The 71,170-nt window shown below is 45.7% G+C and overlaps 3 protein-coding genes across 4 annotated transcripts in view; 1 reads left to right on the plus strand and 2 right to left on the minus strand.

The window, feature by feature from the left end:
• Window positions 1–27,681: 27,681 nt before the first annotated feature.
• Window positions 27,682–37,045, plus strand: CHRNA6 (cholinergic receptor nicotinic alpha 6 subunit). Its single transcript, XM_026078675.1, has 6 exons — window positions 27,682–27,934; window positions 30,395–30,534; window positions 32,251–32,295; window positions 32,933–33,042; window positions 33,164–34,151; window positions 36,922–37,045. The coding sequence occupies exons 1-6, from the start codon at window positions 27,856–27,858 to the stop codon at window positions 37,042–37,044; spliced, it is 1,485 nt and encodes a 494-aa protein (XP_025934460.1). The 5' UTR covers window positions 27,682–27,855; the 3' UTR covers window position 37,045.
• Window positions 37,046–40,791: 3,746 nt separating this feature from the next.
• Window positions 40,792–59,991, minus strand: CHRNB3 (cholinergic receptor nicotinic beta 3 subunit). The gene is made up of 7 exons (XM_026078688.1): window positions 59,928–59,991; window positions 49,423–49,574; window positions 48,415–48,459; window positions 44,360–44,469; window positions 43,863–44,125; window positions 43,243–43,700; window positions 40,792–42,416 (listed from the first exon to the last, which is right to left on the minus strand). The coding sequence occupies exons 2-7, from the start codon at window positions 49,552–49,554 to the stop codon at window positions 42,282–42,284; spliced, it is 1,143 nt and encodes a 380-aa protein (XP_025934473.1). The 5' UTR covers window positions 49,555–49,574; window positions 59,928–59,991; the 3' UTR covers window positions 40,792–42,281.
• A 5,997-nt stretch (window positions 59,992–65,988) lies between these two features.
• Window positions 65,989–71,170, minus strand: part of THAP1 (THAP domain containing 1) — a 6,941-nt gene continuing 1,759 nt past the window's right edge. The window contains exons 3-4 of one of the 2 annotated variants that reach the window (XR_003255643.1): window positions 67,224–68,285; window positions 65,989–66,129 (exon numbers count right to left, since the gene is read on the minus strand). Coding sequence is in view for 1 of the 2 variants with exons in the window: in XM_026078697.1 (XP_025934482.1) it covers window positions 67,824–68,285 (462 nt within the window). In the remaining variant the exon portion in view is untranslated. Of the gene's footprint in view, window positions 68,286–71,170 lie in introns of both variants that reach the window. The other variant, XM_026078697.1, reaches the window with a different exon arrangement.

Below are 71,170 nucleotides of genomic sequence, written 5' to 3' on the forward strand. Positions count from 1 at the left end.
TTTTGTGCTGGCTTAGCTAGTGACACTTCTCGAAAGTTGCTGGACTTACTGCTGTTGCTTTTATTTATCGCATGAGGGAAATGCACTCTTACATTATTTTTGTATCCTAGTTCTGTGTGTTGACAAACATTAAGAAAGAGTATTATGATGAAGTAGTATATGTAGTAGTGCAAGTGATCAAAGTTAGCCTTCTATGAAAAAATGGATTACCATATTGAAACTATACACATATTTAATGAACTCAGTATGGCAAAAACCTTAAAATGCACTTAGTGGAAAGACTATAGATTAAATTTCTAAGTGCTCACTTCTTATGATATATATCTGACTTGATCACATTCTTTTCTTCTGATGACAGCTGATAAAGAGGGCATGCAACTGACTGTGCACAGCACTGGGGTCATACCTCCTCCATCCTCCTCCTCCGAGCTGAGAGACGCTCAGGGCGCAGGCAGTGAGCTACCCCTCCCCAGCAGTCTGCACAGAGAGCAGGAGGTGGGGAGCAGCCCCCCTCTCACCATCAGTCCCAGCTGTGTAGTTAAACAGCTCTTTCTTTTTCTTTTTTTTTTTTTGATGTGCATGTGCTGCTGTGAAGCAGGCTATCAAACTGTTATCACTGTACTCTTCAGCTGCATGTCCCGTGGCGCAGGCTGTGCTCAGGGGCAGATGCTGCACGCTGGTTAGTTAAGCTCTGTGCTTGCATGTTCCTGGGCCCCCATATGTAAACCAGCTCTACAACAAAAGGATTTGAATGCGTCTGAAACAACATAGACAGGATGGTCGTGTCTGATAACATGACAGGGAGCAAAGTACTGCAGTCACACAGTCATGGGAAAAAGCTGCCAGAAGGCTTGTTAGTTCTAACACTTCTCATTGCTCCTGAGGATCCCTTCTGCTTGTGCCTTCCTTCCCTCAACTTTCAGCATGCTATATGTCATTGTGAGCTCATGGAAAGCTCAGTCAAGTTCCCCTCCTTGTTTTCTTGGACTTGTGATACTGAGCTAGAAATCTGAGTGTTACTTTCATTGTTTTCTTTTCTGCATCAAAGTTAGAAGCACTCTGGACTGTCTGCCCTTCGTTTCCTCTTGGGATGTGCTATTGTCCTTCCTGTCCTTTCTTTTGATGAGTCAAAGTCCCTTTGACTTCAGCCACAGGCGACACACCATTTCAGGCACCAAGCACCTTTCCTCAGGTACTTGGTGTCACTCCTTTTCTATGCAAGCAGGCCATTTYCTCACACATCTTCCCCTTAAACAAGTTTTTGAAATGCCAGAAGCTGCTCAGCATCTTGGCAGAGCCTGATGTCTCCCTTTCACCCAACCTTCTCACCTGCACATGGAAAATCTTTGCCTCTTGACGTCTTTATTCCTGGACATGGTGAGGAGCATTTCAGCATATGTCCTCAGAGACGTTGCTCCCTTGCTTGCTTCTTCACCCAGTCTTTGCCCCCACAGGCCCTTTCCACCCATGGGATCACCAGTCCCCGACATAGACCTTCAGCACTTCCCAAACAGACCCTGTAGGGCCAGCCACCTACACACAGGGTCAGTGCATCACCGTGCTTCTCTCAGAGTCCTGGGCACAGCTGGGCACAGCTCTGTTAGGGAGTTTCCCATCATGGCAGCAGGCCTCTCCCCAACAGAGGGAGAACCTCAGAGGGCACTTCACATGACCTCATCACAAGGATGCATCACAAGGGTCACCTCCCACTTCCCTTGTCCCAGAGAGAAGACTGACCCAAACTCCCATGAATGCCTCACAGAATCACAGAAGGGTTGAGGTCAGAAGGGACCTCTGGAGATCATCTAGTCCAACCCCMCTGCTCAAGCAGGGCCACCTAAAGCACATTGCCCTGGACTGTGTCCTGATGGCTTTTGAATATCTCCAAGGAAGGAGACTCCACAACATCTCTGGATAACCTGTTCCAGTGCTCAGTCATCCTCACAGTAAAGAAGTTCTTCCTCATGTTCAGACGGAATTTCCTGTGTTTCAGTTTGTGACCGTTGTCTCTTGTCTTATCACTGGGCACCACTGAAAAGAGTCTGACCCCATCCTCTTTACACTCTCCCTTCAGATACTTAAACACACTGATAAGATCTCCCCTCAGCCTTCTCTTCTCCAGGCTGAACAGGCCCAGCTCTCTCAGCCTTTCCTCATAAGAGAGGTGCTCCAGTCCCTTCATTATCTTAGTAGCCCTTTGCTGGACTCACTCCAGTCTGTCCATGTCTCTCTTGTACTGGGGAGCCCAGAACTGGATGCAGTACTCCAGATGCGGTCTCACCAGGGCTGAATAGAGGGGGAGGATCACCTTCATCAACCTGCTGGCAACACTCTTCCTGATGCACCCCAGGACCCCAGGACACCATTGGCCTTCTTGGCCACAAGGGCATATTGCTGGCTCATGGTCAACTTGTTGTCCACCAGGACCCCCAGGTCCTTCTCCGCAGAGCTGCTTTCCAGCAGGCCAGCCCCCAGCCTATGCTGGTGCATGGGATTATTCCTCCCCAGGTGCAGGACCCTGCACTTGCCTTTGTTGAACTTCATGAGGTTCCTCTCCGCCCACCTCTCCAGCCTGTCGAGGTCCCTCTGAATGGCAGCACAGCCCTCTGGTGTATCCGCCACTCCTCCCAGTGTTGTATCATCAGCAAGTTTGCTGAGGGTGCACTCTGTCCCTTCATCCAGGTCATTGATGAAGAAGTTGAACAAGACTGGACCCAGTACTGACCCCTGGGGGACACCACTAATTACAGGCCTCCAACTAGACTTTGTGCCACTGATCACAACCCTCTGAGCTCTGCCTTTCAGCCAGTTCTCAATCCACCTCACTGCCTGTTCATCTATCCCACACTTCCTGAGCTTGCCTATGAGGATGTTATGGGAGACAGTGCCGAAGCCTTGCTGAAGTGAAGGTAGACAACATCCACTGCTCTCCCCTCATCTACCCAGCCAGTCATTTCATCATGGAAGGCTATCATGTTGGTAAAACATGATTTCCCCTTTGTGAAGCCATGCTGACTACTCCCATTCACCTTTTTGTCCTTCACATGCTTAGAGATGGCCTCCAGGATGAGCTGCTCCATCACCTTTCCATGGGTTGTGATGAGGCTGACTGGCCTGTAGTTCCCTGGGTCCTCCTTCTTGCCATCTTTGAAGACTGGAGTGACATTTGCTTTCTTCCAGTCCTCAGGCACCTCTCCTGTTCTCCATGTCCTTTCAAAGATGATTGAGAGTGACCTAGCAGTGACATCCACCAGCTCCTTCAGCACTTGTGGGTGCATCTCATCAGGGCCCATGGACCTGTGGATGTCAAATTTTCTTAAACGATCTCTAATCCAAACCTCCTCCACCAAGGGAAAGTATTTCTCCAGACTTTCTCCCTGGTCCCCAGGGTCTGGGATTCCTAAGGACTGGTTTTAGCAGTAAAGACTGAAGCAAGGGAGGCATTCAGTATCTCTGCCTTCTCTGTATCCTTCGTCACCAGGGCCCCGCCCCATTCAATAGCAGGCCCACATTTTCCCCAATATTTCTTTTGTTACTGATGTATTTAAAGAAGCCCTTCTTGTTCTCCTTGACATCCCTTACCAGATTTAACTCCAAATGGGCTTTGACCTTCCTTATTGCATCCCTGCATAATCTGACAATGTTCATGTATTCTTCCCCAGTGGCCTGTCCCTGCCTCCACCTTCTGCACACTTTCTGCTTATGTTTGAGTTTTGCCAGGAGCTCCTTGTTCATCCATGCATGTCTCCTGTCCCCTTTGCTCGACTTCTTTGCTCATTGGCATGCACCCTTCTTGAGCTTGGAGGAAGTGACCCTTGAATATTAACCAGCTCTCTTGGACCCCTCTTCCTTCTAGGGCCCTAACCCATGGGATTCCTCCAAGTCCCCCTGAAGAGGCCAAAGTTTTCTCTCCTGAAGTCCAGGGCTGTGATCCTACTTATTGCCCTGCTTCCTCCTCACAGGATCCTGAACTCCACCATCTCATGGTCACTGCAGCCAAGGCTGCCCCCAACCTTCACATCTCCAACCAGTCCTTCTTTGTTTGTTAGTACGAGGTCCAGCAGCACACCTCTCCTTGTTGGCTCCCCCACCACCTGTGTCAAAAAGTTATCATCAATGCTCTGCAGGAACTTCCAGGACTGTCTGTGCCTAGCTGTGTTGTCCTCCCAGCAGATATCAGGGTGGTTGAAGTCCCCCATGAGAACCAGGGTCTGGGATCGTGAGGCTACTTCCAGCTGTCTGTAGAAGGCCTCGTCGACTTCCTTTCCTGATCAGGTGGCCTGCAGTAAACACCCACAACAGTGTCACCCATGCTAGCCTGCCCTTTAGTCCTTACCCATAAGCTCTTGACCCACTCATCATCCGCCCCAGGCAGAGCTCGACACATTCCAGTTGCTCTCTCACATAAAGGGCAAGTCCCACACCTCACCTTCCTGGCCTGTCTTTCCTAAAAAGCACGTAGCCATCCATGGCAGCAGTCACGCGAGCTATCCCACCATGTGTCTGTAATTGCAATGAGATCATAGTCCTGTGACTGCACACAGATTTCTAATTTTTCCTGTTTATTCCCCATGCTGCATGCATTTGTGTACAGGCACTTAAGGCACATCAGAGACTTATTTTAGCATACTGATTTCCCGGGAGGGGTGCAAGAGGATTCCCCATAGTCTGTCTTGTACGTACATCCTTAGCTGTGCAGTCACTGGAGGCATCCCCATCTGAGCCCTGTTTTACCGACTGTATGGTCTCTATAAGTCTCCCCTTCCCCTGTCTTTCCTAGTTTAAAGCCCTCCTTAGCAGGTTGGCCAGCCTGTTGGCAAAGACGTGTGTGCCCCATTTAGTGAGGTGGATCCCATCTCTCCCAATCAGTTGTCGATCTTCAAACAAGGTCCCATGGTAATAGAAACCAAAACCCTGTCGCTGACACTAGCRGCGCAGCCAGTTGTTTACTTGGAGTATCCGTCTGCTCCTCCTCCCATCCTTTCCCCTCACTGACTACCTGGGCCCCCAGATCCCTGACCACCATCCCCAGAGCTCTGAAATCCTGTTTAATACTTTCCAAGTTGCCCTTGGTATTCTTGGTGCCCATGTGGAAGAGCAGCAGGGGGTAATAGTCGGATGGGTGGACAAGCCTCGGCAGCCTTTCCATGACATCTCAGATTCGAGCCCCCAGCAGGCAACAAACCTCTCTAGACAAGAGGTCAGGCTGGCAGATGGGTACCTCTGTCCCCTGCAACAGGGAGTCACCCGCAACAGTCTCTCACAGCTTCTCCCTGGTGTTCCTGCGTGGTGTACATCAGCCCAGTTGCTTCACTTGAAGCCATGCCCAGCTCCTCCTCAGCTTGGAGGGCACTGAACTGTTCATTAACTGCAAATCTTCAGAAGGAGCAAGAGCCTTTCTCCTTGTACGAGAAGTGACTGGTTTCCAGCCTTTATCATCTACAGAGTTATGACTTACTCTTCCACATGGCACAGAGCCCACCTGCATCTCCACTGCTGTGGGGGGGTTGAGACTTTTGAAGCTGCAGGGTCTCTGAGAATATCCTAGCTATCTCTCGCTTGTCTTCTTGGATGCTACGCTGTCTGCTTACTTCCTCCTGTAACTCCTTTACCTAGTGACACAACTCATCAACAACATCATACCTTCTGCAGAAAAGTTGACTGTCAGCCCCAGCCTCACAGAGACGCCCCAGGCACTCCCTGCAACCTGAGACTTGCAGAGCTTCATCCACCATCAGATGGCCTGTTTGAGTGGAAGATTCTGACGTGGCTGATGCAGCGACTCCAACAGCTACTGGGGAATGTGCTCTGTGGCATGTCCTAACCATATCTGAAGAAGCGTACACTACTGTGACTGGAGACAAAGGCGCCTTCTTTGCACTCTTCTGTGTGAACTGCTGCACAAACTGCTGCATCTGTTCACTGCCTCTGTTCCTCCTCAGGAACCTTCTTGGTCTCACTAGCCTCTTCCCCTGCTTGCCCAGGAGGCACAGCCGCTGGAGCGACTTCAGGCCAGCACTGCTAGTGAATACGTCCTTGGCCTCAGGGACGCCGCTTGGTCTTCAGGTCCCACAGGCTCACCATGTGATGCACACACACACACACTTGGGGCACATATAGCATTCAGTACCTACCCTGGGAAACCCTCTCTGCTTACAAACACTCAGGCAAAATTTTCTCCACTGGCAGGGATGACTCGGAGTTACTCTTGTTTCTTCCTCCCTCTCCAGGAAATCGAGCAGCTTTCTTCCCTGGTTAATCTCCCAAGCATGTGACTGACAGCCTTCTGGGGTTTGCCACAATTTAGGTCCTAAGTTTTGCACCTGAGGTTTTGTATTGCTTCAGAGTGGAGAGCATTCTTTGATAGGCCCTACAACTTTTAGCTGAGTTTCAGCTTTTTTCTTCTCTGATAAACCCATGAAACAGAAGCTGAACTGCCTGAGCTTTCCCCTGGTTTCTAGCTACCCTTTGCAGTGAAACAATCTTTAGAAGCTGCTGAGCTCAGACTGAGAAGCTTGTGTGCCTGCATGAAACACCTTTCATAGATCCTGGCTATTTTTGAAGGATCCAACAAGGTGCTGCTTTGCTAGGAAAGCCAAAGGGAGGCCCACTAGGAAGCACAGCTAGGCATACACAATGACACTGACTTTTGGGGCCACCTCCTGTGCAAACCACTGAGCCCCAGCTGCTCTCCCTGCAGTACTCCTGGGGATGGATTTGGGGAACAGAGTCAGATCAGGTTCCTTTACAAGGAGCAGGTAACTCTTCCTGCTGCATTTTCTTTCTCCAGCAGGAGGCACCTGAGCACCACGGAGGAAAAAAGCGCACAGTAAATTTTTCGGGCTCTGCAGTCCAAGTGCCTCTGGCTCTCTTGAGCCCTTAATCAAAATATGAACTTGGCCTAAAAGTGAATCCCTGCAAACCATTTAATAACCATCTAATCATACTATATGGCAGGAACAACAGTGTTTTGCTATGAAATATTGAACCTGGAGCCTGGAAATCATACAGAGCATGAATTCTGCTTCCAATCCTGCGTGGAAATGGTGGACAGGTGTCTATGGATATTTTTCATAAGGACTAAGTGCTATTTATGGTGAGAAACTAAACCTCTAGCTTTCCAGAGTTTAGGACAGCCTCTGCTTCTTGGATCACTTCACATCCCTTCGTGGTAGCAGCTGGTCTTTGGGTACGTGGACTGAGCTGAAGGGTCTGGACTTTCATGTCACACCTAATCCAGTCTAATAGGGGCTCCTGCCAAAAGGGCTGGTCCAGCTCTCCTTCCCTGCTGCTGACTGTCTGCTCCTGCCATTTCCCATGTGCTGGTCCTGGCAGCAATGCTGCTGAGGGAGAAGATAGTTCAGCTGGCTGATCAGTTGTGGGACAACTCTTTTTTGGGGAAGGTTGGTTTTCTTTTGGGCTGCCATGCCACACTGACGTGGCATCACATGGTTCTGGCACCAGATAGTCTGGTGTGGAGGAAGCCCAGGGACAGGGGTGGGAGAGGAGATCAATACCAACCTTGGTTCAATCGTCCTCCATTAGGTTGGAGGAGGTACAGCATGAAATTGCATTCTGACTCTTGCATCTCCACATCTCCCCTGTGGAGCTGCAGTGGACTTTCTGGACTTTGTAACTAAGGCACAGCCCCTCTGCACAGTGGTGAGATCAATTGCTGGGACATAGCATTAGTCTGGGTGGATGTGAACAGCCTGACTCAGAGTGATAAAAATACTTCTTTGCCCTTCACAGTGGATTTCCTTGTTCTTTCCTAGTTTACCTGTTGAATTCAAAACCCAGCTAAAGTAGATAAGCTGTGATTAGGCAGTCTTGTTATCACCTCTGCAGAATACAACAGATTTAACTGGTATCATGGGGCTGCTTGCAATCCTAGAGACCATGCACACACATATTTCTAACATCCCCGAGGTGGATACATTCAAGGACAGAAATTGGTATCTGTATGCATTAATGTTATGTCTCATCCCATCCTGGCCTTCCCCCAAGCATGTCTAGCCAGGGCTGCTCAGTAAACACCTGGACTTTTTTTCAGCGACATTGATCTTACCATCCAGATATCACCTCCCAGCCCACCTTCCTATGTGTATACACTGAAATGCAGCACCTCTGTTCTTAGTTCAACATGAACAGAGGGGGGTTGCTTTGCTGTGATTTAGCACTGCACATCGATTCCTGTCTTCCTAAGGCCAAAGACTTTATGTTAACCTGATGGTGCACTGTCTCTTGTTTGGGCTTTTCTTGGCCTGAGCTGGTTTTAGCTTCCTTTAGCAGTGATAACAAGCGTTTCGTGTCGGGTAACTATTGCCTAAACTGTTTCAGCTTAGCATTTTGCATACCATCCATGATGAAATGTGTCAGGGCACAGCAAGAGTCACCTGCTCTCTGAGGGGGGTAACACAGCTGACAAGGCAGGGTCCTCACCATCCCACCACCCTGAGTGAGGCAAGCAGGGCAGGCCAGGAAGGTGGCAGCCACAGTCAACCCAGAGTCCAGATCATCAGATAAGTTCGTGGTGACAAGGCAGGTCTAAGGACAAGCCAGGAAGTCACTCTGCAGGTCAAGGTCCAGATCAACAAGGTCCATGACCAAGCACAGGCATGGCTGTGGCTGAGCTAGAGACTGTCAGTCCTGTGGTGTAGTGCAGGCAGGGACTGATGGCCCTAAGGCTGAGCTGAAATGAAGCTGCTGGGCCCATGGGCAGGTGAGGGTGGTTCTGTTGGAATGGCCCTATTAAGGCCTATTAGTGCACTCAGGGCCCTGAAAAAAGGTCTGCCAATGCAGACAGTTATTGCATACCTCCTTATGACTGTGCAAACTGGCAACACTAAAGCTTTGTAGCTGGGGTGGCTACTGTGCATGTGCGATGTTCCTCCTTTTCCAGTGTAAACTTCTTCCTCCTCAGGAGAATTGTGGTGTTGGGCTTGATGTTAGCATGTACTCCTCCTCCATTTAACTCACAAGGGAAGTAAATCAGAAAGATTTTACTGATGGTTGTAAAGTTCTGGGTTGAGACCATTTTCCCCAAGGAAAGAGCTACCCTGTGTCCAAGTTTCAAAGTTTATCTGGGAACTAATGAAAACAAAGCAGTTTTTCTTAAGAAAACGTACAAAACAGCCCCAAGCAAAGCACAGGCAACCACACTACAACCAGCACTGACCTCCCCTTGGCAAAGAAATTAGCGTACCAAGGACTCAGTGTGATATCTACTTTCAGTTTAGGGAGGACTTATGCATTAGACTTAGGACTCAGAATGAAACAGGCATGGTAAGCTTAAGGCCAGAGAAAAGGGGTAGGTATTAGGAATTTAGTGTGTATCAATCTTAACCTTATTTTCAGGATGTTGGTGTTACTGTAACTGAACTAACAATAGCTAATTGTTGTATTCTAATTAGATTGTGCAGATTTTAACTAGACTAATAATAAATTCTGAATTCTGCGTATAAGTTGTGTTTCCTTTTGCCCATAGCAAGATGTGATTTATAACATAGGGAGGGTATTGTGCAGACACAGGAAAGAACGGCACTGATGCTACCTAGCAGTCACCTTCCATACATCTGTTAAGACTGTGGTCATAGCACTGTGCTGACTAGCTGCAGATGATACAGTACCTTGCATCCTTTGCACCACCACCTTATCTCCTCAGTTTTCTCTTGGACCACATCAGCCCCTCAGGGCAAGAGCTGCCTTCTATTTGTATGGCACCTCACAGCAGTCAGTTCTCTTCCAGGTCTTTTAGGCCCTGTGGTGAAGAGTGTTTGTATGCATTTACCTATGGCTAGAGCATGTTCCCCCTCTTGCTCTGAGGAAGGAAGGCTCAGTGTGGAGCAAAGGGCAAGGGCAGGTTTATCCTTCAACCCTCCGAAGGAAGGTTGTTTCTACTGCCGTTGTTCCTAGAATTGGTGTCAGCACAGAGGGCAGGAACAGCTCTGTATGCCAGGGACATGCAAAAGGAGCTGCAACACTGGAAGAGTGATTAATGCACTTCTCTGGGTGTTGCGCAGAAGGAAAAATTTTTGCCCTTCACTGCAGTCTGGGTTAACAGGGCTTTCTTGGGAGAGCATGCTCAATGTAAGCTCCTGTTTTGTATCCTTGCTATCCTGGATTGGAAGCAGCTACAAGGTTCTTCTCCAAATTTGTGATGATCTAGCACATCTCAGGTAGCTTGTAAACATGTGTAGATGGCTCTCTCCCATATCAGACAGGACTATTATCTGGAAAGCCTTCCTGACAACTTGGTATTTTTAGAAACTGTCTCTGCTGGGTGTCACAAAGATGGAGCTGAAAGTGGGATGGGCGCTGGCCTACTCTTTTTCCCCTCTCTGTTCTGCTCTTGCATAGCAAAACTTGCTCTGTAGTCATTCAGAAAGTCTCTTTAATGGCCACCCTGAGCAGCCTTGGAGTGGGAGAAGAGAAAATGCAACTCTTCCTCTGCATCCCCCATGACTTTGGAGAAGCAAAAATTTGAATATCCAAAAGAAGACAGAAAGCCATGTGACTTTAGGAGGATGTAGCTGTTAGGAGGTATATACCTTCTTCTGAGTACTGGGAGGAAAACATGCCTACCAGGCTGGAAGAGAAGGAAGCATGCCTGTGTAAGGACTAGGGGGAGCCCTGAAAAGTTGCCCACCGTTGGAGTCCTTGGGCTAGAAAACAGAATAATTCGGGTAGCAGTGCAGCAGACAGAGAAGCTGCATGGCCTGTGCTCCCTCAGAAGTTTTGGGTCCAGTTTTAGGAGGGGACCATGCTGCCCACAACTCCCTGATGCTTTAAGTGCACTGGGTCTGTACAGAAAAGGATGGCAGATCTATTACAACTTGGCCAGCACCTCCCACCTTTCTTCTGCATGAGTCAGAATACCTTAAGACAAAAGGGGCACCTTCTAATCCTGTGATCTGACCTCCTGTGTACTACCATCTAAAGAGCTTGACCCAGCAGGCCTTTCACAGCACTGAATGGCCCTCCATGGTAATAAACAAGTGGAAGACGGGTCCAGTCACTTGTAGCTGGGCAAGAGCATGTTCTTCAGCAATATTTACAGTTCCCAGTTGCTCCCAGTCGCTATAAGACTTGCTTCAGTTTCTGTTTTGGAACTGTTCCTGGAGGAAATATTTATTTATCTGTTATTAATGGGTCACTTAACCCATCATTAGTCATGGCACTTGTTAAACAGAAGCCAACAAATATGATTTGTTGTGAGTCAGAAGGAATATTGTCTGCATTCAACCTGACAAGTTTCAGAAACCTGTAATGATGGTTGAATTAGTATCAATGATGGTTCTTTAAACTCTCAGTTGTGGCTGGATGCCGATCAAGGGATTAATTAATACAAATTTGGAAGCCTGCCTAAAAAATGAAAAGACACAAGATTTACAGATTCTTGCTTGTTCCACATGGCATGGACTGTACTTACTATTTTTGTGTGGGCTGCAGAAAGGTAAAGGCAATAAGAATAACAAATCAAAAAGTCCTCCAGAAAAATCAGAATGGCTAGTCTCTGAGTCATTAGAAAAGTTTTCATTGGCTTGGTTTATCTGAACAGGTCAACCTGACTGTACTCATTTAAAAATATATATCCATTACAAAGCAGTTTGCCATTTTGGCATCAAGTGTAGCCTTAATTTCCTTATTTGAACTCCTGTGACCATTGCATGAGCTCAGGATGCAACCCCTCAAAAGCTCTTCCAGGCAGAGACCATGTTAATAATTGAGAACGTAAGTGCTCTCCCAGCACTGTGCTTGTGAAGACAGCTGAAGGGAACTTGAGGGTGTTGTGCCATTACTCATTTCAAAATGAAGAACAAAGATGTTTTCTCCTGTCAAATGTTCTTCTCAGCTGCAGGTCTGTATTGCTGATAATCAGCCAAGAAACCAAAGTTCAGAAATAAATGTGCTGGCTTTCATTCTGCCCTTGCTACAACAAACCTAATCCTTTTTATATACATATTGTGTAAGCCCTAATTAATGTTTAATAACTTACCAAAGTCTTCCATTAGGGATCCACTTTATTTCTGGGAGGCATAGGGCCATCACAACTAACATGTATCATTTGTTTGACAGTTTTATGGTTCATTTGGAACAATTTGTAGAGCTGTCCATCAGTATCTTCCCAGAAGCTTTGCAGCCTTTCTATTTTAATTATGAGCTGCAGAACAGAGCAGAGTAACAGGCCCTTAAGTGATATTTAGAAGCTGAAGGGATTAAGTTCAGAAGAGCAACTGGAAATGCTTTTCCTAATGGTTATTAATTTGTTTTACTTTGTATTACTTTGCTTTGCAAGGCTTAATGCTAGCAGATTAGAAGAGCAGCTGTGCTTCAGAGACATCTCCTCAGCTGTTCAGGACTTGCAGTATTTTCATGCCTTGAGTTTACCCAGTTGTCCCATCATGTGGTAGCAGTATCTGTTGCTTACCCTCTAAAGTGGACCAGAGGATGACAAATACCTGTGCTGTCATAGCGTGGACTTGACAGTGCACCACAGAAGGCTGTAAGAAGCCTTTCTGCACTCTGAGTGTTTGGGCATCGTGTGGTAGTGCAAGAGCAGACGAGGAAGGAAGAGCTATCACCAACTTCAACCACTAGGCCTCTCTGCAGATGCACTGCTTTGCAAAATGCAAACAAGTGTGTGCCCTCCCCCATCCAGGGCTGTTACACATGATAATCTCTAGCCATTTATGAAACTGCTGTGCCCCTCCAGTGTGCTCCCCAAAGGTCTCTCTGGTATTTGCATGCAATTCTCAGGCACATCCCCTCTCCTGCACCTCCGACTTTAGGCTCGTAATAGACTTTGAATCTTGCTGAATTTACCTGTGCTCACTGTTGTACAACAGCCATTTCCAAATCAGGCAATAAATAAAAGGCAATGGTTTGCAATAGCCTTTCCATTCCATTGCTATTCCAAAGTATAGTGCATCTGTATATGTACGCACAGTGGTATTTAGTCTAAGGCAGGATGGTCTTGAGGACCATGCTGTTGTGTTCCTGGGAAGATTATCATGACCTGTGCTCATGGATTATCTGCTCAATGGAGATTGTGCAAATTATACTTGGGGGTAGATAACTGATGAGGAAACTTCTCAAGCAAGGTTTTCCCAGTTGTACAGTGGCAGAATGGGTGTTTTCAAGTTARCTGAGTACTTCTTTTCAAAGAACAGAACTCTTAAAATGATACAGGTTAAAACTTCTGGTTTTTTAGATCTAAGGATATATGAAAACAGAACCCAAGGTCATCCAGCTTCAGGAGTTTGCGAATGTTTCCTGAATACACCATGTGAATTCTTTTGCCCAGTTCGACCTACCTCCTCGAACTGGAGCGCAACTGCTTTCCTCCAAAGTTTAAAACTGCCTTAGCAGCTCAACAGACATTAATGACACACAGAAGAGGTATGGGCACATTTCCATACCTTTTCATTCTGGATTGCAACCCAATCTGCACAGGACTGGCTCATGAGAGCATTCAGATCAGCACAGAGCATCACTTTCATATATGGCTTGCACTTTTAGAGTCTTAACAACCGATCACCATGATTACAAGAAGTCTGTTCGCATGCACATGCACAAACACAGGTACAAACTCCCCTTATCAAGGGAGGCAGTTCTCAATTTTTTGTCATTCAGAGGTTGCTGTGTGCAAACAGATCTCCTTGGAGAGATGACAGTTGGTATTGTTCTTTGATGTGGTGGTTTCAAGTGGGACTTATTTGCTGCTCCCAAATTTCTGTGTTATTTCCCACACCAATGTGTGTTAAAGGATGACTGAGGGTTGGGGAGAGGCATGTCCAGGGGAATGGCACTGGAATCTGTACTTTCCAAACCACATGTTCTGGCTTCTCTGAAGTTTTGCAAACTTCACCCAAACTGATGAAAATTTTTTTAGTGTCACTGAAATTATTGGATTAAAGGGGAAAGGATTACAAAAACTGGTCCAAGGCAATTGGTCAATCTCTTCAACAGCTTTTTATGTGACAGATAACCAAGTATTCTGTGAGTACAGTCCATCAGGGCAGCAAAATCCATGGATGTGTATCAAGCTGGTTTGAAATTTAAAAAATTTTCCCATCCCAAAGTTAAGAATTTTATTTTTAAGAGAAATCACTTTGAAAACTACACTTTTGGATACTTGAAAATTTTTAAATTGCCATAGAGGTGGCTGAGGAAAATGAGATGTCTTTGCAAAAAACATTGTTTCCTTTTCCATTGTTTCTCTCCTTTAAACTTTGAGCTTGTCTGAATGGCAAAGCTTCCAGCCAGCTTTAAACTAGGGGACCCTGTTGGCTGAACCAGCAACATTCTAGTTCCAGCAGACGTTGCTGTCATTGCTGCTCGCTCCCCATAGCTCTGCTCAGGGAATTTCACCCTTTGGTCTTTGTTGGCAAATTTCAGCTAATTCACAATATAAATAAGTTGGATAAGCACTTTCCCACCTGCCTTGCTGCTAACTTTTGACATGGCACCAACTTTCAGTGATGTCTAGTGTATGACAATAACCATTTTGTATAGCTTCTTACTCGTCATCGTATTTTCCCTTAGTCTTTGCATTTCTGGCCTTGGAACTTTAGAGCTAAATTTGCACCCCTGAAGCCAAGGGGAGTATCTTGCCAACTTGTCGTTACCTTCTTCACCACTTTTGTTTCAAAACTGCTACATCTTCTGTAGCATATATGAATGACAGTCAAATGCCACCTGGCCCGCTCTGCAAATTCCTGCTCAACACATGCATCAGCCTGGAATTTGACTGCGGATTTGTATTTCTTCCTTTCTGTCCATGCAGGTGGTAATGCAGGCTGATTTAACATGCCCTTAATAATATGCCACTGGATGCTTTGCCAGAAAGCAAATCCAAGAGTTTTTGCACTACTACTGTTAAATGTTTAACAAGTAAACATGTTAAATGCTTTGCATCATTTTCTGCTTCATTAGATCTTCATATAGATGAGCCATGAGTTCAAACACAGTGTATATACACAATATTACAATGCTGTAAGGTATGTGGCACATAAAGCTAATGTAGGACCTGCTCCACATCCTCTAAGGGTCTGCTAAGGAACTGTCATGCTTTTCCTCACTTCTGTCACCCTGTGTTACCTCCTTAAACAGAAGAAAATTCTTTCCATCACTTATGAAACAATTTGCCCTAATTATTATCCAAGTGTCTTCCTTGTTACTGCCTACATTGCAAATTTTAGGGGGCATCTGGTGGTACAGACATACAGAAACAGACAGTCCTGTGCCAGTCTCAGAGTCTAAAAAGATCCAAGAGACAAAGCATTGTTATCCTATTGTACCGGATAAGACAAGGGGAGGCAAAGGATGGGCTAATTTAAGCTGCTCAGAGAGTAGGTATCTAAGCTAGTCAGCATCAAACTCTGAGAGGTCCCCATCCTGGGTCATGCTCGGAACAGCCCATCATTCTGCACTGATGACAGAGAAAGCCTTAAAAAAGACACCTTATTTTTTGATAGCTAGAGCTAGATGGAATTAATGTCTTGTTGAGCAGTTTGTTCACTTTTGCCTGAAGCAAAGATAGGAATATCTCCTGTCTACTTAAACATAAGATCAAGTCACAAACACTGTGGCATCGAAATTGATTGCCAAACACTCTTGTCTAATCCCAAGCTTATGCACAAAACTGAAGCTTGTCCCCTTCAGACTTTGCCTTGCTCACTTAATAGTCAGTGGCGATACTTGTATTACTAAAGCTGATGATGTTTTGTAATTATTTTTTCCGCTTCCTCTCTCTCTTGTTCACAATGCTTATTGTGAGGTTGCTGCTCTCCTCCTCTCTGCCTTCTAAATGTTCTTCCAAAAAACAACAGACAAGATGGTTTTTGACCATAATGACATCAGGCTTTCTCCTTACACTTTTTGGCCAGAGGCACAAGAGATATTGATGGCTCAGCCTGTCCTAGAAATGTCTGAACTCATAACATTCACAAAACCATGCATTAAATGAAGTGTACAGAATTATCTTTCAAGTCTCTGTAACTGTCAGACAGTCATTTAACAAAAATAAATCACTTCCACATAAAGACAAGAAAGTCTGTTGGCCTCTGACAGCCTCTGTGCCTCCCTCACAAAAAGATGTCTATAGGAGACGTGGACAAGTCCACTAACCTACCAAAGGCAAGGTCCTGGTAAGGACCTTACAAGGTCCTGTGTGAAGTGACACAGCCTCCATGGCTTTTTTTCATGTGAATGCACCAATCTGTGCTTTCAGTTGCAGAATTACTCCTTTCTTAGTAGGATTGCTCTTCACATACCAGAGGAGAGGTTTTGCTTCTGAATTACCAAAAGAGTCACATCTTAATTTGTCATCCATTTAAATGAGAGTGGGCAGCTGGTTTCTTCTGGCAGCTCTGAAGTGCTCTCTCTCAGGGTGCAAACTTAGACTAGCCCCAAAAGGTTAAAAAATCATAGCTTAGACATCCCAAAGTCACAACACATTTCAGGGCCACTGTTAGGAGCTCTGGTCACTCGTACGATAGAGTGTCTTGGTTCTTTGCCCCTCTGCAGCTGGTGATTGATTTAAATTCTCTTAGTCCCACAGTTGCCTGTCTCAGTCCACTTTGTTTGAGGGCCAGCAATTTTTAGGTAATTACTAGAGTGGATTAAAAATATTTTCAGATGAAGTCTGGATTTTTGGCTAAGTGATACTGTTCGCAAAAGGGTGGCACTGTTTTCTGGGGACAAAGAAGTGTTCTGTCCCCCCATTTATATAAATCAGGTGAAAATCAAAATATTTCACCTGTGGTGTATCACGATGAGACTTCATCGAAAATGTCACTTAACTTCTTACTGCCTTCATGCTGCTGTGGGTCAGTGCAGTCATAAGGTCCTTTTCACCTCACCAAAGCTCTGTCAGGGAGTTTAGGTTTGGCTGAATACTTCTTTTCCCTATTTTGAGGTTTTAGCAAAAAAGGTTGAAATATCTTGTGAAAATGTGCATGGTTTTCTGACAAGCTGTAGAAATGACTTCGAAGACTAGCTGTATGCTATTTAAAACAAACACTGCTAAGACATCCGAGTACAAGCTCTGTGGCACTGACTCGGGGCAAATTGTTTAAGTGCTATGATAGACATTTTCTCTTTCAAACAGGAGGAAACTTGCCAGAAGCTTGCCTCAGTTACATCTGGAGGAGAAAAATGTCCCATGAGAAGAATTCTGATCAAAGTGCTCAGCTGAGGGGAAATCCAAGCACGTTTAATGAATTTCTTTGCATGCCAACGGTCTGACCTCAGTGCTATTCTGTATCTGCAAATCTTTGATAGGGTTGTATGAAGTCCAGAGAAGAATATCTACCCAGCTTCTCTGACCACATGGGTTTTTAACATCCTAGACTATTTAGGCCTGTCAGAATATATTTCTGCTCATTCATTTTACTGCAAAATTTCTGAAGGTTTTGTGTCTTTAGTTTTTTGCCACAGAGTTGTGAGACTGGGATTTTCCTGGTGACCAGTTTCCAGTGAAATCTTATGCAAAACAGAAATAGGAACTTAGTTTCAGGGGAAATGGTGATTGTGAATATACCTGATTGCAAAGGAAGCATTCTCTTTTGTTTAGTTCTCTGCAGTCCACATTTTCCTGATTGATTTGCTGACTCCCTTGCTTGCTTTGTGCTTTGGCTCTCCAGCTGGTTAACGCCGCCAACGAGATTTTTTTTTCTCCTACATCTTTTCCCTTACGTCAGTTTAGATTCCAGCTTATTTGAAGACGGGCCATCTCTCATGGTGCTCTCATGATACACAAACATGTGTTTGTGCAAACTTCACGCAAAGTTAATCTTTTCTTCCCTGCAATCCTTGGCAGCCCCTGCAATTACAGAACTGTGTTTTCACTGCCCACTGGCTTTAAGAAACTCCRTAAACTTTTGGTGATAGATTGGGAAAATGGGTGGAAACAGAAATATCATGTTCTCTCAGACCAAAAGATTTTCACTACCATTTTTGTTATTCCATAGTGAGGATATTATGGGTCTTTGGGAGCAGAAGGGAATAAGCAAGGTTAAAAAGATAACATCATTAATACTTGCTAATCAGGGGATCAAAATTACTTGCCAAACCCAGCACAGATAATCCCAAACAACATTCTTCCTTGAAAAGCCACAGGGCCCTAGGGAAGAAAGCATGGCACAGACACTGGAATGAACAGGATTACTTAACCCTCCCAGCTCCCTGGCTGCTTTTAACAAAAATAGAAGAGTAGAGTTTATCAAATTTTTACATTTTTGCTCAGCTACTTTCCATTCTTTTGCACTGAACACTTCAAATTCTCACAAAAGCTTGGGAAGGCATATCTTGAATATATTGAGCCCTCACAAAATATTACAGCACCTATCCTGCTTCCAGAAGGTTTTCTTGGTCTGTTTTCAAGAGTCCCCTTTACCGTGTGCAAACCTCCTTGCAGCATCCATAAAAATGCTATAATGCCCTGGGAGATGGTGGGGCTAGACATGGAGAATTTTTAAGGGAAACATTTCTAAATCACTCCACTGCCCTAGAAGATGGAGTAAGGGCTGAAGGGTACTGCTAGGTTTCAGCCAAAGTTCATGGCCTCTTTAGGACCAGTAGAGGAACTGACTCCTTCCACAGCTTCATCACCAAGGAAAGTATTTCAGATTTCAGGCAGAAGTGCCACAGGTACTTTTAAAGAAGGATTGGTCTGGGTTTATTACAGATATCAAAGCCCTTTTCAAAGGATGGAGGATCAGAGACAGARGTGTGACTTGCTCAGCAAGGCAGGAGACAGGCTCTAATCAGAGCAGAACCCATGTTCAGCCCCAGCAAGAGCTTCCTTGGCCTATCCGCACCACACTGGCTGAGCCTGCGGACAGTCACACTAAGGGGATCTGTGCTGTTCCTGTCTGTTTTCAAAGTATGAGCAACGTAAGTGTTGCCTGTCTGATATTAGGATGAACTTATAATGGCAACCCATCACAAACCAGTAAAATTATGTTAAATAGCTTTTTCCCACCCATCAGAAAGCCATCAGCAAGGTGTAGAGGAGAGGACACATGTAAGAGAATAATTTTCCAAATCAAAAAAGTAAATAAACTGATTTCAGTATAGTTCTGGTGTTTTGAGAATCCCCTAGCTATACTTACTCAGAAACTGCTTACATAGAATAGCCCAAATCTGCAGGTTATTCAAAGTCAAATTGCAAACATTTCAGCTGATCAAGTTGTTTGAATCAGTGTTCCCACTTGAAGGCATACTTGCACACACAGCTACAGTATGGGCATGGTCTTGTCCCAGCACAAGTCACCAGAAAAGCTGGAAGAGCTTCAGACAGACAGAGAGGTTTCATGCTATTAAGCAACCTGCCARTACTGTTCACCTGGACAACCTGACTTGGATGGTGAGATGAGGACATAATTTACATATATGTCTGAAGGAGCCAGGAAGTGTCCTTCACAGCTCTGACATGGGGTTACACTCTGAACAGGTCTCCTTTCTCTTTACAGCACTTCCACATGGAGAAGACCCATGAAGACAGCAATTGCACCTTTGGAAATGCATGCTCCAGCTGCAAAAATGTTACACAAACTGCTGCATTATCTATGTAAGGTAGCTTCACTGGCATGTTTTTCAGACTGCATTTTTAAAAGCAATCTTTAACACCACATGCAGAATTTAGTTCTGTCTGTTTCACTAAGCTCACTTTCAAGTCAGATGAGCAATCAGTGCTTCACCCTAACAACAAATACATGCAATCAGTCAACCTACAAGGACCACCTTCAATGCAACAGTTTTCTTTCCATTAAGCCCTTCTGCCTTTGTGGTTTAAATTGACAATTTTCACTCTACAGAAAAGTCTTTGGTGTCCAGCTCCTCTGAGAAAAACATACACACAAGCATTTGGGGAATCTGACAAAGTGCCTAACCATGCCAAAGGATCTCTTGAGACCGGTTGTCCTAGGTCCTTTGCAGGACTGGGACTTAAGGAAGCCTGACCACACTCTGCTTGCTACAACACAACCAAAATAAAAATCTGATCAAATGGACACGACCTACTGGACCTGCTTTGAAGAAGAGGTTGGACTAGATGATCTTCAGAAAGTCTTCCATTATTCTATGATTCTGTGGTTTTTTTGAACGCAAAGACAGATAGTGATTTCAATGCTCTTCCATGGATTTTTGCCTTAGATGTTATTTGCTAAGGCAATATATTTAAAACAGCAATTCAGATAGAAATGGGACTTTTTAATATTAGATTGTTGAGCCATTCAACGTCAGTGAGATTTAAGGTGTTACTTATGTGTCAGGCCTGATAAAAACCTTTCCCCCACTTAGTGCCTGTTCAGTTTCTGTCCTCTGACAGAAAATTAGTCTCAGGGGAATGTCACACTGCTTGGCCTAGATGCTGTGCATTTTTGAGGTTTCTATCCCAGGTGGAATCTGATGTTTAATGAGACATGAATGGATACAATGTTTCCCGCCTTGTAGGCAAGCCTTCGTTATCCCCGCTGCACTTGGACTTTGTGGTGGGCAGGAAGTTTCCTGGAAACTCTTCCATATTGAGAGGATTTATCCTTCATCTCTCTCTCTCTCTCCTGCTTGCTCAAGCTTTTGGTCATCTTCTTACTCCATATTTTGGGAAAAATTTAGGGGCAGATAATGTATTTTACTTCTTTCCTGTCTGAAGATTTCATTTTTTATCTATGTTGTTAAAGCAGGGATAGAAAAACTGTTCTTTAGTTCAGTCCAAGTTCCTACTGAAACAGCATTTATGATGCCACACACTTTTTCTGGCTCATCACTGACCCCTACAAAGGCCAGTTTATAATGACTTTTACAGATAGTTAGGTTTCTGTAAGCTTGTTGTGAATCAGAAGCTGCATAAAGGGGAGAATCCAAATAAGATTTCCATCCTCCCCCACCCAAAGGAAGGGCAGACAGATCAGTTTTCTATGTCTAATTGGAAAGCAACCAGATGGTCAGTCAGCACAAATGTGCTGGTCCACTAATCAGCATACACACAGCTCCTGCCTAGCTTCTACACATGCTGCTTTATATCCACTCAAAGGGGGCATGAGGGGCAGTTAAAGCTGTTGAGGTATGGGAGGTTTGGAAACAAAAGTCACAGATGCACAAGAAAAAGTGTTTCTTCAGTCCTCCTGTCCTCCTGCCTGCTGAGCAGCTCATTTCATTGGTAATAATTGTGATCATTTTACAATTTTTACTATTAAGTTATTTTTAAGAGACACTTTTTTTTTCAGGTTCCAGCCACAAAGTTTCCCACAGATCTTATTATTTCGTTTGGAACACAGCCATAAATTTGCAAAAACATTTGGTAAGTTTTCAAGCTCAGTCCACTGGAATATCTGCACAAAGAAGTTATTCAACCAGAGTGTGACTGTATTTATGACTTGTCAGATAAGTAAAACTGTTTGGTGTGCTTGCTCTGAGTGGCTCCATGTACTGTACATGGTATATAAGCTACCTGCTCCATGCAGTGGTCTGAAATTTAGTAAACTCATAAGGACCAAAGCTGGACAACTACACTGTCATTTTGAGCAGCCTACACTCCAGTTCATTCCTCCAAGGAAGTAAGTGGACAAAGAGGAAATATGGTTTGTGTCCAGACAGACATAGCCACTTTGTCCCCTATTAATACTTCTTAAAGGCTATCATAATCTTCCCCATTTCCAAGCAGCATTCCCTGTTGTGCAACACCCTTTAATATTCTCCTTTCTCCTTATCCCTCCAGTCTGGGAAAGTTCAGATCTCCAAACTGGGAGTGTTCACTACAGTCGTATTCCCATCTCCTGCACAGTTTCTCCCTATGCCTTTCATTCCAGGACACCTACCCTTTCCACTCATCGTACTCATTGCTGTCATATTTTCTCTAACAACATCACTTTTAAACCTGCTGTCTTCAGAACAGGAATAGGGTATTAGGAAAGCCCACTAAACTCACCGAATCCAGCAATCTGCTATGTCTGCATGTCATAGCATGCCTTTCAGAGACTCCACTTAAATCTATACTTGCTTTTCTTCCTACCTATGAAATGCTAAATGTCTTAGAAGTTAAATGTTGTCTATATTAGCATCCCTGGAGACATTGCAAATGTCAATATAAAATTAGGTGGGTTTGGATAGCTCCTACTCAAGATTTCATGGCCTTTACATTATTGATGTTATCACAACTAGGTGCATAAATAATGCACAGCTTTCTGTTGTGATTGTCTGGTGGTTTATTTCCATCATATGTCTTCAATGTTGCTTAAAAATATGTCTTGATTTTCATTATGGGATTAAAGAAAAATGGCAGTTATGGCAAAGAGGTCTAAAGAAGGTACAGAAACATCCAAAACTCTCATGTAAAAGTATGTTTGCACCAGAGAAAGATATTTATATTACTGAACTGCAAAACTATTTTGCAAAAGCACATTCCCAGGATTTTTTTTGCTTTGTGAATACTATAAAAGCCAAACAAAGATGGAGGCTTTTGGTTTTACTTCCTTGAAATGGATTAGGTTTCACCAGTATATATAAAACTCCACCAATTGACAAGAAGTGTAAATCCAAGTTGGAGGTCAGTGAAACTAAAAAGAGTGATGCTATTAGACTCCACATGTGCAGTGGAGGATGTTCTGGGGATGTTGCCATCAGTGATATTTCGGCTTAAGAAAGATGGATCTTTGCGTTACTGTCCTGGGTACTGCAGCTCCTTAGCAAGCAGCGCCATGAGAGCAGGCATCCTCATTAATATACTCTTCTATTTAGTGTAATGACTGCCTGGCTTATCTGGCATTATAGCCAGGAAAACAGGGGGAGACTGACAGAGGCATTATGGTTCAACCCCTTTAAAACACATGAAGCAGGAAGAAAGGACTGTATCACAAAGCAAACTGGTGAAGTGAAAAAATTATGTGCTCAATATGAGACTATGCCCTGGTCAATATTAGCTGTATGGCCTCTTCCCACCCATCATTTAAAATCTGAGTAACAAAAAATGCTCTAATCTGAGTAATCTTGAAGCATGCAACACCCCCCAAAGCTCCGTCCTTACACAGTAACCTCGCTTGCACTCCACATCTCCCACACACTAGAAGTCATTGACCAGTGGCTAATGTATCAGAGAGCAAATGCTGCTGGCATATGAGGACAGAGGCCAGAGCCCAGGGCTTACACATGGGTGAGATCCAGGCTTCACTGCAGGGGAGCGCAGGAGGGGAACCTGCTGTGTGAACGCGCAGCTCAGGGTGTGAGATTTGACAAGCTGGACCACACTAACATATGAGCAAGGGATGGTGACTTAGAAGTGCTTGTGTGATGGCTGGATGTCTGACAATGAGGCAAGGAAAACTAGACTCTTAATATTCTTTTCTGATAAATGCTTTATTAGCCTCATTCACTGTAGCGATGCCCAGGAGTCACACAAAACAGGGGATCCCAGCTGTGCTTGCCGCTGTACTAACACAGACTGATAGAAATCTTCTGCCCTGATGAGACTGTAATCTGCACACACAAGGCAGGTACAGCATGGGAAAGGTCGAAGCAAACACCTGTGTAATGCTTCGTTCTCCAAAGTCCTGGGAAAAGCTGTGTTCCTCCCCTGCCCTGTGGCTGTCACTCCACAGAAGACGACTACGAAAAGGAGTGGAGAAGTACTGCCGTCAGCAGTCCCTCTGTGCAGCTGTAGGAAATTGTACAGGGTCTCTGAATAACACAGGGTTTAGGAGGCTGGTGTCTCCTGCTGGATTTCCATTAAGCATTCACAGTGAAGGCATGCCAGATTTCAAGTTAGTGGTAGTGCATGGCTCTGCACATGTACACACGTACAGGGGAGAGGACATTACACCCAGAGCCATGAGAGAGTGAGGGTATATGTGTACGTGTCTCTGTGTATACGTGGCAGATGCTGCCTAGGCCTCTGGGGAAGCAGATGTATATTTGTGCTCTGTGCTGCACTTTTCAGTGATGGGACACTGAGCTGTGGCAAGTAGAGGTGGAGTAGGTCTCAGGGGATGAAGCAGAATAAGGTCATGTTGAATTAATGGAGGAAGAGAAGAAAGGGTGACCTAAAGTGACAGAGCGATGTTGGATATCAGGGAAAAAAAGGAAAAGGAGGGATGACTGGAAAGAAAGATGTAGCAAGCATAAAGGGGGGAAGAAAAGAATAAGAGCAAGGAACAGGAACAAAATGGAATAACAGAAGGAGTAGAAAATTTACCACTCTCCTCTCCCTCCGCTATCTTTCACATCACCTCTTTCTGCCCTGACATTTTCTCCACAAGAGGAGAAGGCATGAATATGGGCAGATAGAAAAGAGAGGAGAAAAAACTGAAAGGGGAGAAGAAAAGGTGAAAGTGAAAGAGTATAAAAGAAAGACAAAAGGCAAAAGGTTGGGAGGAGAAGATAAGGTTGGAAAGGGAAGGTTCTTTGGAAGCTGGAGAGTGTTTTGGACACAGACAGATGCAAGGTGAAGAGAAGAGGGAGGAAAAGAAAGTGCGTGAAAGGGAGCAGACAGAGCCTAGAGCACTGAGGAATGACAAAGGGGATGGGGACAGCACTGGGGTGTCTAAATTATAATGCTAAATTATAATGTCTCCCATCCTGAGAAATTTCCTTCCTGTGACCTTTACCAAGTTCCATCTTCATCTTTTTCCCTTTTTTAACTTCAGCTAATGCACAGACAGACCATACTTGACTACGGAACCATCAGTAAAACAGTATAATTAGACGGATACTTTCAACAGAAAGAAAAAATAGTTCTAGTTTCCTTTCTCTGGCATCATTTTCATTAGCAGTGTGTGTCCTGGCCCCAGAGCAGTGCTACATGTGAACACCTGCACATGAGCGAGCTCTAACCGAGGTGATGGTTCCCAGGAGCAGCATTGCTTTCTCAGCAGCTGTCTGCTTGCAATGGTGATAAGCAGCAGCGTAGGCATGCCGTGCAGTGCAGCTGGGATCCCTGCCGTCTTCTTCACAGCTGCTTCAGCACCGCCACAGCGAGCGAGTGAGCGTATGGGTTTCCCTGAACAAGAACATGGTGAGTGGTGGCTCATCCTCCACAGTACTTTTGTGCTAGAAACCTTTACAGCAGGCAGATTGTGTGCTTCCCTACAAGCTGCATGTCCTCTGCTGGCTGAACCATCTCACCTGAAGAAGGGAGGCTAGATATTTTGCTCTGAGTCAGTATGTTCTTGAACCACATGTAAAGGGACTAATTCAACCTCTGCTTCCACACAGGGAAGGCAAAGGCAGAGTAAAAGGCTTTGTCTGTTCTTGCTGTTTGGGCCTGGCATATTGACACCCACCTTGGCCAGCTCGTGTTAGACTCAGTTAAGTACTTTCACTGACAGCGGTGATTCACACATTTTCCTCTCTGCTCCCAGCTGCCTTCCCTGCCACTGAGGCAGAGGCTCAGCTGGTCTCTCCATCTGGATGCTCACTGCCTGCTTGCCATGGCCCAGTTTGAACTCCTTATCCTTCCCCTCAAGCCTTCCCTGCGGGCAGCGCCGGCTCCCGCAGGGTCGCAGAGGCAAGGCAGGCTCGGCACTCTCCCTCCTCCCATCTGCTCACTGAGGAACGCGCGCTGCCTCCTAGCTCAGCCTGCTTCCCTGGTGTCTTCCCTCCGCCACCAAACACAACTACTTTCCTCGAGTCTGGCAGTAAGGATCACCTTGCCAGTTGGTCTGCCATTGCTTTCCCCTGTCTTTGGAGGGAGGAAACACACTCACACCGGATTCCCTGGCTTGTCAGTTTGTTCACCAGAACAAAAAGTCTTGGACACTTGAAAACATTTCAATTTGGGGTCAATTTTTTTTCAAACTGTACTTGCCTATGTTACTGTGCCTGGTCCTGGTACACGCACTGGTCTCTCACAGCRGTGTGTATGCCATGATGCACTATGGCAAGTAACAGGCGTCCTGTGATGCCCTGTGGCTGCATACTTCTCTTGCACCTTAGGCAGCATAAATTCAGGGAGGAAGTATTAGCTTCATTGAGTAAGGTGAGGGAAGTGCAAGGTTATGGATATATAGTGCTAACTTCATTCCAACAAACATTTCGACTTGGGAAAACCAGACACAACTCAAAGCTTTTTTTTTTTTTTAACTTTATTTTCTTGGAGAATGTTAGCAAAATGGAAATTTGGAAGGAAAAAATCATTATGGAAAAACTCACATTTTCATCTTAAAACAAACCATTTGGAAGAAGAGTTTGTATCCAGCTTCACCTTGGAAACACCTCATAGCTGTGTCCTGTGTCCTCTCATTTGCTCACATCCACATTAGTTTGTTGCTGCTTTTGACAGTGCAAGATCCCTCGCAGCACCCCCACACTCCTGTGGGTTTGATTTTTTGTTTTCTCAGCTCCTTGCAGACGTGTGGCTCYGTTCAAGGTCCCCTCAGCCAGCAGCAATACCTGTGCGAGCTCCAGTGAGCTCTGGAGTAGGGCCCCTGTTAGTAATCCTCCAAAACTGCCTTTTCTTCCCTCAGTCTTGCCCTGGGTGACTTTGTCCACTTCAAATATCATCTGTTTGCAGACAACTCATTCCTAAGTCTCTTTCTCCCACGCAGACCCCTTCCTTTCTACTCATATTTTAGCAGCTTGTGTAGAAGAGAAACCACTTTCTCATCCTGAGAGGCCTTGCCTCTGCGCTCTGCAGTGTGAAGGGCRTCCTCATTCTTTTTATAGCTTTTCTTTTCTCTCCACACTTTTACAGTGTAACTGCCTGGAAATCAGCAGTATTTCTGTTTTGATCAAATCATCCATCCAGTCGCTCTGACTTGTTCATGCTGGGTTGAGCACACATAAAGGAGATTCCCTGTTGGAGCTGCTTTCAGAGGGGCTGGAGGGCCCCAAGTCACCTTTGGCACCATCCACCCTTCCCCAGTTAAACAGGGCACTCACTTGCTCAGACCTTTTGCCTGCAGTTTCTGTTCAGATGTTCCTGTTGCAAGGAAACCCATACTGAGTGTTTGAGGAGCAAGCACAAGTTAATCTTTACAGGATTGGGATCTTTGGTTTTTTTAACTTCTGTGACTAAGAGTAATGCTCTGTCCTAGTGAACCTGGTGTGTTAGCTGCTTCTGTGACAGCACTTGATGTTTCTCCTTCAGTCTACTGCTCTATTTCCAAACCAGTAGTATACCAGCACATAGATCATACCACAGAAGAAAATCACAGGAAAACTGATGTTGTGAGATGACTTGTCGGTCAGGAAAGAACTTAGCATACTTAGGTGTTCCTGTCAGATGGCAATAATAAATCTATTTACCTTAGAGTTATCCKCCTAGAAGACTATCAAGCAGTTCTGGCAGATGATGCTCTTTCTATTTCAAGGCTCTGTTTCTGGTAGAGGTGTTAAAACCACATAGCATCCATTTCTCCTGCGGCAGAACAGCCAAAAAAGTGAAGATGTTTCATTCCTGCATATTCTGACAGACTCACTCAGGTGGGATCTGTGAAGAAATCACACCGAGCCATAGCTAAAGCAGCTGCTTTTGGGTGACTGTTCTTTAACCAGTGGGTGGAGGGCTGGAGGGATGCCTCCCCCCTCCACGAACGCAGCTGCCTGTGGCTCGCCTTCCCTCTCTCCTGCATGCTCATGCAGGGTGCGGGTGACTGGAAATGTGAAAAGTCACCTGATCGGACGCTGCCTGACTCCATTCTCTCTGCACAGCCTAAGCTCTCCTCGCCTGGTGATAGCAGGAGCAACTCTGCAAGGCTTTGCTGTGCTCAGCAGACCGCAGAGTTTGCTGCAAATGCAAAACCGAAATCTTTGTGCCACCCACTTACAATCCAAGGGGCTTCTGTGTCTTCTTGCCTTCTGTTTCTGTTTTTTCCCAAACCTCTTTCCTCAAAAGGAAGGTCTATTCTGCTTCTGGCAATGCATCCTGAGAGGTGGCTGTGTTGGCACTACCCTGCTTTCTGTGTGTGGGCATTTGTGTTCACATCCTTGATTAAAGGTAGGCTGTCTTTGATACTCGTCTCTAAAATACCTTCTAGTCATTGTCTATGCTTCTGTTTTCCTGGAATGGATTCAGTGTAAACTTTCTAGGAGCTATTTCTACCTTGAAATCTGTAATGTTTTAGCAGTATTTTAAGGGAGTTCAAGCAACACTAATTTTCACACATAATAAAACTCTTCATTTCGGTCTGATAACTGTTTGAGGAACTGATCCTAATGCAGAATGGAAAACAAAATAGGAGCTCTACTAATATTGCTAGGTGTTTGAATTTTGCCATTGCTTAAATAATGCAGGTTAAAGATGCATTTGTTCTGTACTCATGCTTTCAGAAGTGAGAACTCGATATATTTTATTCATTGTTGTTTGTTATTTATTGCTAAATGCGGAGTGATTTCCAAGTATAAGACTCACTGAGTTTCAGCAGGATTTCTTCTTTTAAAGTCTTCTTTGAAAGTCTCAGCTCTGCTGATGACCAAGACTCACATTTATGAATTATTGTGCTTTTCTTAGCAGGGTATTAGGCATTGTCTTAAAGCAGCACAAATAAGATGAGAATATGTAAATGAAGTATAAAAATGAAAGGCCTGAAAACTTGCCTGTTTCCAAATGTTACTTTATTTTAAAACATGTGTCCATTAAGAAACTGATAGGAATATTTCACATGAAACATGATTTTAGACTCACTGACTTTCCTCCTAGGACTTTGGTAGTGAACCCCATGTCCCCACAGCAGGGTTCTTCTAGTCACAGTGCTATGGCTGGTGATAGGGAGACCTGAAAAGGAAACTACTTTTCCTTTTTGAATGGCACAATGCACAATGTGCAAGTATCCAAACTCTACAGGCAGTAATGTATCTTCTCTAGGTGTTGCTAAAGGGATGAAAAAAAMCATCAAGTCATGGAAAGATTACTGGAATTTTCTTTCCATAAATGAAAGTYATCAATATCCAACATTTCAGCTTTTAATTGTGATGATCCCTGGAATCTGTGCATGCTCTGTATCACCTTAAAGGAAGAAACATTATTTTTTGAAGATAGAGAAAGGGTGGCCCATGCATGATATCAGTGCTGTATGCTGAGACTAAGCATCTCCTTATAGGACATCTGTTCAATCACAGATCACTGTGTTCACTGGAGGAAATGCTAAATGCAAATTTATGTTCAGTGCCATACCAGAGACCACTCTATCTAACTCAAACCCCATCTGTGTTTAAAGTTTTTGCTGTCACTGAGGCCAGCTGTGATTGCTTTCCTGAAGTATTCTCCTGTAGCTTGGGACTAATGCAAAACATCATGACCTGAACATCACGATCTGAAACAGTAATTTTTCCTCACTCACATCAATAATAACCTTGGCTGCATCATGCAGCCTTGACAAGATAGCTATGCTCAATATGAGGAGCAAGTTCTAAATCTTTGCCTTATGAAGTATTTTGACTTTAAGCGCTGAATTATAGTAGTGGGTTGAAATAGTCAAGTCACCCAAGAAAGATATTTTTCCAAGCTGGTGTCACCTGAGCCTACATGATCTAGTCTTTCCTTTTAAATTCAAAGTTTCTAGCCTTTAGCACTGTGAAAATAACTATTTCAGATGTGGGCTGTATGTAATGGTTTCAAAGCATTCTTCTGGAGTCTGCAGCAAGGCAGCTCAGTACCTGTCATATAACTTATCCCTGCTGAGCCATGCAGCCTGTCCTGCACTGACTGAGGGTTACAGCTATGACCTGCTTATTCCCTAAGAACAGCTTTGAATGTCAGAAATACATGCTATTTTTTGAGAAATTGTAACATTTCCACTTCTTTTTCTCACAGAGCTTAACAAACAAATGTCCTTCTGAGCAGAAATTGCTCTAAAGAGCTGAAATAGCAAACCCGAGCTATGTACCTATAGTTTTTTGGGCTAGGAGGAATCATTATAATCACCTAATCAGACTTTCTGCCATAGATTTCAATGCAGTAGCTGCAGCCTCAAGCTTTTAATTTCTGAGTAAGAAGTTATGTTTTCATAAACCCTCAGCTTTAAATTAAAGTACCCAAAGGTGAGTTCATTTCCAGGTAAGTTGTCCTTCTACTCTTTTGGCTGAAAATGTGTGCCTTGCTTCTGCTTAGAATTTGCCTTGTCTCAGCTTCCAGTCACTAGACCTTGTTCTGCTTTGGTCTGATATCAAAGTGTGCCAAATGGAGACTTATGGACCATATCCAGCTCAGGGGACATTTTGGTTCAGGCCATCACCTTCAACTTTGAGGAAACAGGGAGCAGTGAGTGAAGTCCTGCAGGAGAATGCTTTTGACAGGCAATATACTATGAGCCTTCTTCTCTCTCTGCTTCTGGGTCTTGGCATACAGTCTCAAGCACARGATCCAGAAATATGTCACGGAATAGCACATTATCCAGCATCTTCTTTCCCTCTTCCTTACCTCTGAAGTAGCTCTCCTTGTTTATTTTTATCAACACAGATGTCACAGCCTGTGAATCAGAAGAACGACTGTTTCATAAACTCTTCTCCCACTACAACCAGTTCATCAGGCCAGTGGAAAATGTGTCTGATCCTGTCACAGTGCATTTCGAAGTGGCCATTACCCAGCTTACAAATGTGGTAAGACTCATTACAGTAGCCTGCTGAGATATGGGGGTGGGAAGAGAGTTCAAGCGTGCAAACACACATAAACTGCTAAAACAGCACACATAACTGGTGATTGCACCTGCAAATCACATAGCTCACATTATCATGTGTGTCCGTGTGTACATGTGAGTCCTTTGCAGTTCTGTCTGTAAGCCAAGTCCCTTCAGTGCTCGAATGAGCAGCTCAAACTGTACTGATTCATTTTCTGTCTCTCTAGTGTCAAATCTCTCTACTCCAGGGAGCAACCTCCAGCCCTCAGAGCAGCAGTGCCAGATGTCCATGCCCACTCTCCATAGGGCTGGCCCACTCCGGGGCCATCTGGTTGTGTCCACATTATGTAGCGTGTGGCTGTGTTCTCCCCTGGGGCCAGTGTCATTTTCTGAGTGGCCCTGAGACATAAAATCTTTTTTTTTGCAAGTTTAGTCCAGTTTGCTTGGTTCAGAATAACGTAAGGATTGTGTTGCAGCCTGTGGGGTGGTGTTTTTAGACATTGAACTGGGAATAACTGTTGTGTGTTGTGGGATGTCTGTATACAAGAGTGAGTTTGTGTAAGGTGGGAAACCTGCTGGGATAGTGTAGAGGGACTGTGGAAGAAGCAAAATCTGGTCTGGTTGCACCAGGTTGAAGTTTGCTCTGTGAAGTTGAATTGTCGGCAGAACAGAACCTGGATTTCAATTCCCAGGGATCTCCCTGGGTCCATAACGAAGCAACAGACAAGCAGAATGGAGCAAGATTCAAGAGCAGCTGTGGAGTTAAATTATTTGAAAGTTTAAATGAAGGCATTGTAAGTCCTCATGGTAGAGATAGGGCTTTGACCTCTCAGCTGTTGGAATTAGTATGTCAAAGTATTTTGTTTCCAGATCACAGGTAACTTGGCAGATTTCTAGAGTTTACTTCTATCTTACGTAACGGCCCCTGGAACTGCCTTTAGGAAAAAAAGGAAAATGATAAATAAACCAGCTGGATTTTCCAAATAAACATTCTCACAGATATTGCAAAAATCAGCCTGCATTCACAAACATTACATATGTAATCTGATTCTTTGCAAATTCTTCTAGACTGAAGGCTCATTAGAACAGGACCCATCATTTATTTTCGTGCATCATGTAGCACCTTTCTGATTCATCGCTGGCTGTAAAAAGAAGGTGTCAGTACTACAGCCACCTACTTTAGTGCTGGTTCAATGCATCTACTCCAGGGGCTTGCACAGAAATGCAAGACTACTGCGCTATGGATGCCATTTTCCCTGAAGTTCGACCAGTACTGTACTAAGTAAGTAGGGCATTTTGGAAACTGAATCCAACAAAACATATAGCTGCAAGAAGAACCCTGCTCCACTCACTCTGGTCAGACTAATCATATGCTTTGTCTTCATGCATTCAGGCCCCTGGCATACCCTTGGTATGTCAGGTATTTGTGGGACACAGCCCCTAAAAAAAATTCTGTAGAGTTGCAGACTACTGTGCAGAAAATGTCAGCCTCCTGGAAACAGCTTTGCTTTGCCTAGTTATCTTTCACAAGCACCCTAAAAATAACCTATGATCACCTGAGACTCACAGACCAGAAAAAGGTCAGGTAGGCTAATGTGGAGTTCTGGTTTCCACTTCTATCAGAGTAAATCTGTGACCATCTCAGGATACTATAACAGATTTATGGAGTGAAGATGTGCGTGTCTGTGTTTGTTTCTAGGATGAAGTCAATCAGATTATGGAAACCAATTTGTGGCTGAGACATGTAAGTGACTGCATTGCATTTCTTATGCATTTTGCATAGATGCAATGAAATGTATGTTACCTTGAAAGTTAGATCTACAGAATAAGTGCTTGTTTAGTAACAAGCATTTTAAAAATAGATATAAGGAAAAGAATCTCCATTAGCCAAAGCTCCATTTGAAAAAGCCATTTTCATTATGTGGTCTTACTTCTAAGGAATAAGAAAGTGCAACCCATCTCTCATGTGCAGTGCATTCTCTTCCAGCTCCATTATCATCTGTTTATCCAATGAATTTCACTTAGCTGAATGTACCTGTTAAGGAATGATTAAATATGCAGCTCTGCAATCCCAGGTCATCTCCAATTGATGTTTCCAATCAAAAGATTTATTAGCAAAAGGAATGTGCCTCCTTTTCGCCTGATGGTTTTAGCAGTCATACATAGACTCTTTGTCTTAGAGCAAATCAACGTGAGCAAAACTCGTGCATCTCCAGCATTTCTCCAATGCATGGCCTGTTGTCCTTTGGACTATTATCCCCTTCTTCTACATATGCTATGATTTCAGTCTGTATTATAGCCTGTCATTATCCAGGCAGATCTGAGAGGCAGATATTTGCTGATTACAGTAGGTTTATAATCCTTGTTCATTCTACTTTCAGATTTGGAATGACTACAAATTGCGATGGGATCCCACAGAATATGATGGCATTGAATTTGTTTGGGTACCAGCAGATAAAATTTGGAAGCCAGACATTGTCTTGTACAACAAGTATGATGAGTGCTTTTCCATTTTACCCTGTCTCTTAGAAATTTCCTCATGCAGTGTCCCTGGAAGATATTGTTTTACTTTCATGGTCATTTTCCTTTCTTTGCCTCATTTTTCTTTCCAGTGCTGTGGGAGATTTTCAAGTTGAAGGCAAGACCAAAGCCCTCCTTCGCTATGATGGAATGATCACCTGGACCCCACCAGCTATTTTTAAAAGCTCCTGTCCTATGGATATCACCTTTTTCCCATTTGATCATCAGAACTGTTCACTGAAATTTGGTTCATGGACCTATGACAAAGCCAAAATTGATCTTCTGATCATTGGCTCCAAAGTAGATATGAACGACTTTTGGGAAAATAGTGAATGGGAAATAGTTGATGCTTCTGGCTACAAACATGACATCAAATATAACTGCTGTGAAGAGATCTACACAGACATAACATATTCCTTTTATATTCGAAGGCTGCCAATGTTTTACACCATAAATCTAATCATTCCCTGTCTCTTCATCTCATTCCTGACTGTGTTAGTTTTTTACCTGCCATCTGACTGTGGTGAGAAAGTGACTCTTTGCATCTCTGTGCTACTCTCTTTGACTGTGTTTTTACTGGTGATCACAGAAACAATCCCATCCACCTCTTTAGTAATTCCCCTCGTAGGTGAATATTTGCTCTTCACCATGATATTTGTGACTTTGTCGATTGTCATCACTGTGTTTGTCCTGAATATACATTACAGAACCCCAACCACACACACAATGCCCAAATGGGTAAAAACCATCTTTCTTAGCCTGCTCCCAAAAGTCCTGCTGATGCAGAGGCCTCTAGAACAGCAGAAAAAACACACCTCCAGAAAGAGCAAGAACGGATCAACCAGTAAGCCAGGCAAGTCAAAGCGTAGCGAGCACAGAGGTGCTAAATTACAGAAGGAGCAGCGATGCTGTCACTGTGACGGAGCAGCTGAACCCACTACCACCAAAAGCAGGCAAATGAGCCACCAGCCACTGAAATGGACGGCAGAGCACATGGACTACTCCCCGGAAGTGAAAGATGTCATTAGGAGCGTTCAGTTCATCGCAGAGAACATGAGGTCTCAAAATGAAACCAAAGAGGTAAGGGGGTATGCACCCAACCGGGCCCGGGGCCACACACATGAGAACAGTGAGCAAGGACTGAAAAAACACAGCTTAGGAGGGCAGCCCAAAGGAACTGGGGTTGCTGGGGAAGAGAATTGTGAGACCTGCAGATGGGTCAAAGTTTCCTACAGAAAGGGAGGAGATAAATCATCCATTGAGGGGTAGAACAAGAAAAGTGAGCTCCTCTGTTCTTCATCTATTCCCAGAGGATAATTTAAGCAGCAAGAGAGTTTTAGGTTAGACATGAGGACGACCGTTCTCGGGGGAAGAGAGGAGCATCTGCCTGTGGAGGCCATGAGGTTTGAGGTAAATGAGCACTGATCAGCAGTGGTTCAGGCAGAGCTTATCCTGCCGTGGAGCAAGGCATAGACCAGATGAGACCTTTTAAGGCCTCTTTCAACCCTACTTTAGTTCCTCAAAAGTGATCCTTCTGCTGCTTGCTAGCTGCTCAGCCCTGATAAGCAGCGATGCCTTGATGCCGACAGTGCTATTTGCCAAGAAAGGTGCTTTTCTGTGCTAAAAAGGGAGCGTGGCCCCCAGCTCCCACAGAGCTGAGGTGCTTTGGGGTTGTGCTCGTGAACAGAGTCGCATGGGAGAGGCTTCCAGTTCAGGCATACTGTTTGAACAAGCAGATTTGGGGACTGCTTTTTGATGAGCAGAGCTTGTCTAGTAGTGCTGTGGTTAATCTGAACAAGAGCAATTCTCAGCCAGTGATAAATCTGGTAAAGATATTCCTTTCAAGATGCCGTTGTCTCTACTTTGTTTCAGTCTGGTCTGTTTTGAATTTTTTACATTGATTTGACTAACTGCAGCTTCAGCGATGCAGTGTTTTCAGCCATGACAACCATATTTTGAAAGAAAAACTGAGTTTTGGGGGAAGACAACTGAATAAAAACGGAAAACAGATGAATTAAGACAGACTGAAGAAAGACAGAAGGGGTTTTAAAAATGAAATCTGGCACTTGGACTTATGGATTTGCTTGTGTGAAGTTATAAATATTTCATCCTAACAAGGATTACTGTCACAGAAAATGATGCACGTTGGTATTTTAAGAACTCAGGGGCCAGATACTCAGGTGTAAACACATGCAACTAAAAGCGGCTCCAACAAAGGTTATTGGACCACCCATGCCTCACAAAGAATAAAAGTTGTCAGACACACCAAAGAGTTTCAAACCTAATGAAACGTTTACTTTAACCAGTCATGAAATGTTTCCTTTTGGATTTGAGTTTTTAGGCGCTATATGAAGGTAAAATCCATTTCAAAATGAAATACTGCTGTTTTCATATTGAAAACTGCAAATATTTTGTGAGGAAAACATTGGTGTTCTTCTTTCTATCAGAATAATTTGTTGAGATCTGCAGAAATTCAGGAAGCTTCTGTGCCACCCAAAAATTACTTCCCCCCTCTTTTTTTTTTTAATGCAGTGAAAAAATTTTCATGCCAAAACATGTATCTAACTTTGAACACAGGGCTTCAGTTAGGACTGGTGATTGAAGTACATAGCATGATCCGGCAGTACATGCCAAGCCCAAAACAAAAGGCGGGAATCTTTCAGCACAGAGGAGATGGGGAATGAGCTGAGCCTGTGCCTTGATGCCTTGCTCGACCCCAGCATTTCAGTCCTGCTCTCACTGCCACTGTAGCTGCATAAGACATGGCCGCGTACCATATCCATCTGGTTTCTTGGAGGCACACCAGATAAGCAGAAGTTTTGCATGAAGCAGTCCTGGGAACATGCCACTTTGATTATACAGCTCGTGATAACCCTTCCATTGGCAATTTTGCTGAAGTGCATTTTGCAGAGCTCTTCTGCCACATGAAATTGCATTCTCAGTCTGGCATGTGCGTCATCAGCTCTGTCTCTTACTTGTCAAGACATATTAAAGGTGGGAAGCAGGATTTTTCATCTGGGAACAGTTCCTCTCTATAGAGCAAGGGAAAAAATGGGATTTGTTTTCAGGCAAGCACTGAAGAAACTCTTCTGCAGGCTGTTTCAGCCAGCCAGTCAAAGCCATCTGGGTGATACCATGCACTAGCACTGTACAAATAACAGCCCTTTAAAATGGTGGCAACATTTACAGCAGCTGGAGTTCTTGCTGCATTTTCTTTCCCAAGAAGCACAGTGGCAGCCTCTTGGAGGAAAACACCAGAAACTGGGAAAAGAAAACAGGGTGGAAAAATGCTCAGCAGAGATTATTGAGCAAACACTAGGTGTTACATGAGTGAATGTTCGTCCTTTGATGCAATGGTCCACATACGTAGGTACAGTTTAGAAGGCAGTAACTGCATTGAACATATTTCTAGGGTGCATATCTCAGAGGTAAGGACTTCACCCCAGCCTGCAGCCTGAGCATGCTGAGCACACGTGACGCTGCACTTCACGCAGTCAGGGCCCTTGCTTTGCTATAGTCCAGTTGCCCAGTTTGCTGGAATGAGTCAAGCCTAATTGGAGTGACACAGTGGCAAATCAGGCCAGAGGAGCAAAAAGTGACAGATAGTTCAGGGACAGGCACAGAAATGGGCCCAGATGTTACATTATGATCATACTCACTCTTTGAAAATCAGTCCCCCCCAAAGAGACTTGCAAACGACAGCAAGTGTAAGTACCACATTCTCACCTGTATGTATGTCCTTCTTCATCATGTTCAAAAGCACAAGGGACATTTCTACCATACAGCATCAACCCACAATTGCATGTTACATTACCTGTAGTTTATCCTTCTTTCTTTYTTTCTCTTGCAGGTGGAAGACGATTGGAAATATGTAGCTATGGTGATAGACAGAGTATTTCTCTGGGTATTCATAATCCTCTGTGTGTTTGGAACTGCAGGGCTCTTTCTCCAGCCACTAATAACAGACAAATAACCCTGATCCACTGCTTTRTATCCATTTTTGTTTTATTAACTTTTTAATTCAGAGCTGTTCCCTACATTTCTTTCCTCTTACGCCGCCCCTCTGCTCAGCCCCTCCTCGGCGTCCACCCACAAAGGGAAGGAGAGAAGGGAAGAGTCCTCTGGGAAAGCAAAAACACAAAGTATCATAAGAAGACAACTAAAAATTGGAGATGAGCATGTGGTCTTTTTAAGACAGATTTGCTGGGATTTTGATAATGTCTATCCAGGTTTCCCTCAGTGAGATCAGCAATAATAAGACCACTGTCCAAAGGGGGCCACTAACCAAACTTAATGAGTTATTCCCTTGCCCTCAGACCAGAGGGGTATTAGGACAGTTCAGGCAGTTTTGAGTGCCTTGCCCAGAAATGACTCTACCTGGCTTCATTTTTTTTCTGCTGTTCTTAACTCTTCCTGAGTTTTAGGTTAATTTACCTTCCCTCTCTCTCTCTGTCTTTCTCCTTGTRTAATACCTAGTCTTCAGTATGGCATTTGGATGAGGAACCAAGGTCTTACTGGCTGAACCAATGCTCTTTATTGTGATCTTGTGATGGGAAAGCCAACAATCCAAATCAAAGTGCAATCAAACTGATCTCTTGATCCTGTGACATCTTGGATACAATTCAAAATTGGTCTCCCCATCTTCAGCAATGCATGTACCCAGATGAGGATCCCAGACCGACAACGCACACATTTATGTTCGTGCTTGAAGTCAGACAGGTCTTAAGCACCTACCCATAGTTAAAGACAAACCTGCTTGACAGTGTGCACTCCATGTAGCCTTGCTGACACCATCTGGAGCATCCTAGAGACATCACAGAGGAATAACCTGGCAGCAGTACAGAAAACCAGAAAAGACCTGAAATGTCTGTGGTTTGAAATCCACGTTTGAAATGGCTTCTGTCACTTAACTTTGTAGGTGCCCAAAGTCCCCTTTGCTTCCTGCTACCAAAGAGCAAACACTCTACATGGTGAGCTCCAGCAGGATTTCCAGGCCCCATGTTGGTCTCACTGGGCTAACAGTGGTTCCCGTCCACAGGGTCTGCTCTGAAAACTTCTGCTGACTCAGGCTTAGACAAAAGCCCACTAGGGAAAGGTTTGTCCCTGAGTTTGTCCCCTGACAATCCTGTTCACTTGTCACAGACAGAACTGGCTTGAGAGCATTGGATTGACTTGAGTCTTCCCGTGGTCTTAAAACCCAGGGCAGACCTGGCATCACAGCGGGAGAAGGCTGACTATCGCAAATCCCATGCAGAGCTGAGCACCTTCGTCCAAACAGCTTTGCAGCAGGTTTCCCTTCGCTGGCTCCCCGTGGGTGAATCCTGTGGGCGCAAACCTATTCTGTAAGCATGCTTCCCTTGGGCCTGAGGTTGCTGCTGTGTAACCAGGTGCCAAACGGTATGGTGTTGCAGTGACYTAATGTGATAATCCTGAAAAGTTTTGTGGTCATGCACCTGATGTGGTTTCCATATTATGGTCGGTCTACCCCCAGGGCCCATGTCTGTTTAGATTCCTCATGGTTTTGCCCCAAAGGGTTCTTCACTGAAAGGCATCATTCCTRTTGAAGCCAAAGGCTTCAAGAGTAAAAAGCCGTCCCCCACCCCCCCGCCACTGCCGTTAATGGAGGCCCTAACTTTAACTCTACAGTGTAAGCACAGTATTTTCAGTGCCTGCAATGTGTCAAGTCTGTGCTTTGAATGTCACCATTTCTCAGGCAAATRTGACTCCTTGTTTCTAAAGTCCCTGACTGGCCTTTTATTTTTTCTGATGCTCCCTAATGAAATAGATGGGACTGGAATATATGGCAGAGATAATGCTGGAATGACAAGAATATAACCATCTCAGTCCAAAGTATTTGAAATATGTAAAGTCTATTTTCTAGAAGAAAACAGTATTTTCTGTAATACACCTGAATGCTGCATGGCTGTGTAGTGACTGACAGACAGATGTATGAAAAAGCACAGTTTATTCTGTCAGCCTGTTAATTAAATATCACTCCTGGGACACAATTTCTTGAAGAATTTGTATTTTTTCAAAAGCCCACAACTGTACAATATATGCAGAGATGCTACCAAGTGATCTTTGCTGCACTGGCTGCTAAAACAGCAAGGAGGGGAGGGGAGAGAAGGGGAATTTGAAGAGGAGAGGTGATTTCTGAGCCTGAAAGCTTCATTCCTACAGGAAAGACATTTGCCATCCAGCATTTACTGTTGCAATCTGCAACCACATGAGCAATGAAAAGTATTATGGCTGAAGGTGTGCTGCGTTGGTGTCTTAGGGTAGCTAATACCCCACAGCCAGTAGGGCATCTTTATCAAAATCTATGGGTCTTTACCAAAACATGATGGTATAGCTACCTGTGTCCTGTTAGGAGGTGTCCAGACAGCCCAGTCCAGCCCTTCATACCACCTCCCCATCCATGCCATTTGTATACCGCTCATCTCTCTGTCTTTCCTGAGGATCTCAAACATAGGCTTTGGATAGCTAGGCTCATCAACCTGGTGTCCTAAGACAGTAAACCTTACAAAGTCACGTTCTGTCTTTCCCTGGGTGCTGATGTACCATTTCCCCCTCTTCCCTCCACCCAGTAGTTTTTGGATCCTTTGCCATTTTCAGCTGTGTTTGAGAGGAGACTGGAGGCCTTGCATGTGGTTACACTCCTGCCAGCTTTGTGAAAATAGATGGCTGGCTGGAGAGAGCAAGGGCATGGTAAGCATCTCACCTCAGGATGAGCTGCAGCAGGGGCCACATCTGAGTGGACATCGAAGTACCCACACAAAAGAGACATTTTTTAATTGTCTCTAGGCATAAGGCATAAGGAGCAGCTTGACATCAGCCACAGCCATGTGAGATAGAGGGAAAGGGACTATCATACTCCTCTTCTCCTAGATTAACTCCGTGCCACAGATAATTCAGGGGCTTATGTAGGAAGAGCTGTTACCCAGCCAGCTGGACATAGCCTTTTTTTGAGGAGAAATGGCTACCTGCAACTGTGGCTTGAGATGACCCTGGGGAACTGGCTGGGCAGTCATGCCGTGAAGCTCATGGTTACAGACACGTGTCTCTGCCCTTGCAGAAGGACTAGGGAGCACCAAAGGCGTCACTAACCGCTCAGCGGGGCAGGCAGCTGAAGTGTCGCAAGGTGAGGACGGGACCATCAGCCCACGAGCACCTGGAGCACTTGCGCAGGGCAGGGTATTGTCATCTGTCTTGCCTTGCAGATAGACAGACAGACCCCTGGCAGCAGTGCTTAGAGGGAAAACCTGATGCTGACTGAACTCATCAACTGCCACGCAGAAGGGTTTGCAAGCTGTTCTGCTATGGATATTTCACAGTCCAGGGGAACAAACTGACCCGAACAATGCAAGCAAATAAGAGATCCCAGCAGCTCGAAAWAAGGCCAATGTGTAAGATTTTTATACAGATACCAGTGTTTACATGAAGACATCTATCTCTATATGTTAAGTGGCCTGTTCTACATTTTTGCTATATAACAACCAGCTCTGAATGCTCCACCCCCTCATCCCCCCTACACAGACATAAAACATAATGAGGGGTTCCCAAGAATATGCAAAACTCTCTATTTGAATAGATTTGAGGCAAGGCTTTTTAAATGGGCTAAAAGTTACACTGACAAAAAAGGAACAGCAGTAATATGTGGGCATTCTTTGCCCACGGGAATCATTTACTAAATACAGCTTTATTAATAGTGTTTGCACAAGTGAACAAAACTTAACGCAGTGACAAAACAACACTGGGGATGATCTTAACTCAGAGAGGTCTGGTGTGCACACGTAACCCAAGCACACAAATATGTTCATGTATTTTTAATATCTTCTAACTTCTACCACTAGGGAGAGAGTTTCAAGGCTAGCTAAAGACTTAACACTAGAGTCACACCGAGATTCTTGGAAGTTGGATGTCTGAATCCCTTGTTAGCCTTGAAAACATCGAAATGTCCAAGTGGGATTCTCTAAAGGACTCCATGTTGGCGTAACTTCGCCCCAGTGAAAGTGGTGAGAATCTCACCCGTACCTTTTTTGTCAGGTCTCATTCACACTTTTAAGCAGTGTTTCTAATAAAGCAGAAGGATCCCTTCTAAACGAACTGACGAGCGAGTGAAGAGTTAACATAGCGTGACACGAACCAAAGCAATGAAGTTCAAAATTGGCTGGAAAACTTGAACAAGCCAACACCCAAAGGGATAGCTTTCTGGTAGCCAGCCCAGCTCTACGAGAAACTTCACTTCTGCACCAACCACAAGTTTCATTTACCAAAAAGGATCTCCGTGGCTCCTCTCCAGCTGGACCATTTGGGAAGATCATCATTGCCATGAGGAGCAGCATGACCAACTTCCTCCATGGGACATGCTTCAGGTCTTCTCCCACTTCCAACCCTGTGAAAGGGCAGGTGCAGTAATCACAGTTTCTAAACATGGAGCATGGGGAAAATCCTAACTTGTTCAGCCTTTTGGTATGTTACTGAGCACAAGGTTCAAATGCAAATAATACTGAACAGTGGCGAAGACTTTGCAGTGTCCCAGCAGCCAGGAGGAGAGACAACATGTGCATAGCAGAAAGGCTGGTAGCAGGTGGGCAGAGCTACAAGTTCTCTCACCATTGAGCCAATCCTGACAGCAAGGTGAGACCACAGAATTAAGGTTTTCAGCATCCCGTCTAAAAGGTATTTGTACTTTTTCTAATGCACATGCAATGGCCAATTCTGATACATGTACAGGGTGATCTGTAGAGCCTTTGTGTTTTTTACTTGAAAATGTAGATAGATAAACTGAGTATTGATTCAGTGTTCCTACTACAGTCTAACTTCTTTTATAACGTGGCATTTTAACTGAAGGATCTGACTTTTAAACATATTCATTGCACCAAAATTACTATTTCCCTTTCTAACTAATAAACTTGGCTCATGCTGTAATACCACCAGGCTACCAGATAAAACACTTATAACCTGATCATGCCTCCCAGTTCACTTCAGTACTCAGCTGCCACCAAGCCCTTCTCTGATCTCAGTCAAGTCTCTAACTGGTAGAGTTGTGTGAAGATAGAAAGCACCAGTCAACGCCCGTTGTTACCATCACCACCTTCACTCAGTCTTGCTGTTGCATCCTATCCTGTACAACAAAAACTGACCAAGCCCAGATGTTCCACCATCCCATGGCACTGTGCTTGGTGTATGCTAGTGTGGGAGCATTTTCTACAAACTACTGTTTAGCCACATCTGTAASGCAGGGGTAAAGATGAGAACTGAACCCGTCACTGACACCACCAGAAATAACCACAGGAAAATCCGATCCAGGACTTGAGCTACAAATTTCCAGTCTTGGACAACCTGGAAAGGAGAGAGAGAGAGAACAACCAGAGACATTAATGAGCCTGGTATTTTGAAGACTTTTACATATCTTTCAGCTGTAAAAATCTTATTTTAAAAAATAGAAGTGTGTAGTGTACTGTAGCCTGAAATCAACATTGCAGAAAAAGAATAACTTTTTCAGCACCGATAGCTGCCGGTCCCTCAAGCACCAAAGCATTTCCACAGCTTTAAGCACACGATAAACAGAGACTTCTTTCAGCCCATGCAAAAGCTTTTAGCTAAGCACATATGTAAAAGTTTACCGACTCAAGCTTCAAGATGGATTTATGATTTGCGTTTCTTTTAACAGAACTGCACTTCCCTTTGAGTGCTAGTACTTGGCTCTGGCAAAGCACTTTAACACGGACATTGCTTCCAGCACAAGTGTACCATTGGTTTCTTTTTCTTAAGTGCTCTGCTGGCTCAGGTTGTGCGTGTTCAGGAGGGGGTTTGGCTCTGGCCCAGCCCTGCACACGTGCCAGAAGTATTTATAAAAGTAATTCAGGGGACTTCTTTTTGAACGTTCTCAGCTCCAAACAGAAGGCTTCAGGCATGGACACTGTATGTTCAGAGGCTGCTGTGGCCTCTTGTGAGTAAGGACCAAGGGCTCAGCACAGTACAGCTCCCCTTGGAGCAATGTGTTTTCCTGGAAACCATGTCCTTTACCAAGCAGGGAAGCCCCCAGGACATGTCCCAGAGGAGGGCAGGAGGAAGATGCAAATAGAAAGGCATGCAGAAAAGGAAAAAACTTAGAAACCACTGCTGCCAAGGAAGCTGCGATCTCTTCTTGCTTCCCTTCACCTACCTGTCTGATGAAATGCTCCTTTTTAACGTGCCTGGAAATGTATCGAATGGAATGGGCTGCCTTTTCCAGAAAGGCAATAACAATTTTCTCTCCATCTTTTGCTTGCTTGTGTTTCTGCTTCCCTGGGAGCTTTGATTTCAAGGTGATTTCCTTTTCCTCGGCTTCTGAGAAGGAATAACGATCGACGTGGCCCTTCATGCAGAGCAGCCAGGGCAGCTTCTGGAGGAAGATCCTTTTCACCCAAGGCGCCATGGGATGGTAAGTTGCTGAGGAGCGGTGGTGGACGTTGATAACGAAGACAGTCACGATGATGGAGAGGGTCACAAATATCATGATGAACAGCAAATACTCGCCGATCAGAGGGATGACTTTGGAAGAAGAAGGGATTATTTCCTCAATCACCAGCAGGAACACAGTGAGGGAGACGAGAACCGATGTAGACAGTGAGAGCTTTTCTCCTTCATCCGAAGGCAGGTAAAACACCAGGACAGTTAGAAAGGACAATCCCAGGCAAGGGATTATTAAGAAGAGAGTGTAAAACAGTGGAAGGCGTCTCAAAACGAAGGAGTAAGTGACAAACGGGTAGGAGTACAGGCCGTCCTTCCTGTTGCCTTTCATACCTTTGGCGTTTAAGATCTCCCACTCTCCGTTATCAAAGAAATCTTTCCTGTCCACATTTTCATCCACTAGAACCAAGTCCACCATACTGCCGTCGTACGTCCATGACCCAAACTTCATGGAGCAGTTCTGCCTGTCGAAGGGGAAGAAGGTCACATCCATGGTACAGGAGCTCTTGTAGCTGGCCGGCGGCGTCCAGGTCACCGCTCCGTTGTACTTCACAATGACTTTGGTCATCAGGGAGCCCTCGAAACGTCCGTCGGCACTGGGAGATGGACAGGGAGAAACAGCGCCCGGTTCGGGACCACGCTCGCCCCAGCCCAGCTCCATCACAGCTCTGCCCCGGGGCACGAGGGAAGTGGACATTCGCACCTCCCAGAGGAGCAGCTTTCTAAGAGCATGTGCGGGCTTCAGGACGCCTGGCGCACCCAGCACGCGTTGCCCAAGCTCGCCCGTTCATCCCTGGCCTCGGCCCTGGGCCCATAGCCATGCTACTCACTTTTCGAACAGAACGATGTCGGGGAGCCAGAGGGACTCRGAGGGGACGCGGATGGCAGTGATCCCGCTGTACTCCTCTGGATTCCAGGAGAGCTTGTGGTCGGTCCATTCCTGCAATGAGCCAGCAGTCCTCTGCCCACTCGGACACAACAGCCTCACTCATCCTCCCGCATCCGTTTGAGAGGAACTGCATTACACGGCACTACGGGCGACGCTGGCGCAGGGCTCCCCAGCTGCGGAAGGGATGCCCTGCAGGCCTGGCTGGGGGATGTCAATCTCCACAAGTGCTGCCCCTCCCGGCACAGCTGGGCCCGATCATCCCATCCCTTTCCAGGCAACGCCAGGATGCTCCTGGAAAGCACCAACTTTCACTTCCCTTACGGCCCTGTCCAGCCCACCTCATGTTGGAGGGAAGTCCAGAAGGAAGGAGCCACCTCCCTTGGGTACGGCACCTTGTCTTAACTTGGAAAACCACCCTACAGTGTTTTCAGCCGGCACCTACCCCACAGGAGAGTCAAATGGGATGGCTACTTTCGCCCAGGGGACAGAGAGGTGGCCTTTAATTGCTTTTCAGTGAAGACCTGGCCTGATTCAGTGCACAGGACTGACATCTGCCCATGTCTGCGCACTGTTCTTGCAAACCAAATCGTTATTCTCCCAGTAGAGATGCCTGCACACTATGGCAGGAAAAACAACATGATACTGTTTCAAAGCATTTGGTGGCAATTCTGAAGAGGTGACATTATAAAAAAGCAAAAGCAGAGAGAGTCCTGGCCATTTTCATCATGCTGAACTTCAGAAAGATTTTCTCTCATCGTCTAGTTTTTCAGCTGTGGAGAGCCTAGAAAAGTGTCTCCAGGGACCCGGAGATTTCCACAGAAGCGCAGCAGAAGAGCAGCTCTCTGATCCCTGGCCGTTACTGATGGGGTTTCCCACTTGCCCTGAGGAACGGCAGCAAGGGGAAGCAAGAGCCATGGACTGTTGCCCATACCAAGATGAGATGCAATGCCCGGAGATGAGACACTTTCCATTAAGCTCCAGTGCCAAGAGGCCCCTGGGGATTTGGTGGCCTCAGCATCTCTGGGCAGTTTCCTGACTCTCTATGGATGGACCAAAAAGCTATAATCTCTGCTGCTTCTCCCACCATACTGTTCTCATTTTATTTCTTTGGTCTAGCATGCTTTTCATGGCCACCTGTGTTATCACAGGCCTTTATAGTGTGACAGTACACGAGAGCAGAGACTGAGACAGACAGGGACACACAAAATATCCCTCCCTGGGAAGGAGAAAGGGCCCAAGGTCGTGGGCAGAGGGGCGGTAGAGGCCTCCTAAGGTCAGGGCTGGCTTGAGGCGCAGGCAGAGGAAGCAGTTGCAACGGCTGGTGCCAAGGTGGGCGCAAGGGGCTGAGGTCCGTCACGCTGCTGCGCAAGGGGACGGTCAGGGCCACGGCGGCGGCCGACACCGCCGGCTCACAGCCTGCGCTGACGCACCCGATGCAGATACCCTGTGGGTCACCTGGGGACCTAGTCACCCCCCCCCCCAGAGCGAAACCGGAGCCGCTCCTCAGCTTGGGTTTTCTGCTGCCTCTGCCRCCCTCCTCCCTCCCCACCGTCCTGCATCGATTTCTGTCGCAGCTAAAGTGCTCTTTCATGTCTGCGAGGCAAACAGCTGCGTGTCTCCTTACCGGAGCCAAAAATAGGCAGTGTGGGGACTTTGAAGATGAGCGGTTTAAAACGGGAGTCTCCCCATGGTCTCTGTGCTGACGTGGATTGCACCAGCCGAGGCGAAGGGCCCTTTCCTCTCTTCCCTCTCATTGCTCTCCCCTACCTCCAGCTGTGCCAAATTTCTGCTCCGGGGTTGCCACTCAGGCTCCTCGCACAGCAGCAAGATCGAGAAGCGCTGGACCCAGCCTCGTGACCCTTGCTAACAAACTCCGCAAATTGCCTGACCTCAGGTACTCTCGGCAGCTCCTAAAAGCTCCTTTGCACCCTCTGTGGGATGACGTCAGGTCCCCCCCATTTAGCAACTGGATTTTCAAAAAAGGAAAAAAAAAACAAACAAACACAAAACCCTCAGTTCTGAGCTTTGCTCATCCAAGAAAAGTCAAAGTCGTGCGGAGAAGTAACGATCATGATTCCCCCTCAGCCTTATGCACCAGACTTCCCTCTCCTCCCCAGCTCCCACAGAAGGAGAAGATCTGCGTCAGTAGGGAGTTCTGCTTTGTTTGATTTTTTTTTTTTTTCACTTTTCCCTACCCGAAAGAGAAATCTGTTTTAATTCTGCTTAGTTTTATTCACCTTTTCCCAGTTGTCATCCAACACTTCCTAATAATCCCCTGAGCACAGGATTGCATGTGGGACCAGTTCGTGCTAGGGGAACCCTAGGGAACACACAAATTCCCGAAGCAGGACGCCTGGGTCAGACCGTGGGTATCTAACACTCGGCCTAACCTCCTGGGAGCGCCGGCATGTGTGAAAATCAGAGTCTGTGTCTCATTTATTTTCTGCTCCCTTTGCATTTCATTTGGGCCTTGCTGTTCTCAGCCCATCAGACGGAGAAAGGGTACTTGAAATGGTGGCAACTAGTGGGAGCCCAGCTCAGCGGTTCATATGAAAATCACTGCCCTGATTTCCCCCCTGGGGAGCTGCCGGGGCTAAAATCTGGGCACCTTTTTCCAAAGGCCTCCAGAGAAATCGCTGTGTCCTCAGTGCAACCCCCCCAGGTAGGTCCTTCCACATGAAGAGGCAGGGGGATAGGAGAAAGGGCTTTCCACCTCCTCCTCCTCCTCTTCCTCACACCGGAGAGGCAGTAGCGGACTGGGGCCACATCTCCACCTCCTGCAGCATGCGTGGAGTAACTTGCAGCAGACCCTGATTTCCCACGGCACGAGAGCTGACACGGCTCGGGGCAGGTCAGCGTTGCAGTACAAACCGTGTCCCCAGCGTGGATGGGCTAACCCAAGGCTCCTACCCATCACGCTGCTCAGACAGAGCGAGGAAGCCAGGAGCTGGCCCTGTGCGCGTGAGAGGCTCTGCAGCTGCAGCTGAACGGGGGAAAGATGTTTCAGGGCAGGATCTCAGCTGGCTGGGTTAGGGTTAGCAGGAAATTTCCTTGCAAAAGGGGGCTTCCTCTGCTCCCTGCAGCAAGGGGAGCTCGTCTGTCTTCGAGGGACATCTCTGCGTGTTATGCCCACACAGCGTTTAGGGGCCCTGATCCACCGCAGAGTCACCACAGTGCTGCGGACACCAGACTAAGAGCAAAAGCTGAGCTGCATTTTTGCTCCACCAGCCCAGCGACCCCTGGAAACTGCTTCCCATGGCATCATTTCAGGCAAGGCCTGGGTTTCATGCCCTCTGCCTAGGATCAGCTGATGCATTTATAGATATTCGCATGCCTCAGAGACTTAAAATAATTGTCACGAGGTCAAAAAACCGATGCAATGTAATCTAAACCAAACACAGTGTTCTCCAGGAGTGAAGAGGAAAGGAGATCCAACTGTTTGACTTGTACCTTTCCTCCATTTGTATAAATTAGCATCACTTCCAGAGACAAGTCTATCAGGGAGAGGTGAATAATTTGCAGAAATCCCACAGATTTTAATTTTGGGGGTGACAAGCTGGCCTTTTCTTTCTCTTTACTTATGCCGAAGAAGAAGCCTCTCCAAGGCATCAGCTGCAGATGGGGAGAGCAAGACAGGGCTTGGATGACCTCTAAGTGTGAGACAGGATAGTCCCTCGGGGCACCACGGGATCAGGAGACGTCACGTCCCCGAAATACAGCTGCCGTCAGCCCACGGCTGTGGGACAGGCCAGAAAAAGAAGATGCCCTCTTTCCTGGCCCTTTGGAAGGGGCCACTCTCCAGCCGCCGTCGGCCTCTCTGCCCCTTCCTGCCTTTTCTGGGGTGATGGGACTGAGGTAAAAGCCTTGAAAGCCTTTAAAAAGTGCTGCTTTTGCCTGGCCGCTTGGTGTCACCGAGGGAGATGGGTGGCGCGCCGGCAGCAGGCCGGGGCGGCCRCTGGTCCCTGCCCCATGCAGGGGAAGGAGGGTCTCGTTTACCTGCTTCAGCCACACGTTGGTTGTCATCAGCTGGTTCTTCTCATCCTAGGGCGACACGAGGTGGAGAGGGCTGAAATGCCGAAATAGCCGCCGGGAACCGACCCTCCGCCCCCGCGCGGAGCCGAGCAGCTCCCCGCGGCCGCCTTTCCCGCGGGACAGAGCTCTGCAGCCACCGCTGGGGAAACGAATCGACTTTCCGGGTGGAAAATCGGGGCCTGGCACTTCGTGGCAGCCCAAAGGAAGGAGACCACGGAGCGGGGAGACCACAGGGCTCGGCCAGCTCGTGGCGTCAGCGCAGCCCAGGTCGTGGCTCCTGGGACGGMGCGGCGCCCGCACCGCCCATCCGGACCGAGTCTGGGAAGACACATGCAGAAACGTTATCCTGAATATGCACCTAAAGCTCAGAGGCAGCGTCTTCCCTCCTCAGTGCAGGGCGATGCAGGGGGTGCACCGTCCCGTGAGCACATCTGCGCCCAGCTACACCGTGCAAACGCCCCTGTGCGTTGCAGTGATGGAGGGGAAAGGGAGCGGAAATTTTCCGAGTGGGGGGGGGAAAAAAAACGGGATTGACTCTTTTGCCTCGGGTATCTCATCTGAGTGGCCGGTTGGGTCCAGATATCAGCTGCCTTTGGCCTGTGTAAAACCTTGGTCAGCCTGAGCAATGTCCAACCAGCTCTGCCCTTCCCACCCCCGTCCCGTGGCTGCCTCGTCAATAAACAGCAAACGAAGGAGCCAGGGACCGTCTGGCATGGAACAGCTGATTAATATCTGATGCAACGAGGCCTTATTCGCCAAGGACGGTGGCGGAAATGGGGCGGGAGGTCACACCACCACCACCAGCACCACCATCATCACCACCACCACACGCTCAGTGTGTTGTGGCCCAGCCATCGCTTTGCATTTCTTGTCTCTGGGGGCAAATGCAACGAACATAACCAGCCCTCCCAGATGGATACAAGACCATCCATGAAGAATGGGATGTTTTACCAAGCCTGACGTAACACTTACCACGTCCACCAGCTGTGAGATCTTTAACCCAAAGAGGACTCTGATGGTGTCGTTGGAGTTTTCCACCGGGCGGACCCATTTCTGATAGCCTCGAAACAAGTGCTTCAGGAGCGCGTCCTCGCTCTCGGCCATCGAGCCGAAGGCGGCCACATCTGGAAGAGAGCACAGAGCGCGGGGCAGAGCAGAGCTGGGGCACGGCGTGACCCGAAGGAACGAGGCAGGGCAGTGATGGGAGAGCAACGTGCCTCCGGGCAAACCCTGCCCAGACCCAGCCGGGGCTGTGGTGACTTTGTGTTAGGTTTCTCTTTTCTGCAGCCTTTTTGTCTTGAGTTTGTCTTGCTCGGGCTTCCTTGGTTATTTTCCTCTAGGAGGTCTTCAAGCTTCAAGCATCAGATGCTTTCAGCTGTGAGTAGTAAATATCAGCCTGACAAACACATGTTTTTCCGGATATCTGCGGTATGCCACGGAGAGCCGGAGCGTTTGGAAATAAATCCTCCCCGCTGGGGTTAACCGAGGGATAGCTGCAACCACCAAGGGGCTAAAGCACCCGGTGCGGCACGCCTCCGAGGATGGCATCTGCGGCAGGTCCCTGCGCCGTGGAGGGCAGGAGGGGACACCCGAGGCATCTCCCTCGGGGCTCCGGGGTGAGGCTGTGGGGAGCCGGGGAGACCCAGCGGGAAGCAGCACAGCCAAATGTCCGGCTGCAGCAACACGCTGCTCCCCCGCCACGGCTTCCCACCAAACAAAAGCGTCCCCCAGCTCTTTCGGGATGACCTCAAAGCGGCACGAGGCACAGGTCAAAGCAGCGCTGTCATCCTGCACCTGCAGCCACAGGAAATGCCCGTTCCTCTGAGACATCTTGTAAACTCTGAAGCCTAATGATTGCCACTCACAGGGCAGCAATCAGTCGCCTCACTGCAATTGCGGCAGAGTTGCCAGGCCTTGGGGAGAGGGAGGCCAGCTGAAGAGAGGGAGCTTTCACTCTCCTTTTCACCAGCTTTCCACCGCAGCCGGGAATGGACTCACTTCACTTTCAGTGCCGTTTAGAGCAGTTTCTAGGACCACCTTGTTTTGCCACTCAGTCACAAAGCTTGGGGGTCTCTCATTACCAGCAAGGGAATCGCAAATGTCCCTCCTGCTTGCTCCAAGGTTTCTTCTCACACCAGGGCTACCCCTAGCTCCACCACAGCAGATCGGGGAGAGAGGATGGAGTTTGTCCCAGGAAGCTGGATTGCCTGACCGAAAATGCCAGACAGGTATCGCATCCACACCCAGAGGAAGCGAAAGAAAAATTCTCTCCTTCCCCCTCTACCCACAGCCTCCACGGTCCAGCCCCCTCCCCACACACACATCTCTCCGGARACCCTTGGGAAAGGGCTCGCAGCCCTTCGGCATCCCCCTCAGGATGTCCTTAGCGGCACACGGTCATCGAGCACAGGAAATTTAACAAGAATGTGGCTGAACAGAAAACATCCCCAACCCCCAGAAGGCTTGTGGGGTCAACAGCTCCGCGTTCAGGGCAGGAACGTATTGCTCCAGGTTTGTCTCAGTGTGGCTCCCTGCACACATGCGCGTGCAAATGCACGACGGTCTGGCCCGATGTCTCTGTACAACCTCCCTCACGGAGAAATGACGCTGTTTCGGAGCCACCACGTCCYGGGGCCCTGATGCCCCAGGAGAGCACGGCAGAGGTTTGGCCAAGCTGTTCGCCCCAGAGCTGGATGTGCTGCTTCTCCGCTGCTGGAGAAGCCACAGAAAAGAGGGAAGAAAGCAGACTGGAGGAGAGAAATCCCACGGAAAAGAAAGGCAGGAGAAGTAAGGTTGGAGCTCATACAACACAGCCCCAGTACTTGCGRGGGGACAGCTTAAAAGTGTGTGTGTGGGGGGGCAGTTTTTAATGAGGAGGAAGCCATATCAAGGGGGAAAAATAGCCCGACAACCCCTTCGAACAAGCCCCATCTGATGATGAGGTTAGAAAAAGCAGTGGCGAACGCGCTGAACAAAGGAGCACTGCTTTGGGGAGAAAAAGAGAAAAAAGCAGAGAAGCAAGCTGCAGGTCGGGCGCTTCCCTATGTCACACACTCCGAGCAGAAGTTTTTGAGCTGCCTGCCGGGCTGCCACGAGCAGAAGCCACGGAGCAGCGTTTGCCAGGAGGCCCCCGGCTATTGAACACAACCGACGTCTTTCAGGGTGGACCAGAGCCCCGGCATTTTGCCGTAACTTCTACCCCGCGACCGTCACACCACCGTTATTAAAACCCTGTTGCCAAGCCAGCTGTGGCTGCAGTACAAAGTTAGGAGCTGATACAACCCTCTCTCGCTAGTCGGGAAGCGTTAAAAAGAGGACCATCCACCTCATCCCGGCAAGCAGCAGCCAACCGGACGGCGGAAGAGACCGTGGGCATCCTGCAGCCTCAGCTCGGGAGGGGAAGAAGCAGCACTTACCCGCACGGCTCAGGCACAGCGCAAGGAGCGTTAGGCAAAGCATGGGCACCTCCGCGGCTCTTCCTTTGCATCCGGTCTTTCGTCTTCATAAGCAATTTGGCCTCATCCTAGCAGGGGACCGAAACGACCTCATTAAAAATCGAGGCGGGGAATTAACTCTGCGCGGCAAGAGAGCACTTCTCGAGCCGTAGCTGGCATCACAGTGAAGCTCCGTAAAGCACACTTCATTGATTTTTCGTCAGCTGTCACATCCCGTAAGCCTGAAACAGGGCTCTGGGTCCTAAGCGCTGGCTGACTTGTTCTTGGCAGCATTCGTGGGGCTGTAGCCGCAGCGGTCTGGGAATAAAAGTGAGGCACGGCTTGCAGGGAGGAGGAGAAATGTCTTTTATCGGACTGTCAGTTGGGAAAAGTTACAATTGAGCAAAAAAAACCAGGCTGCAGGTCAGACCTGAAGAAGGATGATATGCCTGAAAGCTTTTCCGTTTCCTCCAGCTGTACTCATTGGTCTAATACAAGGTGGAACCTCCCTGCAGACTTACCTTATCCCTTTTTCATATCATGGTTGCTGTTTTACAGCCCTAAAAATAGATATTGGGGGGAAAATCAGCAGGTGTAGGTGGGAAAACAGGGCTGATTCTGTAATGCTACCCCTCATCACACGCACACAAAATCACACACGGCGGCTCGGAAATGCCTGCGCAGGACTATCGTTGGCACAGCCTGAGGGAGTATGTGGTCCCAGAGCCCTGTGCTCAGCAGTGATGGTGGTGGGACCTTCAGTTACTTAGCAAGTTCCTCTTTAGGCATCATTCCTCTCAAGTTACTCCTTGGACCAGGCTTCCTTAAAAGCCACCAGAAATCACTGATATCAAGCTGGACGTGGGCTCGTTTTCTCCCCCTCTCTACCTCTCCTCTGCCCAGGGATTCAGGGTCTTCATCCACAGGAAAACTTTGGTTTTCTTCCCAAAAGGGAGTCACTTTGCCACCTGTCTCCAAAAAGGATTTTTTTCCTCTGAACCTTCCAATTTCAAGGAAGACCGGCTCAAAATTCCTTTAGTTTGCACCCAAACCCAAAACTGCTTCTGCCTCTATTGATTCTTTCTGGCTGCTTTCTGTGTCAGCGCAGTTATCCTACAGATTTGCTGCAAACAAAGCTGTTCGTGGCTCTCTGTATATCCTCAGAGTTTGTTTTCAGGCACTGACAAACACCCATAACCTAGAGGAATTTCATTGCTTGCTGACTTTTATGTGCGAAGCCTGTTTTTTTCAGCAACGCCTACACCCATTTCTTACAGCAGCCCAGGTTTCGGTAGAGCCACAAGTTATCTGATCCAGGGCTGCCTCATCGAAGGTCCTCACCGAGGTTCACCCAGCAGGGCTGAAGCATGAGCGCTGGACACGCACGTACGCCGTGCACCGTTCCCCTGCTCCTCATCCCGGCTGCGGGAAGAGGCTCAGATACAACAGCGCTGCCAGCAGGCAGAGGACCGTGTCTCGTTAACGCCAGCTGTTGTCACCACCAGCTTGCTCAGCCTACCGGTTAGACCCACATCAGGCATGTGCCAGTGACTGAAGTACGCTGATCTCATCAAGGTGCACAGTGGGAAGGTATTTTTTGTGCCGGCTTCAAGAGAACGGACGATATTTGGCTGGAATGGTGCAGAGAGGCAACACCGCGACCTGTCACCAGGCTGAGAGAAGACCGAATACGTGATCATCTGGTCTGATGTAAAGTTCGCTGGGACAAAAGACAACGTTACACAGCGCTATACAGGAGACTGGAGGGAAGGCTCATTTTCAAAAGACCTTAGCTCGCTGCATGGGTCCTTGCTGGGAGTTAGCGAAGTTAATCTGTCAGGTGGCAATAGGAGCAGGCTCTTGGCCACTACTTGGAGGTAGTTTGGAGGGAAATTCAATGTATGCTTTACCACTACCTCTGCAGTCGCTGCTGGGGCTGCGGTGGTGGGTAAGGACATGGCATGCCTGATTATAGGCTCTCAGAGGCATCTGGCAGGGAAATGATACATGGGGAAATAATTTCTATTTGTTTGCTGGCGATGTTAACAAGTCTTCCTTCAGCTCTCAAGCTCTTTGTGAAGGAAAGTACGTGTGGATGCTCCATTTTACTGACAACACAGCTAGGCGTGTGGAGTGTTTGCTCTGAGACAGAGCATGAATTTCTGGATGAAACCTGAATCCTCTCCATCGCGATCCTGCCTCTGCTTTTCCACAGGTGTCAGGGGATTCGTAAGCGACATCGGGTTACAACTCCAGGCTGCAGAGACTAGAGCTGCTGGAGCACAAAGAGCATCTGACCCAGGCCTCGCTCGCCGGACTGATTTAGCTCACGTGCATAAAAAGATAAATCCACCCAGAGGAGAACAGTTTGGGCCCACACGATTAAGATCAGGAGCACCTGAAAACGTGAGGTTATGATGCCGCGCGCCAAGCCGTCTTATCCACAGGCGCCAAGCAGCTGAGCGCGGCAAACGCGTTTTCCCGCGAGGGGTGGCAGCGGTGGCCGGAGCCCGGGGGAGAGGTGACGCTGAACGGCGGGGCGAGACGACGGGGAGGAAGGACGCGGGTAGGAAACGCTGCGAACCGGAGCCGAGAGGCCCCGAACCCAGGGCCGTTTTTCGAAGCCGTCGAGACGCAAGGCGCTGGCGTGCACGTTTGCAGGGGATTTCGCAGCCGCTGCTCCCCGCAGCCCCGCGGCAGCCCAGGCGCCTCCTGCTCTCTCTCATCTCCCCAGCCCCGCTCAGCCTTGCTGTCCTTGCCGCTTGCCCCCCCCTTCGCCCACCCTTTTCCCACAGGGAGCTGCACCACGTCCCAGCATCACCAGTCCCTCCGCAGCGTCCCAGCACAGCCACCGCTTTCCTTCTCCTTTTCGTCTTCTCCCAAGCTGAGAGTCTTTCTCATCAGCCTTGTCACCCTCACCTGGTCTTTTCCCTTTCCCTTCTCTGTTTTACAATTTTTTTCCCCACTTTCTTCTGCGTTGTTCCAGCACCCCTCCCTGGCAGGACCCGGATAGTGCAGGCAGCACTGCACAGAGGCCAGTTGCAATACCTTACGGCCCTCTTTAAAGATCGGGCCGCCTGGGGAACGCAGGGCCCTGGGATGTTTAGGACTATGGGTATAATTGGTCCGTCCGACTTGTCTGGGCTACAGTGCAGATAAAAATACACATCCTGTGTAAGTTTCATTCTATATAATGCATGCAGTTTTGAAAGCTCATGCCCTGAGTGATTCATTTGCAGCTGAAACTTTATATGATGTTATTTGGGGCTGGATAACCAGCTCTAAAAAAAACAACCCTAAGAATTTTGTATTTGTGCTTGGACCTGTTTGTGAGAGCAGTTCCAGCTTGGGTCCAAAGATATAATCTGCTTCAAATGGTGGGCAAGGAAAAAACAGTCTTCATGTCAGCAGGGGAACAAGCAGCCACTTAAGAAGTCAGGAAACAGCTGATGGGAGACCTTAACAGAGGCTACCAAAACTGCGCCCACTTTTGAGCTCCACTAAGACGGATATTTTAGCCATGACGAGTCTSTGCAAGTACAGGAGAAGATTTTGCAGACCAAGAGCAGCCCCCATCTTGAGTTTCACTGGCTTGTTCCTACTGTGAAGAGCTGCTACCCGCTGTCATTTCCATTTCCACCACGTTTACTTGAATGCAGACTTGAGAAGGCTTCGAGCCGCTGTGTCTTCTGACGGTGTACAGCCCACGCAGCTGCCCTCTGCCTGTTCCCCTCTGAAATCCTTCCACTGTTGCATTGGGGCTGGACACCTGAAGGGAGATTGAGGACCTTCTGGAGGCCGGCATGTTCTTCAGCACTGTATACGTTAACATTTCTAATAGACGGTGCATTGCCCTCTGCATTAGACTCTCTGCTTCCCTTACTCAGTCCCAACATTACAACAGGGTCCAGTTCAGGATATTGCACCACATCTTGGGGCTCCTGGGTCAACACCTGAATGTTGGTGTCATTAAATGCCTGTGAAATTTGATAATTTTCATGACTGTTTGGTCTGCATTGATTACTGTAAGCCAAGATCTGGCTCTGCTCTGCTGTCTTTGTGGCCTGTCTTGCCATTTTACTAAGCTCCTTTCTGCTTTGGTTCCCTCTCCTTGCAGCCTGGATGTTACCTGCAGCATCATGGTTTTGCTGCTCAGGTGCCAAGGCCTGGAAGACTTCACAGGCAGGTGAGGGCCTGTTAGCAGGGGCCAAAACTTCATTGCTGAGCGTAAGAGAAGACTCTCTTTTGAAGACGAGCGCTCTGGGGATAACAAAAGAGCTTGGGTCGTGTCTCTCTCTGTGTGGAGCTCTCAGACTCTCATTCTCACTGGTATCACCTGGTGCCTGGAGGCCCCTACCCCGGTACGGGTGGCACTTTGAGACGGCAGGGCCTGCCATCGCCTTGCTTTCTGCTTCCTTCTTCCGATTCAGTGCAAACTTTTTATGGCCAAAGTAACTGTAAAACGCGAGGGGCAATTGCTGCCGCGTCCTGTGGCCTCAATAAGCCGCCTGAATCCTGGTAGCGGCCTTATTCATTTCATCCACTTCCCTCCGGACTCGATAGCCTCTCCACACAGCCTGAATGGTGGTGGCTGACTGATTTTCTCTTTGGAGCCGCTGGTGTTTTTTCCTTCGCTGGGTTTGGTGTGGTAGAACCAGGGGCTCCTTTGGAGACAGCGTACTGAAATCAAACACTATGCCAGCAATTGAAGGGCCCCAGTAGGGATCGGTATGGTTAGGTCTACCAGCTCCACTCCTGCCTGCATTTGATGGCATTTGCTTCTCATGATCATTTCCTGAGTTACCAGAGATGGTTGCTCTGTGGGTGCACATCTGTACAAAGCATTCACAAGCAGGTTTCTTCTTAGATTTAGAAGTGCATCTTGTTGCAGACAGATAATAATTGTCATATTTTCCACAAAATGAAGGTGCAACATGTTTGCTAGAAATGCTTGGAGGTTCATATTCTTCTGTCTCTTGGTTCATTACATTACTGGATGTTCTTCTGGTGTTTGTGGCTTTTTTCATGATGTTTCAATAAAAAGAAATGCAATTGCTGTTGTATAGTTTCCTCTCTTGCTCCTTGCCTTCTGCTACCTGCTTGGATTACAGAAAGAGGATAATTTTCATAGTTTAGAAATTCTCCATCATGAGCATTTTCAGCAAGTGTTCTGAGACTTGCATTTCTGTGGGTAAAGGCTGGACTAGTTACATCTTCTATACTGAAATCCGCAAGTATACGACAGCCTCATCGTACTGTGCTTTGTGAACACAACCCTACACTCCAAATTTTGCATATCATGGGTGGTTCTACCACCTCTGGTTTCGATACAACTTTTTTTAAAAGCTACTRTTTTCACAGAAGTGACCAGGGTACGTTACTGCAGCAGCAGCAAACGTCTCAGTCGGATTTAGCCTCACAGGTCTCAGGGGCTGAGAAACACAGCTCCTCAGTTTGTACCACCGAGCCACAGGAGGGATGCCCATGTCCTCATCTTTGGCTTTCTGCAATAGATTGGAAAAGGGCCGGGAAAAGAAAGCAAGTGTTAAATACTCTCTTGGCTGCGGAGGTGGCCACTCTCTGGTTGATTCAAACTTGTTTTGACAATTTCCCTTCACTTTGAGTACTCTTCAGAAACTCTTTCTCCTGCCAACCTTTCAGCAGCTGCATGCCTCATGACCCATTACATGCCCTCCCTTTCAAAACTAGAGCCAGAAATGTTAAAAAGCTCCCTGGGTGGCTGGCAGGCAATGGGAATGCAGTCCAGTCACCTCATTTGGGCACTACTTTGCTGAGTTTTTAAGTGCTTGGCCTGGCCTTCTAGGTAGCCACCGAATGAGAAGATGGGTGCTTCTGAAGTCCTGCACAGGGAAATCAAGTCTGCCCCACTTAGAAATGTTCCCACTCCAAGTGGTGGCTGGGGCCACTCAAGTGAGGAGCCACTGGAAATGCTTCAACCATCCAGGATCCAGGCCATCTAGTCAGCGTTGAGAAAGACCCCTGACATTCACAGTACCCATCTTTTGCCTGATATCTCATGGCTGGAGCTCTTGCCCAGGAAGGTCTGGGGCTGGACCTCACCTTGGCTCCGGCTGTGCAGGGAAAGGGTCCCTGAGGGCAAATTCCTGCCTCTCAGGTTGCTGAAGTTCAGCCACTTTACAGCCAAGAATTTGAAAGAGCAGGAGTTTTCAGGTAGCAAACAGGGCACTCATTTGAAAGGGAGCAAAACTGAGGTGCCGAAGCCAGTTCCTGTGAAGGGCATGCATTTGGCTTCAGATCACAGCTGGTCAGAAAGCAAAAACCAGTCTGGCAGCAGCCAGTCAGAAGGCAGGGCTCATTGCTGTCACAGCGGTGGCCCTAACCAGTAGCGTAAAACCAACTTCTCCACGGGAAAACGGTGGGGAAGTTCGCAAGAGGTTCTTGCTTTAACACTTCTCTCCAAATTGCTTCTCTCTTCCTCAAGTCCTGCCATAGCAGGGCTCACGTCAGCCCACTGCTATTCGGAAGACTATCTGATGGTCTAAGCTGGGGTTTGAGCCTTCGCGACAGAGATGCCTGCTTGCCATGCWAAGTCCGTATTATCTTGGTTAACATCAATTAATTTATATAGGATAATATTTATCCCATCTACAGATTTCTTTAAGATTAGATAGACATGTTCACAGGTAGGACCCAAAGAAATAACATAGGTAGGGCCATTATTTTTAACATATGCATCATATTCTGGACTTACATTTTAACTAACTCATGAACAGGTACCATCAGATCCCTCACTTAGATGCTTAAATATAGACCCAGAAGCCAGCTTTCACACGCAGTGACTTGCAAAAAGTTGTTGTTGTTGTTTGTTTGTTTTTTAATAACAGATCTCTAAGAGTATTAAGTATAGAAGAAATAAGGCCAAGATCTTGGAAATGGATGCAGAATAGCCTACCAATACAAGAGAACAGATTTGAATAATAAGACTAATTAGCCTGAAAGTATGCTAACCTACTACGCTAAATGTGATTGTAAACAAAATATAGGGTAGCARGTGTCTTCACAGTGTCTGAGTGAAGTCAGAGCATGATTTTTAAGTAATCTGCGAAATTAATTTTTAGGCAACTTACTTATAACCATAACAGAAGTGATATGAAGGCAATACTAGCTAATAGAATAAGATCCTGTAAATATTTGGTGGTATATCTAGCCAGTGGATATCCACTTAAAACCATGTAAGTTAACTGAATAGTTTAGAGATTTAAAACAGCAAAATGGGAATTTTGACCCTAAAAGCTATTTACACTGGATGACATYTCTGGTATCTGCCACTTGTCTTTCTTCAGACAAGCCAGAAGAGCTGAATATGACAAATGTTTACAGCTTCACCTCATCAGAAAGCATAATTGATGTTATTTATAAAAGTGTGTAAAATCTGGATTTCCCTCTTCTGCTGTGCCAGAACGCCCTGTTTCCTAGAACAGTTTTAATGGCATGCCTGTGACTGGTCAGAAGTATTATCGTAACTAAAGTAAGGGTACTTAAGGTGCCTAGCTTCAGCCAACAGTAAACAAAGGCTGGGTTTGAACAACTCGCTGAATTGGGACCACAGTCCAACAGTCTGTGTACCTTGGGAGGAGGAGGAGGAGGAGGAGGAGGAGGAGGAAGCACGCGTGGGCACCCAGCCGACGTGCTCTGCCCTCTGCCCCCGGCGTGGGAGGGCCGGAGCTGGGAGCGTGCCAGCTCTGCCGCACGAAAGCCGGCAAGCGCCTGTCTCCAGCGACTTTTTAGTCAGCCATCAGACCGGTTTCGTAAGGTTTGCAACGTTTTAAGGCTCTCAGCAAGCCCAGAGACCATGACGTATTAACCACACACGCGTCAGACAGGCAGCAAAACAGAAAGGAGCYGAACGTGCTGCAGGAAAACCGCGGAGGAAACGCTTCAGGATTTTGTGCTGCTTTCCCGCGCTGGTAACGGGGATGATCGTTCGGCTACGAATGTTACCGTACACCTTGCTCAGTCAGTTAAATAATCATTCAGGACGAGAGCCGGGTTTTATCTTACCACGATCTCCCGGGGCACAGCAGATGATTGTCACGGTGCTGGGAACCCGGCCGCCCGTTATGACGTCATGATCTAATATTTAGCCAGTCCCGGCTGAAAGCGCACGGGGATTCGTAACTTTGATACCGAAGGGCAACGCTGCCTAGTTTCCTTCCAGACGACAGCGCTGCCTCCGTGCCCCCTCTGCTGCACTGCGCTGATGAGAAAACAGGCAGACAGGGGAATTTGGGGAGACGCACAAAAGAAATCCCAGCTCCAAGGGGTTCAACGGGGCTTTGCCCAAAATGCTCAGAGAGTCCAGCTCCCTGAGCAGACCTTTTACCACTGGTTTCTGGGAAGAAAGTTGTGCTGTTGGTGAACACATTACCCGGAAAGCTCTCGACTCCTCTGAGAACCACGGGACGTATCAGAGCTCAGCGCTTCGCCTATCCTAAACAAACATTTCTGTTTGCACATACAGTAGTTTTACACATAAGAATGAATATCCAAGCAGAATAAAAATGAAAATAGATGTGTAAGCTCATCCTGAAAACAAGGAGAGTAAAATCCATTGAAATAATAAGTAATCCTCCTCATTCCTCAGGTGAAGCACATCCAGGTAACCCAAAACAGTCTCCAGTTAAGACCTGCATTTCATTCCAACGCTGTTTCTAACTGTGCTTTGCACCTTCTTCATTGCTGGCACATTTTATAACAGGCAACAGTAATAGTTACCAGAAGGCAATAAAAGGCTGCTGCCCCATGTCCCAAACACCCTCATGCTCATTTGCCGACAACCTCTGTAACTGCGTAGTTCAGCGTCTCATTACCATGTACGGAAGATCAGAAAAGGACTGCAAACGGCAAATGTGATAAGAAACTCAGCTGTTTAAATTCTGACATTATTAAATGAAAAGGTTAAATGAATCCTGTGTAAGACAGAAGAGCAATATTGTAGAGGAGCGAGGCAAGGCATGCAAGACAACGCATAGAAAATGAGATAATGTTCACARTTAGAAATGTCATATACTGCATGTATAAGCTTCTGTTCCATGTGTGAGAGAGTAAAAGACATTGAAGCAGGCTGTTTTTTAATTCTGTACAGGAATCCAGTCTGTCAGATAGATAGCATTGGAAACAACACAGAAAGCACCATTTGCAGACAGTAATTTAATTTAATTACATGTTATAATTGAAGCTATACATGTCAGTTACCTAGCAGCTATTAATTTGGAATACCATGAATCCAAAAATCTGAAGTCATAACAACCTGGGAAGTAAATTTCAATGTTGACAGAAAAATGGTTATCAACAGGGTGATACTGTTAGGCTAATCATAATGTCATCAATAAGCTTGCATGTGCATTTGAGTTTAAAAGATATTCCTTATTTATATATGAAGTGTAGAGAAATTATAAGGTCAGCTTTTGTATTCAGTTGTCTTTTAATTATATGAGAAGTTAATGCCAGGAAATCTGATTTTTTCAGCTGGTGACAGTATCAAAGAAAGATAACCCCTCTGAAACTATAACTGATTTGTGTATGTGTTTGTGTGCATATGTTTTAAAGAGATTACTTATCAGTAACCAGTGTTCCTCAAGCTGAAAGGTCCACATGTGCATTCCCATCGGGGGCAGACCTGTGTCCTATTATCCAGGGCCAGAAGATTTTCCTGCTGCAGAACTTGTAGAGAATGCCCAATTCTCCTCCATGCCAGGCACATGAATAAACTGTGAGGCATTTCAGTCCCTTTTCAGTGAAAGAAAATTAATAAAAAGATGTTCCTGTCTGAACTCAGAAAGAGAGAAATGAAGATAAGAACTGAATGTACATGCAAACTACAGGATTTGAGATTACTGATAAATASACTCCTTTTCAGTCTTTGAGAAATGATTTGTCTGTAAAACTACCCTGGAGGTGACAGCCAGCAGTAAACACCACAAATACTCATTTATCTGGAAGTGACTTTTGGAGTTCTTGAGAGAAACTGCCACCACAAAACCACTTGACAAAATACCGCATCAGYTCAGGATACCTATGAGACAGGCATGCAAGCACAGATCAAGCTTAAAATGCTAGAAATGGAAACACTTATCAGTGAAGTCACCTGCTGTGGCAGGAGCTCATGTGACACATGCTCTAATGAGAGCAGAGGACTCCACCTCGGTATCTCACAGSCAGCTTGAGAACAGCTCTCTACCCACTTAGATTTTCTTTGCAGGTGGCATTCCTCTGGACCTGACAGCATCAATATCAATGACCTGATGAATGAAGAAGCGGATCCTATCGATACAAGAAAAAAGAGGGAGAGAACCCCGGACTCAGTTGTGAAAGTCAGTGTCCTGAAGGTTCATTCTCTGCAGGACCAGCTGCTAGGGTTAATTATCCTGAACTTGAACATGCAGGTGAAAGTGTTAGAATTTCTTAAGTCCAGAATGAGGTCCTTCTCCTCTTTAGTAGAAAAAAAGGACCATCTCTGAATACTCTCCTTCCTGAGCCACAGATCCAGATTCTAAAGCACCTGAAGCCAAGAAAGAGTTCACTTCTTCCAGCAGAAGACATATATGAGGACTGTCCTGGAAAGAGACGGTGGGGAGAGAACTGTAGATGAGCCCAAGATGAAAGAAGAAACCATTACCAAATGCAAGATACTATCCTTTTTTTAGATTACCCTGCAGTGGACACTGAACAGAAGATCTTTCAGCAGGGAATCAAATATCTTTCTCAGACCCAAATCCTGAAGAGTCAGTTCATCTACAGATGACAGCTACATCCAGTGAAGCCTGAAAGGAAATGAGGACACGGTCTAATTTGCCCAAGTTATAAAAAAAGTCCTCTCTGAGTTCAGGGGAAAAAGACTTACTCATGATCATCCTCACACTCCCACCAAGTTAAAAGACTCTAGTAATAGACCATAAGAACAAATAAGGATGCACAGGATAAKTACTTTTTCAGAGGGTCCAGAAATGTGTTATCCCAGTCTTTACAAGCTGTCTCCCCTATACAATTGGAGGAGGCAACTCCAGGAGGATCACTAGACCCTTTAGCACTGCAGAGAATAAAAGGCTGATAATCAGTGCTAAATGAATTAACACTGGCAGGATGTCAGAGAGATTTAATTATGGCTTAATACAAAATGTCTATTCTCAAGAGATGTCCTTGAAAAGCTTTTTCTGAATAACTGATTTAAGTGTTTTCTTTAACTTCATAAGATTATTTGAGATGACTTTCCTTTGTGAAATGTTTTAAGTTAGTCAAGGATACAATTTTTTCTGCACACTGTTAAAGTCCTTCAGTTATCTGTACAACACTACAGGGCTGTCTGCCCAATTTGAACAACAAATGCTGTGGTTCCTTCAAAAGGAGACATCTATTAAAAATAAGCGATTTCTCTTGAAAGCACACAGAAACACAAAAAGAATTCTGTAATAACAATTAATATAACCATAATGTATTTTTTGAATCATGTATCTACCCTGTGTCGCTGTTTTTCTATCTATTAATAAATCATTATTATGGCTAAAGTATGGCAAATAGCCTGCTGTGCTTAAAACAGCAGGAGTAACATCCCTGAACTGGCAGTCATGACAGACTGTAAGTATTAATTGACTTGCTTTTGCATTTTATTTTTTTAGTATTTTAGTTGTCAAAATTAGGGAATAGCTTAAAATACCCCTTTTCATTCTGCCAAAGTCACCTGATGAGGGTAGAAGGTGCTGGGAAACAGAAAAGTCTATATACTGAAACATAAAACAATATCAGGACAAATTACAGCCTGGTTCCAAAGAAGCATATGATAGAATAATTYTTTGAAATGGATTTAGAAACTGGATTTCTGGTTTTAATTTTGCCCAAACACCTCCTTAACTTTCCTCCTAAACTTTCCTCCTTCCCACATTCACATCGGGATTTGCTTTGTATTGTTTCAGATGCAAGCGAACTCCTTCAAAATTCATACAGGCACCTGTACTCTGAACCCTATACAGGGATGAAGGCAAATGAAAACCAACAAGAGGTAAGACATCTTGGAAGTCTCCATTGCAGGAATGTGCGGCTTAACACCAATCTAGCAGCAATGTAGACAAGATGGCAACGGGAGGCAGAGGAGGAAAAAGGGCAGTGATGAAGGATTTCTCAATGCAACAGGCAGTCATCCAAGTGCATAATTACTCTTTCTGTTCCCCAAAACACAGGCCAGGTTTCACATGGAATTCTACCCTAGGCCATTGAATATCCCGGTCAGATAAGGAAATCTAGTACTTTGCAGAGACGTAAGGAGAAAAAAAAGTAAATACTACACTCGACTCAGATACCCTATCAGGGAAAAAGGGAAACTGGGGCAAAAGGGAAACTGGAACAATAGGAGGAAGTGTGTAAAGCAAACACTTCTCTTTTAAAAAGCAGTTCTAATGCTCTGCCTATGGTAGTGTCAGCCCATTTAAAAACAAAACTCTCAGTCCAGATCTTAAGACTGAGACGTTTTTGCCAACTTTAGCACCTTCTAACTTCCTTGAATTGTTTGCTTAATAATATGGGTTTCACTGAAGTGCAGCTACAGGCATTTAAGCAGAATTTAACTTTTTCATGTGCAATTGGGCAAACACCACTATCAAAAGCCTTTGACACCCCATATTCCCACTTCTTCTTTTGTAACTCCCAATCGCTTTCTTTCAGAGTTGTTCACAAAACTGCTGCTACGTGCAGATACCAGTTGTGGCCAGTAAAAGCAGGAAGTGACACAGTCCTTATTGAKAGCCTATTGTATGAACATAACGAATTCCACTTTAAAAAAGGAGGAACTATTAACAAATACTTGGGAAAAGTATTGTGTTATTTGTGTTACATGAAGAGCCAGAATTCCATTCCTAGACTGTCCGGCCTTCATCTTTTCTTTGTGTATTGCTATCGGCTAGAGAGGTTGAAGTGTAGGGGCGTAGGGTTCCAGTGCGAGAAAAGTCAACTTCTGAAGGACCGGTGGTTGTATCAGTGTCAGCCTTTTTTCCTCTTCAGAGCTCTGTGATGTTGACAGTCCTCATGGGCCTACCAGAAGGTGGACACTAGCCCTAACAGCACTATAACAAGGAGCTAATGGGCCAAAATAAAAAATATATATTGCTGCAGGAGGAATTCAAGCCTATTGTTGGAACGGACTGAACCTCTATTTAGAAAAAAACCTTTGGTGATAGGAAATGAAGTGAAAGCAATTGGACTACAGTCCCCTCTTCAACCCTATACTACTGGCTGAAACCCACCTGACAACCAATAGTTGTCCCTCTCAGTGGAAGGGACATTTATTTGAGGCCTATGACAGGTACATTCTTAAACCAGTTTTACCAACATGAAAAGCTTAAACACGTGAGAATTGCTAACATCAGCCATTTTTCAGTGTGCCTTAAATTAACCTTGCTGACTAAGCCCTTCTTGTGTTGAGTTACTTTTCTGAAGGGTTATTAAGTGAAAATGCCCGAAGGAAGGGCTGAACAAGTACAGCAGCCAATGCATAAGGCAGGGAGAGATGGGAACACATGGCCAGAGGTGGAAGGAAGCAGTGCTGAAAAGTGAACACCAAGATGTCCCCTTCTTAGTTTCAGAAAGACCAGCCTGTTACCCTTCTCAAGTAGCAGCTCACTGCAGCCAGAAGGAAGGACTTCCTTCTCCCCACCCCTGCCGCATGCTGTGCCTTTTTCTTGCATCAGCTCAGGTACTATTCATCTTCCTCTCTCTCACCGTGAGCCCAGTCTCCTGCTTTAGGGAGCTAAACTGGCTCACATTAGGCTGCAACCAGCACCAGAACCRGTGCAAATTAAGAGAGGGAGAATGAGAATAGATAGCCAGTTGTGGGGGGAGAGGGATGGCAGGGCCACCCTATCCCCGCACGTGTGGTGTTACAGCAATCCACCAGGCCTCATGGAGATGCAGTTTTGGATTTGCAGGGAAAACAAAAACAAGCTGTTGCATGGTCACACATGCCAAAAGCAGAGGAACAGTTCTTTAAACTTCTCTCTCTTGTCGCTTTTCGAATCTGAGCATTTGCAAATTTATTTTAAGTACATAAGCGCAACAACAACAAGACTCAGGAACATTGATTTGCACATCTTTATGCTTTGTATTTCCAGAGGCAAAGCAAAAAAAACAAAACCAAAAACAACCGAAAAAACAGCATCTGAACCACAAAACTTCTTTATAAAAAGATATAAAGTGTCAAGCCAGCTTTGGCAAAGTCCTGGGGAAAGAGGAGAGAGAGCAGTTAAAAATCTAACACACCATTTGCTTTTTATTTTTAACCAGGAATAATAAATGTACACAAAAGGATCGAACAGCACTTTTGTTCATCTTAAGCATATGAAATGGTAGTGAGGCTAGATACATAGCAGGAGTGAGGTCAGAAGTATCAAGACTGGCTCTAAACATTTCAAAATGTCATGCTAAACAGATTGKGAGAACCTTTTAAAGCCATCATGAATAGGGCTTGATTAATATCAGAGAGGAAATTCACACTACACACAAGTTCGATATGGGCCGAGAAAAGTCATTTTTCTCATGTCTAATAGATCTGCAAATTTCAGCTGTGAAGGCTACAATAGGGTCAATACAATGCCATTCTCTTTGATTGTGAATTAGTTCACTGACACAACAAAGTCGTTTTCCAGATTCACCAGATAGTAAGTGCAAACTGTTGCACGACTTTGTAATGCTAGATTTATTTTCAGAGAAGAATCTTAATAAGGTTGTAGGACAGGCAGCAGCATTTGAGATATTAAAAACCAGTCTAGCACCAAGCAACTCCCAAAGTCTAATCCCATATCTGCCCTTTGGTGGATGCCTTTTGGAAAAACAAAACAAAGCAAAACAAAAAAAAAATCACAGTATACTGCAATGAAAGTTGCAAATGCTCAGCACTCTGGGGAAGGAAAAAAAAAATCCTTAACTTTCTGACACTATGCACATTTGGGATGCGAGTTAAGACCAGCAATTTTAAGGATGAGGACAACATGCAATCCATTATAGCGCTTATGGGAACAAATTAACCAGAGGCTAACCTTATTCATAAAAGGGCTAGTGTGGCATCCTCCAACATATTGGGGACTGTGGATTACTGCAGTATTTTTGAAAAGCAGCCACACTAAGCAACACACCCATTTCCTGATCCTGATCAGATAATATACATCTTCAATGCAGCACTGCGCTTCAGCAGTGCCTTCCCGGCAAAGCCTCTTTTACAGCTCCAATTAACTACGTTAACAAATTCTCCCCTTYTCCCTCACAACACACACACCAGTAAAGGTTATTCCAAAGCAAATAGGCTCATTTACATACCTCACCAAAGGGATCCAAGAATTAGAGTTTATGCAGTGCTTTGAAGGCATAACAAACTGAGGTTGGAAGTCTTCCCAGGCTGAAATATGTATCTTATTATTCTCTGTATAAGGCAGCACTTTCATATGTTCCTAACTAGTCTAATTCTGCTTCTTCTGCAATCAATGAAAATTATTTCTTGGGGATCAACTGAGCCAATGCTAACTGCTTTGACAAAGCTTTGCCTTAAGTGTACCGCAACATGAACTTCATTCATTCTCAGTCAGATTCAATTCCCTGTCCCCCTGTAAGCACAAAACAGCCATTGCAAAAAGTTTTTACACATTTTAAATGTATTTAACCCTGCATCCTTTTCTTCTGTAAAGCAATCAGATTTCATAAACTAAATGCATTCTAATTCTGATATGCTTGCATTTTCAATATATTAAAAAAGTATCAAACTGAAATAATAATGAAGAAAAACAAAATGTGACCTCATTTGTATGACATCTTCTTTATTGATTTAGAATTTTCAAGAGCCTTACACACAGAATTAGAGAGCATTTAGTTTTTAAACTAAACTCCTTGGCCTAGCAAAGTGAAGGCAGATGTTCATGACTTTTAGGCAGGTACTTCTACAACTTCAAAATAGTCATTGGGCAGAATAACATAGCCTTTGCCTGCCAATATGTCTTTTTCTTTCTGAAACTGAACAATCTCTCGCAGTTTTTCAATTTGTCTTTCCTGACGCCGGCATCGCTGTTGCGCTGTCTTGAGCTTCTTCCGCAGTTTTTCAACTTGTTCCTCCAGCTGCTGAATTCTTTTTCGCTGATGAACTGTATCCTCTACGGTATAGTTGTGATCACAAAAAACAGCAAGATTGCTAGGGGTCTGGAGAGGAGGCATCAATAATCCAATACTTGGATCTACAAATCTTGCATCTATTTGAGATAAATGAAAGGAAGGAGTTGATGGAGATGGTGGTAGTACAGGAGCTGCTGGTGGTGGTGGTGGTGGTGGYGGCGGYGGCGGTGGTGGAGGAGGTGGTAGTGGATCTTCTGGTTGTTCTGCAAATTCTTCAGGCTAAACGAACAAAATAAAATTACATATTCATGTTTATGTTGTTCACAAAACAACTCCAGTACTACAGCCCCCGTATAATGTAAACAAACAGGATTGAAATTAGTAAAACAAATTTCAAGGCCTGCTTTTTCAAAACTAACAAACAGTTCTGGCCCTGTTAATTCTAAACTGGCTATATTCTGAAGAAGCTTCATTTTCATGATCCCTGAAACTCAAGTCCCTGATGTCTTGAAGAAAGCAAAAATCGAAGAACTCAGAAGTCAATCTCACTTTTGAAGACTTAGGCCAGATACATCCACAATTAGCTGAGAAGCAAGAACACAGGCTGAAGTTCTGTAAGATGGGAGTTAGCTGACCTAACAACTCATCATTGCCATCCCATTCCGTTTTGTTCCTCCTTCTTTTTGTTGCATCTTACCACAACTTAGTTTGAACCTGTCAACCAATTTTACTCAAAAATCCAGCAGAAGTGGAAAATCTTCCCATGAGGTAGAATAAGAATCATCTCACTGAGGGTGCTGATAAGTTGGCAGAGCAGGAAGGCAGACATAGCAAGGCCTGCTTCTTACCAGCTGGAAGTGATTGTCTCACTGTTTTGGGACTGCAGCATAAGGGTTTGGCTTAATGAGACTTGCTGAGCCAAAAAACCCAGCTCCCTAACACCAGAAAGGGAAGATAAAGGTCAACCTTTCCCTGCTCCCAGTTCTGGTATTTACCCTTTGCTGCAATGTGGTAAGATGGTAAGATGACAGAAAGCTACTCACTTTCCCATCATCACTGCAGAAAACTTCTGCCATTTTATTAAATTAAAGCAGCTCAGCAAGAGGTATGACCAACACTTGAGCTAGTACAAGGAAGGAGTGAGAAGCAGAATTGCACAGCTGGCAGATGGGACTGAGAAAGGACAAGCACGATTCTCCAATTTGACTGCAGCAAAATGCTAGATTGGCTCAGCTGCACATGAAGCTGCAGTCTGTATCATACTACCCTTGATAGATTCAGTGCACTTGCAGGGTTCAGGATGACACAGCTCTCTCACCATTTGCGTAGAGGCCAGAGGAGAGAATCACAGTCCTTCTGCCCCAAAGAAACATAGCTAATTCAAAAATGCTTCTGTTTACATTATGATCAAAAAAAGCACTCTTCAAACAAAAGAGCTTGCATATTACTTATTAAAAAGAAAGCCTAAGAAATTATCAGTGAAAAAGGCACTGAAACCAACTTTCTAGCTACCTGTCTCCAATATTATTACTACCCATACAAGCATAAGGACATTCACAATGTGCATTATAGGAGCTGCAGAAAATACTCATATTCTAAGCATTCAGTTCATAAGACTTGAAGCTCATGTCATTAAGTCCCTTGAGTTATCCATCAGCTGATAAGAYGTAATATGCAAACAAACGCTTTATTTGGAGGGCCTAGCTATCATTCTTGCACAAACTACAACACCTGACAGACAGTAACTGAAGAGGCAGTTTTGCAGTTGGTACTGAATGGGAAGTTTCATATGTGCTCAAATATTGCTGATTACTTTAAAGTACAAAACAGCCATCCATCAGTCTTACATCTCAACTGTAAGAAATCTCTGCTAATACTGGGTCCATCTAATTCACACATGAAGATTCTGAACAACCCAACCATATCAGCTATCACTCTCAAACTCCTCTGCCAGGAAAATTACAAGGCAAACGCATGATCTGCAAAGAGAAATTCATGCTTGTTGGAAGCACATGCAAAAATCTGATAGTTGCCAGACAGCTGAATTCACAGAGACATCTATTTCCAGCTCATAGAGCACATGATATCTTTATAGAGATGTTATTATCACAATGTATCRCACAGAGCAGATCGTTCATTTCACTGACACATCATAAGTGAATTCTAATTATTTCTTACAGACAGTAAAAGATTCTCTGTAGACATTACTATGAAAAAATGCAAGTAGTATTTCAAATTATATAATGCAAAAGATAAAAAATTGTATTTCAAAATTAGCGTGAATTCAATTCCAGAAACCCAGCAACCACTACTACCAACCTTTGTTACTAATTTAAGTGGCATTTCATTAAGATGGGCTGTGAGATTAAAAACAAATTAGGAGGGTGAACCCCAAAATTAGGAGGTGCACTTTTGTGTTTTTGTAGATCAAGAATGAAATGAAGGAACATGGCTCAATACCGATCCTGCTGCACCTATCCACTTTTTGCAGATGACCCCACATACCCATCCAGCTTTTAGACTGTAAAGAACTTTGCAATCAGCATCACAAGTGACAAAAAAGTGTGTAGTAGAGATACTAGGAAAGTGTAATTAAACAAAAAACGTAATACAACTGTATTTACTGGAAATTGTCTATCTTTCCTTATATGCCTTCTGCTGTATTTGCTTGTCTATTATTAGCAGCTCTTCATTTTCCAGATACTACCCTTTTTATTTCTGCATCACTTCCAATACTGAATATAAAACCAAAAATCAAACGAGCAAAAAACACAGCTTTCCTCTGTGCACTTCACCCCAGTACATTCTGCCATTCCCCAGATCTATCTCCTTCCTCTGTTGCAGAGAGTGGGAAGAGACCTACTACTGTATATCCTTTTACAGAAATCAGGAATCGATCTTCTTAACTCTCACCTTGCAGTTATTAGGTCAAGAAGGAAGAGCTAATAATCCATTCTCCTCTCATGGTAAATTGCTTTAGTAGCACAGTGAGGAGAGCAAAACATATCATAGGGGAATATCATCAAATGTACAGAGACAGTAAGAGACTAGTATGTCCTATGAATACAATGCAATTTTTAAGACAGAGATGGTTTCAGCACAGACAGCATGTACAGCTACCATGCTTCCCCTGTGTTTACCTGTCACTTTACCTTTGCTAAACC

The sequence above is a fragment of the Apteryx rowi genome, unplaced genomic scaffold, assembly GCF_003343035.1.
Source record: "Apteryx rowi isolate R43461 unplaced genomic scaffold, aptRow1 scaffold_113, whole genome shotgun sequence".
In the NCBI taxonomy this organism is placed as follows: domain Eukaryota; kingdom Metazoa; phylum Chordata; class Aves; order Apterygiformes; family Apterygidae; genus Apteryx; species Apteryx rowi.

What these genes read in the sequence shown, in the direction of transcription:
- CHRNA6 (XM_026078675.1), top strand. Translation starts at nt 27,856, where the DNA reads ATGCATCCTGAGAGGTGGCTGTGTTGGCACTACCCTGCTTTCTGTGTG. An exon ending in TTACCCAGCTTACAAATGTG is followed by an intron (nt 30,535 to 32,250) that starts GTAAGACTCATT and finishes GTTTGTTTCTAG; the next exon opens with GATGAAGTCAATCAGATTAT. An exon ending in GACATTGTCTTGTACAACAA is followed by an intron (nt 33,043 to 33,163) that starts GTATGATGAGTG and finishes TTTTCTTTCCAG; the next exon opens with TGCTGTGGGAGATTTTCAAG.